This window comes from Rhinoderma darwinii, chromosome 2, assembly GCF_050947455.1.
Source record: "Rhinoderma darwinii isolate aRhiDar2 chromosome 2, aRhiDar2.hap1, whole genome shotgun sequence".
NCBI lineage: Eukaryota > Metazoa > Chordata > Amphibia > Anura > Rhinodermatidae > Rhinoderma > Rhinoderma darwinii.
The window spans coordinates 362,550,888-362,622,976 of record NC_134688.1 but is presented as its reverse complement, the minus strand read 5'-3'; positions in this window follow the sequence as shown (position 1 = coordinate 362,622,976).

The window sequence follows — 72,089 nt, the reverse complement described above, 5'->3', positions numbered from 1 at the left end:
CACTCCAAAGCCCCTTTTTTTTTCCTCGAAATGAGGACCCCTACTGATGACAACTTCTGTGTCATGCCAGATCTTGTAGCAAATGATAGGTATTCATTAACCGCAAAATGTAAAATCCACCATATACTCATGGCAGGGGCGTAACTAGGAAAGACTGGGCCCCATAGCAAACTTTTGACTGGGGCCCCCCCTCCCCTGGGTGTCACACAAACCCCCCCCCCCCTTGTAGATAGTGCCCTTTTTACAGCCCCCCCTGTAGATAACGCCATACAGCCCCCTGTAGATAACGCCATACAGCCCCCCCCATAGATAACGCCATACATCCCCCTGTAGATAACGCCATACAGCCCCCTCTGTAGATAACGCCATACATCCCCCTGTAGATAACGTCATACAGCCCCCTCTGTAGATAACGCCATACAGCCCCCTCTGTAGATAGCGCCATACATCCCCCCCTGTAGATAGCGCCATATAGCCCCCTCTGTAGATAACGCCATACAGCCCCCCCTGTAGATAACACCATACATCCCCCTGTAGATAACGCCATACAGCCCCCCCCTGTAGATAACGCCATACAGCCCCCTTTGTAGATATCTACAGGGGGGACTGTATGGCGTTATCTACAGAGGGGGCTGTATGGCGTTATCTACAGAGGGGGCTGTATTGCGTTATCCACAGTGGGGTCTGTATGGCGCTATCTACAGGGAGAACTGTATGGCGTTATCTACAGAGGGGGCTGATTGGCGCTATCTACAGGGGGCTGTATGGCGTTATCTACAGAGGGGGCTGTATGGTGTTCCCTGAGGGGGGCTGTATGGTGTTCCCTGCAGGGGGGGACTGTATGGTGTCATCTAGAGAGGGGGCTGTATGGCGTCATCTACAGAGGGGGCTGTATGCGTTATCTACAGAGGGGGACTGTATGGCGTTACCTACAGGGGGGGGGCTGTATGGTGTTACCTACAAGGGGGGGCTGTATGGCGTTACCTACAGGGGGGACTGTATGGCGTTACCTACAGGGGGGACTGTATGGCGTTATCTACAGGGGGGACTGTATGGCGCTAACGCCATACAGTCCCCCCTGTAGGGAACGCCATACAGTCCCCCCCTGTAGGGTACACCATACAGCCCCCCCCCCTGTAGGGTACGCCATACAGCCCCCCCCTGTAGGGTATGCCATACAGCCCCCCCCTGTATGGAATGCCATACAGCGCCCCCCCTGTAGGTAACGCCATACAGTCCCCCTCTGTAGGGAACGCCATACAGCCCCCCCCTGCAGGGAACACCATACAGCCCCCCTGTAGGGAACGCCATACAGCGTCCCCAACCGCCCAAAAAAATGTGACCTACAGTGTGTGCTACAAATAACATGCATCCCCTATCCACAGGATAGGGGATACATGTGTGATCGCTGGCAGCGATAGGGAGAACGGGGGACCAAAAGTCCCCCGAAGTTCTCCATGACTAACCTCTGACTTCCGGCGTCTGCGCAGCTCAATAAAAATGAAAGGAGCGCTGGTCACGCATGAGCACAAGCGCGACCGGCGCTCCATTCATTTCTACGGAGCTGCCGACACAGACCCCGGAAGTCCGAGGTTTATGATGGAGAACTTCAGGGGACTTTCAGTCCCCCGTTCTCCCTATCGCTGCCAGCGATCACACATGTATCCCCTGTCCTGTGGATAGGGGATACATGTCTTTTGTTTAATGGCAGAGCGGGGAGATACCTCCCTGCTCTGCTGTAGTGATCAGTGGCGTCGCGCTGTAGCAGCCATAGCGGCTGCTAGCGGGCCCCGTAGCAGCCGCTACGGCTGCTACGGCGGTAGTTACGTCACTGACTCATGGTCAAAAAGCTAATCCACATGCTCAAGATCAAGTATATCTAGTACTACATACAATAGGGCATAGGAATAGGTTACATAACATTGTCCATGGGATGCTTCCAAATGCTTTCTAGTGACATGTACAGTAGATGCACTTATACAGTAATGCTTGTTGAATATTAAAGTGAGCCACTTAAAAAGACATGCCCTGTAGTGTTGCCAGTACATAGCAGTGCCCACACAGGATTTCTAGCCTGTTAACCATATTATAGTGCTTTTTAAAGTAATGCTAGCCCAATAGTATTACCATTCGTTGTCATAGTTTGTGTTTTTGGTCCCCGGTTTTGCCATCTTAATAGTCGTCTTCAATGTGCTTCATATGAAAACTCCTATTTTCCACAAAATTCTTGCTTAGGATAATTCTATGGTTATGGTCACATCTTATTCAAAGCCTCTGATGCAGATTCTGTCATATTTGATGAAATCCCATTGGACCCATCATAAGCCACAATGGATACTGCGTTGTGGTATCCGTTATAAGTAAAGGCCACAAAACAGACGTGAACAGAGTCTAGAATGATCACTTTGGGTCCTATTAGGATATGTTTCTTTCATACCAAAAAAATCAAAAAAATAATCTTCCAGGCCTGCTATGTTATCCTAAATAAGGACTGCGTAGAAAAGATAGACAGGGGCTGAGCATGGGCATATAACATGAATGTAATGTAACTTTATTTAGTGTATTCATGTAAAAAGCTGTTTAAATGCTGTCAGTGAGCCTGATTCCTGACTTACCCACTTTATCTATTGACATCCTTTTATGAATACACTCTCTTACAGGAAAAAAAGGAGCCCTGCCAATCGCAATATTCTCTGGAAATCTGCCTACCCTTTCACCCATCCCTAACCTGTCCTTTATAGAGCCCTCACCTCAAAAAGGGCATCCATATGAATTCTGCTAATAAGACCTTATACTATTCCCTAACTTACTTCCCAAACATGTTTACACCACACTTTATGTGGTTTCAATCAGTGGGCAACCAAATAGACTACTTCAGGCATGTTTGGCAGGTAACCAAAGCCAACTTAGTTTGTAGTGTCCTGGCCCAGAAATTGATCTCCTTTCCAAGGTTCTATAATATTGCTATTGGCTGGGATGACGGCTTTATAGTGACAGCCCAAGGCCTTAGTAAGCCTACCAGAGCTGTCCTTTAAGGATGCTTTTTAGGTATGCCCTAATAAATGATTGTGCGTTTTATATTAACAAGCAATAATGGCTTGGAATAGAATTAGAATATATTTTATACATTTTGGCTAGAAAATAATGATACAAATTAAAAAGTCCCCTAGTTGAACAAAAATAATTGAAGAAAGTAAACCAAACTTGTCTAGCAAAAAACAAAATCTCATACAACTATGACAACCACAAAATCTTAAAGTTAATTCTGTCATAATATGATGAGACAAAATGAAAATAATGTATCTTGTCATCAAGGTTAAGATTGGCTTCATTCTGAAGGGGTTAAAGGGGTTGCACGGTGCCTCAAATAAAAAAATCTGTCAAAATGCTATTAAAAAAGTTCCCTCTTCGTAAGGCCTTAGGGTATGTGCACACGACAATGCCAAATACGTCTAAAATTATGGAGCTGTTTTCAGGAGAAAACAGCTCCTGAATTTCAGACGTTTTGACAAGTGCACGCGTTTTTTGCAGAGTCTTTTACGGACGTAATTGGCTCCAATTACGTCCCAAGAAGTGACATGCACTTCTTTGAGGCGGGCGTCTTTTTACGCGCTGTCTTTTGACTGCACAGAACACCGTAAGACCCATTGAATTCAATGAGCAGATGTTTGCAGACGGTTTGGAGCCGTTTTTTCGGGCGTAATTCGAGGCGTAAAACGTCTGAATTACGTCCGTAAATAGGGCGTGTGAACATACCCTTATTTCCAATCAGAACATTTTCTTTTAGTCTTACTTACAGAATCCCGATATTGCGGCACACACTGTCTTCATCTTCCGCTTCTGAAGAGGGACTCATGATTCCCTACCCACTCCTTGTCTGAATAACTGCAGTCACCGAATTTGAATAGTCATAATGACAGCCTCTTGCAGTTACATACCTGATGAAGCAGTGACGTACGCGAGGGGGAAGCAACCCTCAGTCACATGTGGCACGTCAAGTAAGAACCTACAGCACTTCTCACAACAGGTGACCCGTTTTTAAATCTGCACACATTTGAAAATAAAAGCATATTGATAAGTGACCTTCTCAGATCATATGAAGAATTATTACCATGTTTAGGTCTCCAGATAACCCTGTTATATATTACTTAATTTTGGCTTATTCTTAAAAGGAAGCTATAAAGCTTTGAAAATACATATTTGATTGAAAGACCGGCTACTAGATAAAACTCCCTACATATATACATATGTATTTATCGTTACAATGAAAATCAAATTCTCCTAGATTTCGCATTGCTACTTTCTTCATAATGAAGCCCCTAGGTGACAGTGATTTCATGCATGACAACCCCTCATTAAAATCCAAAATGTATTACCATTAGATTTAAAAATTCAGCATTATTTCTTCTGAGTTCTAGATTAATTTTACTTCTTTATATATATATATATATATATATATATATATATATATATATATATATATATATATATACATATACATATATATATATATATACATATATATATATATATATATATATATATATATATATATATATATATATATATATATATATATATATGTGTATATATATATATATATATATATATATATTAATGATTGTTGTTTTTAATTAAAATTTGTGGGCAAAGGAATACCTGAAGGAATTTTTTTTAATGAAATTATAAAGCTCAAATGGTTCATTTTAATTTAATGATATTATTTTCATTACCTTGACCAAACTGGCACTTGAGGCACCCTATAATGTAATTAGCAAGAATTCCAGGAGCACACAGTATAAAGAGCGTTATTCCACTATTTTTTACTTAAAGGAGACATCCAATGGAAAAACAACTTTCCATGTCTGCATCCCCCACCTGATTGTACACTATACGCTTTAAAAAAAAAACCCTTCATCTTTATTTTTAGATTTCCCCACCTTTCTCTTCCTCTCTGATTTTCTATCAATCCCATGATGCTTCAACACAGCATCACATGACCAGTTAAAGACCATAGCATTTTTGCATGCTTAGGGACACTGGGATTATCATTCTCTCTATATTCTCCTAAATAAGCTGAGACCCATAAATTTGCAGACAAGGAGGCTGCACTATATTCTTCTACATTATACTTGTGTGACAGGAACCCATCTAAGTAGCGGTGATAGCTGATGATAGAAGTTTATATACCCCATGTGCAAAACTAGTGTGGTACAGGAACTGCTGAAGCCTGTGATAGGTGACACATAGATCTCCATAGAATCAAGTGGAGAAAACGTGTCACAGAGCCACATTCACACTACTGCTAAGCAACCGTCCCAGTCTGATATATGGAGAAGGGAAGCAGCCAGAAAAATAACAGATGAGAGACTGACACATGGAATACCATAATGGTAAACATTGGAAAGTTTTGTTTTGTCCGAAGTGTCCTTTTAACCATTTGTCCACAAAGCCTTTAGACAATACTAGCTTGTAATACCTCTAATGTTAACTGGTGCCGTAAATTAAAATATAGACTGGTGAAATGTTAAAATAAAAATTGTTAAAGCTTGCCCTTTCATAAAGAAAAAAATTGCACTCTTTTGGCAGCTGTAGCAGTAAATGAGATGTATTGCAGCCAGAAATAGTGTCTTATCTATGTTCTTTCTTCCACCCTCTGCATGTCACAAAAAATGCTCATTTTTGTTCTCTGTCTGCTGAGTGGGCAGGCTCTTTCTGGTATAACACTAGTGCTGTCATCAGCAATCGGAGCCAATCCTTTCTCTCCCTAAATTTCTCTCCCTCTCCTCTGATAGCATGAAGAGAGAAAGAGAGAGAAAGAGAGAGAGAAAGAGAGAGAGAGAGGCCGGATACAATTAACCCCTTAAGGACGCAGCCTAGTTTTGGCCTTAAGGCTCAGAGCCCATTTTTCAAATCTGACATATTTCACTTTATGTGGTAATAACGTCGGAATGCTTAAACCTATCCAAGCGATTCTGAGACTGTTTTCTTGTGACACATTGGGCTTCATGTTCGTGATAAAATTTGGTCGATATATTCAGTGTTTATTGGTGAAAAATTGCAAAATTTTGAGAAAATTTTGAAAAAAATAGCATTTTTCAGAATTTAAATGCATCTGCTTGTAAAACAGACAGCTATACCACCCAAAATAGTTACTAGTTCACATTCTCCATATGTCTACTTTAGATTAGCATTGTTTTTTGAACATTCTTTTATTTTTCTTGGACGTTACAAGGCTTAGATCATAAACAGCATTTTCTCATATTTTTAAGAAGATTTCAAAAGCCTTTTTTTTAAGGTACCTGTTCAGTTCTGAAGTGGCTTTGAGGGGCCTATGTATTAGACACCCCCATAAAACACCCCATTTTAAAAACTAGACCCCTCAAAGTATTCAAAACAGCATTTAGAACGTTTTTTAACCCTTCAGGCATTTCACAGGAATTAAAGCAAAGTGGAGGTGAAATTTGCAAATTTCATTTTTGTTGCTGAATTTCAATTTTATTCATTTTTTTTTCTGTAACACAGAAGGTTTTACCAGAGAAACACTACTAAATATGTATTATCCAGATTCTGCAGTTTTTAGAAATGTCCCACATGTGTCTCTAGTGTGCTCGTGGACTAAAACACAAGCCCTAGAAGCAAAAGAAGCACCTAGTGCATTTTGAGGCCTCTTTTTCATTAGAATATATTTTAGGCAGCATGCCAGGTTTGAAGAGGTGTTGAGGTGCCAAAACAGTAGGAATCCCCCAAAAGTGACCCCATTTTGGAAACTGCACCCCTCAAGGAATTCATTTATGGTTGTTGTTACTATTTTGACCGCGCAGTTTTTTCACAGCACCTATTTGAATTGGGCTGTGAAATGTAAAAAAAATAAAAAAAATTCCAATAAGATGTCATTTATGATAAAAAAATTCTTATTTTCACAGGGAACAAAATACCCCATTTTGTTGCCCAATTTGTCCTTAGTGCGGCAATACCCCATTTGTGGTGATAAACTGCCGTTTGGGCCCATGGAAGGGCTCAGAATGAAAGGAGTGCTATGTGTTTGTTGGAGTCCAGATTTTGCTGGATTGGTTTTCAGGTGCCATGTCGCATTTGCAGAGCCCCAGAGGTATCAAAGCAATGGAAACCCATAAGAAGTGACCCCATTTTGGAAACTACACCCCTCAAGGAATTCATTTATGGGTGTTGTGACCATTTTGACCCCATAGTTTTTTCACAGAACTTATTTGAATTGGGCTGGGAATTAAAACAAAATAAATTTTTTCCAATAATATGTAGTTTTGGCTGAAAATTTCTTATTTTCACAAGAAATAAAATACCCCATTCTGTTGCACAATTTGTCCTGAGTGCGGCAGTACCCCACTTGTGGTGATAAACTGCCATTTGGGCCCATGGGAGGGCTCAGAACGAAAGAACCACCATTTGGCCTACTGGGGATTTTCTGGTGCGAAGTCATGTATGCAGAAGCCCCTGAGGTACCAGTACAGTTGAAACCCGCAAGAAGTGACCCAATTTTAAAAACTACACCCTTAAGGCATTCATCTAGAGGTGTAGTGAGCATTTTGACTGGAGACATACACCCCATAAACTGTAATGTGGGTTCTCCTGGGTACGGCAATACCCTACATATGGCTGTTATCAGCAGCCTGGGCACACAGCATGGCCCAGTGGGGAAAGACGAGCTGTGCGGAGTACATCAGGGTAAGTAAAATTGGGGTAAATTATAAACCAAGGGATGTATGATAAATTTTAAAACACTCTTTCATACAGAACTCTGGTTTTTCGGGACACGTGTCACATTGAAATATTGTGTCCTCCCTTATCCCCCTCTTATAGTAGACTTTGCAACTCTTTTGAATTTTTCTCTTCTTGCCAGTTTGGGGAACTTCTTCTGGAAAGTGTTGCCCTGGTACGATGCCTGTGGCCTCGCTTCCAGAAGTACTGGGTGCCCCCTTCTTGGTCCCTAAAGATTAGGTTCTTGATAATCACCTCTTGAAATTCCAGGAAAGTTCCCCTCTGGCCTGTATATCGACGTAGCACGTACACATTGTACAAAGCCATCGGTATGATGTGCACGGCCAGCTTCTTAAACCACACTCCATGGCGCTGTAGGGCTTCAGGACTTGATCTGACAAGTCCACCCCTCCCATGTACCTATTGTAGTCCAGGATGCAGTCTGGTTTGGGGGTCTCTGTACTGGTACCTCGTACAGGTACATGGGTACTGGTGTGGCATCTCTCTTGTCCTTGTACTTGACACACAATATGTTGCTGCTGGATTGTGCCCTGCTCTCACCCCTTCTGAGTGTTTGCCCAAGCAGAGTCTTAGGGAGGCCTGTCAGATTTCTTCTAGCAGTGCCGCATGCCGCAGGACTTCTGGGAGCGAGGCACTTGATGAGTGGGAAGCTGGTATAAAAATTATCCAGGTAGAGGTGGTAACCCTGGTCCAGCAGTGGGTGCACAAAATCCCACTCGATTTTTGCATTAACTCCCAGTAGGGGGGGGGGCATTCTGGGGGCTGAGCACTGGTGTTCTTCCCTTCATATATCCTAAATCTGTAGGTATACCCTGCTGCACTCTCGCGCAGCTCATACATCTTCACGCCATACCTTGCCCTCTTACTTGGCAGGTACTGGCGGAATTGAAGTCTCCCTTTAAAATCTACCAAGGACTCATCAATAGAAATACACTTCTCGGGGTGTATGCTTGGGAAAACCGGGCACTGAAATGGTCTAATAGGGGTCTCCATTTATACAAACGGTCAAAACTGGGGTCATCTCGGGGTGGGCACTGCTCATTATCAGTATAACGTAAGAAGCGAAGTATTGCCTAATTTTATTTTATTTTTTTATGTTCCAGTTCAGTTCTGAAGTTGCTTTGAGGGGCCCATATATTAGAAACCCCTATCAAACACCCCATTTTAGAAACTAGACCCCTCAAAGTATTCACAACAGCATTTAGAAAGTTTATGAACCCTTTAGGTGTTTCACGGGAATTTAGAGCAAAGTAGAGGTGACATTTATTTTTTTTTTTGTCAGAAAATCCTCTTTATACCATTTTTTTTATAACACAAAAGGTTTTATCAGAGAAACGCAACTCAATACTTATTGCCCAGATTCTGCAGTTTTGAGAAATATCCCACATGTGGCCCTAGTGTGGTAATGGACTGAAGCACCAGCTTCCGAAGCAAAGGAGCACCTAGAGGATTTTGAGCCCTCCTTTTTTATTACGCACCATGTCCGGTTTGAAGAGGTCTTGTGGTGCCAAAACAGTGGAATACCCCCAAAAGTGACCCCATTTTGGAAACTAGACCCCTTGAGGAATCCATTGTAGTTTTCTTGGGGTGCATGTGACTTTTTGATCCGTTTTTATTCTATTTTTAAGTGGCGTGGTGACTAAAAAACAGCAATCCTACTATTGTTTTTTTATTCTATTTTTTTTACAGCGTTCACCATGCGCTATAAATGACATATTCACTTTATTTTGCGGGGCGATACGATTACAGCGATACCATATCTTTATAGTTTTTTTTTTATGTCTTATGGCGTTTGCACAATAAAATACTTTTTGTAAAATATCATTTACTTTTTGTGTTACCTTATTCTAAGAGCCCGAACTTTTTTATTTTTCCATCAATAAAGCCATGCGAGGACTTATTTTTTGCGTAACTAAGTGTAGTTTCGATCAGCACCATATTTTGGTACATGCGACTTTTTGATCTCTTTTTATTCCATTTTTAGGGAGGTGAAGTGACCAAACAATTGTGATTCTGGTACGGTTTATTATTATTTTCTTTTACGCCGTTCACTGCACGGGATAAATAACAAAATAATTTTGTAGTTCAGGCCGTTACGGACGCGGCGTTACCAATTATGTATAGTTAATTTGTTTGCTTATATATTTTTTAATTAATAATAAAGGACTGATAAGGGAAAAAGGGGGATTTTTACATTTATTACTTTTACAACTTTTATTTTCTTATTTTTACGCATCTTTTTTTAACTTTTTTTTAACTTTATTACTTTGTCCCACTAGGGGACTTGAGGGCAGGAGGCCCTGATTGCTATTCTAATACACTGCACTACATGCGTAGTGCAGTGTATTAAAGCTGTCAGCTACTCACTGACAGCAAGCATAGTGAGTCCTGACTTTGTTAGGACCCACTATGCTTCCGTCGATGACATAGCCAGACGCCATTGTTTGGTGTCCAGTTGCCATAGTTACAATCGCCGGCCGCTATCGTGTTACAGGCCGGCGATTGTAGCTTAACCCCTAAAAAGCCGTGATCGCTATTGTACACGGCTTTTAAGGGGTTAATCAGCGGGGACACAGCGATCGTTCCCCGCAGTAGGAGCTGCGGCAGCTGCTGTACGAGACAGCAGCTGTCACAGCTCCTGCATGTATCGGGAGGACGGCCAAAATGGCCGTTACTCCCGGGACGTAATATTCCGTCGCTGAGCGCGAACGTATTGTTTAGTGCGACGGAATATTACGTCGCTGAGTGCAAAGGGTTTAAGCAGCAGCAGCCTAGCATTACCAGGATGGGACGGACCACAGTTTTTGTCCCTTCCCAGCCTAATACCAGCTTGCACTCGCCTCGGTGCCCAACCATCACTTCAAATGGTCGGGTTATGGATCGTGCCTGGCTCTCTCCAGTACCCCTGGTGGCGATGGATAATGGGGTAATAATGGAGTGTTAATGTTAGCCTTTTAACTGGCTAACACTAAGCCCCAGTAGTAAACCTGAAAAACAACCTCAAAACAGAAGAGCAAGGGAGTCCCCACTATATGCAGAACAACCAAAAAACATAGGGGACATAGCACCCAATATTATACATATAGATATATAACTGACACGTATCTTCATAAACATAAAATCTATAAATCTTTATTGGTACATAATAAATAACAATACGTAATATCAGAAATAATGTCAATGATAAAATAAGTCAGATTCCAAGAGCAGCATCAAAGAGGTATAGATGTAATTATACCCGAGGGTAAACAGAACAACCCATCTAGAGACTATTGTACCATGTCCACAAAAACACCATGTAATGTAGAGGACATATGCAGCTGTAAAAGACAGCATAAATACACAGCCCAACAATATGTAGCTATAGGTAAGTGAATATAAATGGCGAATACAATTAGATGTACAGGGTGGGCCATTTATATGGATACACCTAAATAAAATGGGAATGGTTGGTGATATTAACTTCCTGTTTGTAGCACATTAGTATATGGGAGGGGGGAAACTTTTCAAGCTGGGTGTTGACCATGGCGGCCATTTTGAAGTCGGCCATTTTGTATCCAACTTTAGTTTTTTCAATGGGAAGAGGGTCATGTGACACATCAAACTTATCGAGAATTTCACAAGAAAAACAATGGTGTGCTTGGTTTTAACGTTACTTTATTCTTTCATGAGTTATTTACAAGTTTCTGACCACTTATAAAATGTGTTCAAAGTGCTGCCCATTGTGTTGGATTGTCAATGCAACCCTCTTCTCCCACTCTTCACACACTGATAGCAACACTGCAGAAGAAATGCCTCCCGATCTGACCCCCTTAGACTTTTATCTTTGGGGTCATATGAAGGCAATTGTCTATGCTGTGAAGATACGAGATGTGCAGCAACTGAAACTACGGATACTGGAAGCCTGTGCTAGCATTTCTTAGTGCAGGTGTATTAAGAATAGTCTAGTCTACTATGCTATTCTATATCACAAAAACCAAACCATGCCAACACATACTGACCTGGTGTATGCTAAAAGGAAACACTTTTGGCATATGCACGGTAAATGGAAGCCTAAGGATACGTTTCAACGTAGGGGTCTTACATAATGTAAACAGAGCCTAAACTTTAAATGTTTAAATTTTATTTTGCATCAAAAATTCAATGTCTTGCCCTTTATGAAGTAAAATATATCAAATAAAATTTGTTACGATTAACTGTTATTCTATTTTTTTTTTCAAGATCCCTATCTATTCTAAAATGCTACTGTATACTTAATGATGAGAATATTTTTTAGTCCTTTATAATCAGACACCGTTTGCTGATTTTTTTTTTTTTTGGTACGGTTATTCCGATCATTTTCTTTTCATTACATATGGTATAAACTTTCTTTCTGGAGCTTTCAAAGTTGTTTTTGGACCACTTTAAGTTGTCAGGGATAAAACAAATATTGGAATGCATAGTTTTAGATATATCATGAAAAACTTATCTGTAAAGTCTTGATAAAAGGTACTACTATTGTAGGAAGATTATTTAAAGGGGTTGTCTTATCAAAGACTGGTGACATATGGCTCGAATATACCATCAATCTCCAATTGGTGGGTGTGTGCCACCGTGACCCTGCCAATTAATAAAACATAGTGGTAGCGGCACGGCTCTAAGAAAGCAATGTGCCACATTGTCTGCTATCAATTCTGCTCAACTTTTTCCCGGTGACCCAATGAATGTCCATTTACTATAATGGCTGTCCTTACAGCTGTCTGGAAAAAGCCAAATATAGCTAATCTTTGATGAAACAACCCCTTAATTACCAGCCCTGGGATAAGAATTTAGGACCTTTATATCTTATTTTTGAGGGATTTTTCCAAGATAGACATTTATCACCAGTATCGGGGCCTCCAGCAATCAGACATTTATCACCTAACCTAATAAGTGATGAATATATTCCTTGGCACAAGCCCTTTAGGTAATCTTTAGGTAAGCCCTTTAGGAGGTTTTACACTGTTCGATTATGGGGCAGACAAGCGTTCATAAAAAGCTTGTTGCCAATAATTGCTCTGTGTAAACAGGGCAATCATCAGCAGATGAACAAGCAAACGCTCGATCATCTGCTGAACATATTGTTTTTAAAAAAAGTAAAATATTATCGTTGTCGACAGCACATCTCTCTGTGTAAACCGGGAGACACGCTGCCGACATGATAATAATGTATGGGGACGAGTGATCGGAATAACGACCGCTCATCCCCATCCATAGTTCCATGTGACAGGAGCAAACGAGTGCCGATCAATGATGTCTCATTGATTATCGGCCAGTGTAAAAGGGCCTTTACTTTACAAACTGAGATTTCGTTTTTTAAATCAAAATCTATTCATCATCTGCCTAATATTTGCTCCCATAGTAATGGTATTTAATATGCAAATCCAAGTATCTAACAAGAGAGTATTCATCAATTACATCTACAGCGTGTTGCAAAGGACCCTTTCTTTGCACGCCTCTATACTGTATGTCCATTTGCAGCAACATCTCTGCAACTGTTTATATAGCAGGAAATGAAATAAAATTATGTATTTTTGTTTTGAAATGTTGGAAGCTGCAGTAAAAATTTAAATAACCATTGTTAAGCAATCCCTCGATAGTCAAAAACTTGCCTTTATCAGAACAACAACAAGTAACTTTGTCATACCCGACAGTGCTCTGGCCAGGGAATCCACTCCAGTAGTAGCACCTGATGTCACTGTCTATATATGGATTGTGACATCAGGGGCTTCTCCAGGAGCGGAATCCACAGCCAGAGCATTGGCAATGCTCTGGCCTGGCATTCCGCTCCTTGACAGATCCCCTAAAGTCACTACATTGATGTCAAGGGCTCCCTCTAGGAACGGAGTCTCTGGCCAGAGCATCGGCAATGCCCTGGTCAGGGATTCCGCTTTTGGAGAAGCCCCTGATGCCACTGTTCATATATGGACAGTTATGACAGGGGCTCCCTCCTGGAGCGGAATCCCCGGCCAGAGCTTTGAATGGGGATTTCGCTCCTGGAAGGAGCTTCTGAAATCACTATCCTTATATGGACAGTGACGTTAAGGGCTCCTTTAAGGCGCAGATTCCCCAGCCAGAGCGTTGGACAGTGGTGTTAGGGGGATTCAAGATGCCGTAATCCCCGGCCAGAGCAACGGCAATGCTCTGGCCAGGGATTCGGCTCCTAGAGGAAGTCCCTAACGTCACTGTCCATATATAGACAGTGATGTCAAGGGCTTTCCCAAGACAGGATTCCCCTTTTAGAGCTTGCATTGCTCTGGCCGGGGACTCCATAGTTAAATGCTGAAGCAGGGAGCTGACGGTTCCTTGCTGAAGCATTGGATTCAACTGTGCCTACTGTAAAGGATCTGCCAGGCACAGCGGGGTTAACTCCCAGAACTAATCAGTCAGCACCTGAGAATACATCCCTGAGACTGACTCCTGCTTCCACCATTCAGGCTGGCAGGCTTAGGAGTGGGAGAGCCTATCGTAACCAGGCCAGACTCAGCTAGCTCCCGCCCTCGGTCTATTTAAGCCTGCACTTCCTGTCCCTCGGTGCTTGTTATTGCTTTTGTTTCTTTCCTTGTGGTTCCTGGCCCAGCTACAGCTCCTGCTATTTTTGATCCTGCTCCATACCGACCCTGGCTTACCGACTACTCTTCTGCTTTTTGTTTTGTACCTCGCACACTCCTGGCTTGACTCGGCTCGTTCACCACTCTGGTTGCTCACGGTGTTGCCGTGGGCAACGGCCCCTTTTCCTTGCTTGTGTTCCTTGTATGTTTGTCGTGTTTGTCGTGCACTTACTGAGCGCAGGGACCGCCGCCCCTGGTTGCAGTTGCATAATCCTACGTTTGACTGGAATACGGGGGAGCTAACCAAATGGGGTAATGAATGTTGTACGTCATGTTTTTCTGTTAATTCTATTTCTCCCCCTAAGGAGGCGAATACGCTACCCGAGTTTGTTCAGGACTTCGCTGATGTTTTCTCTAGGGAGGCCTCCGAAGTGTTACCTCCTCATAGAGAATACGATTGCGCTATCGAATTGGTACCAGGAGCTAAGCTCCCTAAGGGTAGGATATTTAATCTTTCTTGTCCCGAACGTGAAGCTATGAGAGTGTATATCCAGGAATCCCTGGCCAAGGGTTACATTCGTCCCTCTTCTTCTCCGGTAGGTGCTGGCTTCTTCTTCGTGGGGAAGAAGGATGGTGGTCTTAGGCCATGCATTGACTACCGTAGCCTGAATAAGGTCACGGTAAGGAACCAGTATCCCCTTCCTTTGATTCCTGATCTCTTTAATCAGGTTCAGGGGGCCCAATGGTTTTCTAAATTGGATCTACGGGGGGCGTATAACCTTATTCGCATCAAAGAGGGGGATGAGTGGAAGACTGCGTTTAACACGCCCGAAGGCCATTTCGAATACCTCGTCATGCCCTTTGGGTTGTGTAATGCCCCTGCGGTCTTCCAGAATTTCATAAATGAGATTTTGAGAAATTACCTGGGGATTTTTCTGGTAGTGTACCTTGATGACATACTGGTGTTTTCCAAGGACTGGTCCTCCCACGTGGAGCATGTCAGGAAGGTGCTCCAGGTCCTTCGGGAAAATAAACTGTTTGCCAAAACCGAAAAATGTGTGTTTGGGGTACAGGAGATTCCATTTTTGGGTCAAATCCTCACTCCTCATGAATTCCGCATGGACCCCGCCAAGGTTCAGGCTGTGGCGGAATGGGTCCAACCTGCCTCCCTGAAGCCGTTACAGTGTTTTTTGGGGTTTGCTAATTATTACAGGAGATTTATTGCTAACTTCTCGGTCATCGCTAAGCCCCTTACGGACCTCACTCGCAAAGGTGCTGATCTCCTCCACTGGCCTCCTGAGGCTGTCCAGGCTTTTGAGGTCCTTAAGAAGTGCTTTGTCTCGGCCCCGGTGCTGGTTCAGCCCAACCAAATGGAGCCATTTATCGTGGAAGTTGACGCATCTGAGGTGGGAGTGGGGGCTGTCTTGTCCCAGGGTACCAGGTCCCTCACCCATCTCCGCCCCTGTGCCTACTTCTCCAGGAAGTTTTCGCCAACTGAAAGTAACTATGATATTGGCAACCGCGAACTCTTAGCCATTAAATGGGCATTTGAAGAGTGGCGCCACTTCCTGGAGGGGGCTAGGCACCAGGTAACGGTCCTTACCGACCACAAGAATCTGGTTTTCCTAGAATCTGCCCGGAGGCTAAACCCGAGACAAGCTCGATGGGCGTTATTTTTTACCAGATTAAATTTTTTGGTTACCTATAGGGCTGGGTCTAAAAATATTAAGGCTGATGCACTGTCGCGTAGCTTCATGGCCAGCCCTCCTTCGGAGGAAGATCCTGCTTGTATTTTGCCTCCAGGTATAATCATTTCCTCGATCGATTCTGATTTAGTCTCTGAAATTGCTGCTGATCAAGGTGCAGCTCCCGGGAACCTTCCTGAGAACAAGCTGTTTGTTCCCCTGCAATTCCGGCTAAGGGTACTTAGGGAAAATCATGACTCTGCACTATCTGGCCATCCAGGCATCCTGGGAACCAAACACCTCATTACCAGAAATTATTGGTGGCCTGGGTTGCCTAAAGACGTTAAGGCCTACGTCGCCGCTTGTGAGGTTTGTGCTAGGTCCAAGACTCCAAGGTCCCGACCAGCGGGCTTACTGCGTTCGTTGCCCATTCCCCAGAGACCTTGGACACATATCTCCATGGATTTTATCACCGATTTGCCTCCATCCCAAGGCAAGTCGGTGGTGTGGGTGGTGGTGGACCGCTTCAGTAAGATGTGCCACTTTGTGCCCCTCAAGAAACTACCCAACGCCAAAACGTTGTCTACCTTGTTTGTCAAACACATCCTGCGTCTCCATGGGGTCCCTGTCAATATTGTTTCGGACAGAGGGGTACAATTTGTTTCATTGTTTTGGAGAGCCTTCTGTATGAAGTTGGGGATTGATCTGTCCTTCTCCTCTGCCTTCCATCCTGAAACCAATGGCCAAACGGAGAGGACTAATCAGTCTCTAGAACAATACTTAAGGTGTTTTGTCTCTGACTGTCAATTTGATTGGGTCTCTTTCATTCCCCTCGCCAAATTTTCCCTTAATAACCGGGTCAGTAACTCGTCAGGGGTCTCTCCTTTTTTTTGTAATTACGGGTTTAATCCACGGTTCTCCTCCGTTTCACCTGGTAGTTCCAACAATCCTGAGGTAGAGGTCGTTCATCGGGAACTGTGCACAGTCTGGGCCCAGGTTCAGAAAAACCTAGAGGTGTCCCAGAGCGTACAAAAAACTCAGGCTGATAAAAAACGTTCTGCTAACCCCCTGTTTATGGTCGGGGATCTGGTGTGGTTGTCGTCTAGGAACTTGCGTCTCAAGGTTCCGTCCAAGAAGTTTGCTCCCCGGTTTATTGGGCCGTATAAGGTCATTGAGGTCCTCAATCCTGTCTCCTTCCGGCTGGAGTTACCCCCATCTTTTCGGATACACGACGTGTTTCATGCCTCCCTCCTCAAACGCTGCTCCCCGTCCTTGGCTCCCTCGAGGAGACCTCCTGTTCCCATCCTCACCCCGGAGGGGGTGGAATTCGAGGTGGCCAGGATTGTGGACAGCAAGATGGTCCAAGGCTCCCTCCAGTATCTGGTCCATTAGAGAGGATACGGGCCCGAGGAGAGGACTTGGGTACCCGCCTGGGATGTTCACGCTGGGGTATTGGTCAGGAGGTTCCACCTGCGTTTCCCCAGTAAGCCAGGTCCACTTAGAAAGGGTCCGGTGGCCCCTCATAAAAGGGGGGGTACTGTAAAGGATCTGCCAGGCACAGCGGGGTTAACTCCCAGAACTAATCAGTCAGCACCTGAGAATACATCCCTGAGACTGACTCCTGCTTCCACCATTCAGGCTGGCAGGCTTAGGAGTGGGAGAGCCTATCGTAACCAGGCCAGACTCAGCTAGCTCCCGCCCTCGGTCTATTTAAGCCTGCACTTCCTGTCCCTCGGTGCTTGTTATTGCTTTTGTTTCTTTCCTTGTGGTTCCTGGCCCAGCTACAGCTCCTGCTATTTTTGATCCTGCTCCATACCGACCCTGGCTTACCGACTACTCTTCTGCTTTTTGTTTTGTACCTCGCACACTCCTGGCTTGACTCGGCTCGTTCACCACTCTGGTTGCTCACGGTGTTGCCGTGGGCAACGGCCCCTTTTCCTTGCTTGTGTTCCTTGTATGTTTGTCGTGTTTGTCGTGCACTTACTGAGCGCAGGGACCGCCGCCCAGTTGTACCCCGTCGCCTAGGGCGGGTCGTTGCAAGTAGGCAGGGACAGAGTGGCGGGTAGATTAGGGCTCACTTGTCCGTCTCCCTACCCCCTGCCATTACACCTACATCCTGATACAGTTGACACCGGAACATCCCAGTGGCCGCCCAGGACAGCAGGACACCACCCGAAATCTGAGACTGCAGGGCTGAATCCAGGACAGTTGGGAGTTTTGACTTTGTACATGTTTTCCTGCATTTTCAAAAGCAAGCAGTTAAATAAAAAGCAGAATATATGAGCCTTCTAAGTGGCCAGCCAAATTAAGCTTGCTTTTACTTCAATGATCCCAATTATATGTCACATTGTATTCCTTGTGCAGAGATGTAGTTGCTAATATCGTATGCCAGAAAACATCAATTTGCTACCTCTACTTCCCAATTTAATTGCTGCTTCTTGAAGTCACATTCTCTTGTCCTTAGACCTTCCTCAGCTAATTTTAAAGGCTCTTAAAGGTCTGTCTGCCACATCCCCACAAAGATGCATCAGCGTCGATGCCCTAAGATGTTAAGCAGAATGATCTCTGGATCATTGTACATTGTTATCTAGGTTTGTCTTGAATTTTCTTTCCTTTGGTGACAATAATGATTCTTGTAAGCAATAATTTAATTAAATATAAAAGCTATCTTGTGATTTAAAAGTCTTGTATGTTTTTTTTATAATGTCAAGATTTGTTTTAGTTGTACAGTAGGCCGAGGACATGTCTAGTTTTAATTAAAATATTGTATATAGAATATTTGAATAAGAAACGTATTGGACTTTCTCACATTGAATGTAAGAAGAAAAAAATTAGTTTATAAAGCATACTTGCCAACTTTTGGAAAAGGCCTCCAGGGAGCAGTGAACTGTGAAATTTGTTAAGCAGCATTCATTTTTACAAACCACAACTTTTTTTGCAGGCCACACCACTTTTCAGATCCGAGAACAGACCCCTTAAATAAATAGGAACCCTCCAGAGCCCCTGAGCTAATATAGCAAGCAGACTACCCCTAAATAAAGGCCCCAGACCAGACTCCCTTAAATAAAGACTCCAGACTATCCCCTTATGCAGACCCCAGACCAGACTACTATCCCCTTATATGGACCACATATCAGACTAGAATCCTCTTATACAGTCCCCAGGCCAGACAACTATCCCCTATACTGACGCCAGACCAGACTACTATCCTTTTATACAGTTCCCAGACCCGACTAATATCTCCTACGCAGACCTCAGACCAGACTACTATCCCTTATACAGAGCCCAGGCCAGACTACTATCCCCCATAAAGATCCTGGACAAGACAACTATCCTCTATACAGACACCAAAGTCTGTTCAGTGCATGTGTCCTGATGCCAGTGCTGAGTCTGATTACTCAGCGCTAGGACTAGAGGCAGGGGAGATTGTGATGTAATGCGGGATGCGGAAGAACTGCCATGGGAGTCTGGGTGGTCTCCCCTTTTTCCGGGAGCCTCCCAGACATTTCGGAAGAGTTGACAAGCCTATCATAAAGTAATGTATACAATGAACAAAATAGTTTTCAATGGTTGCAGGAGAGTCTAATCACATGAATGAGGATTTTCATTTCACATAAAAAGTAAACAAAAAGCCGATAGACGCTAGCATTTTTTACACCTTTACACGCAGGGTTTTTTGAGCGCCGTGTGAACAAGGCCTAATAGGGCTCCAATGGACTTCAATGGGGGCCCTACTTTATTTCCATATGCCTCCGATTTCAGATGGAGGCATATAGCGTTTTTTTATGTTGGATTCCGTACAGAATTAACAGAAAAAAAATTGTAGCGTGCTCCGTCGAATGCCATATCACAGTATTCTTCCCTAAGAGCATTTCTTCTAGGGGGGAATATTACAACATATAGCGACACAAGGAACAGTATACGGTGGCCCACTGAGTCCCTGAAGCTCGGTAATACAGACCTGCAGGGACTTTGTGTGCTGTCTCCTGCAGATATCTCTGGCGTGTGCATAAGCCCCAACACTCCCTTGTATCTAATGGTGTGAACACTTGGAGGAGAATGAAATCATTGTTTCTTCTAAGCTGTGTGTTCCGGAAATGAAATATTTAAAACAACATACAAATTAGGCCTACAAGCCTAATAACAGCCCTACCTGTCTTGAGGATGATATTTTTAACTCTATTATTTCCACAGCACACATCTCAGAGGGAACAATTAATTCAATCCTTTCATCTTTCTATTGTTACACAAACTGCAATTTTGTTTATCTTTTTTTAAAAATTGGATTTTACACTTTTTAGGCTCTGTTTATAATAGAGCCATTACAGCTATAATAGAGATGCCGGAAAATCCTGATGGACTACATTGACTTCAGATGTAGAGTGAGCTAATCTTGCCATCAAAAATAGCAGGGAACTCTGAAGGACCACATTAACGCTAGTGTGAAAAGAGCTTTAAAAGTAAAAATAATAAACCACAGTGGTAACTCGGCATTCCAGATGTTAAATACAAATTAAGGGCAGAGTTTTGGAGCCTGAACTTCAATGTATTTAAAATGGCAGCATCAATTAGCTACTTGCTTGTGTCTGCTGATGGGCGTGCAGGGCGTCTCTGGAGCATGGACAACCTTTAAAGACATTTAAAGTAGTATGGGTCGCACTGAAGAGGAATTTTAAACATGACATTGCCATAGTATGCCACCCTTGCCACAAGTCAGTTTTCTGATCTGCTAGATCTTATACGGCCAACTGAAGGTGCTATTATTAAGAAAGTGGAAGTGTCCAAGTGTAACAAAAGCTCAGCCACAAAGTCGTAGACTCACAGAGAGATGTCTTCAAGTGCTGAGGCCTGTGGCATGTAAAAAACGCCTTTTCTCTGTTTCATCCCTAATTACAGAGATCCAAACTGCCTCTGAAAGTGACATCAGGACAAGTATTATGTGTTGGGATCTTTATGAAATGGGTTTTCATGGTTGAACAGCTAAAAGCCTAAGATCACAATGCAAAGCATCGACTGGAGGGTTGTAAAGCACGCCGCCACTGGACTCTGAAGTGGGGAAAACATGCTTTCTGGTAGTCTGATAGAGGATTCTTGGTTTGTCGAAATGCATGGAGCCTACTGTAAAATTTGGTGAAGGAGGGATACTAGTCTTGGGCTGCTTTTCAGTGTTTGGGCTAGACCCCTTATTTACAGTGAAGGGTAATCGGAATGCTACAGCATACAAAGAAAAGTTAGACAATTGTATGCTTCCAACTTTGTGGCAACAGTTTGTGTAAGGCCTTTTCCTGTTCCAGCATGACTGTGCCCCAGTGCACAAAGTGAGGTCCGTTAAAGACATGGTTTGGCAATAGATGGTCATAAAATAGCTTTTGCATTAGACCTAGATTTGTATGATGTGCTATCAAAGCTGTGCAACTTGGAAATGAAACATGAAAATGATGTATGCAAACCCCATATGGTGGTGCACGGGTTACGGACCCAAAGGACTCTGTACATCTATTTCTAGTGTCTCGGGGGGTTACAGTATTCTACCATAAAAAAAGGAAAGCTCTGTTGTACGGCATACAGAGGCACACAGAGGTGCAGAATGGGCCCATAGCATGCTATAGACACCATGTTTAGGATCTATGTGCATGTAATGAGTGGTTCCTTAATCATCACAGTGTTGTAGCTTCAACAGATTTATTAAAGTAAAGTATCAATTTCCATTTGGTGGCAAACGGCTTTGGGCGGCGCCAAAGCGGCTTTCGTTCCGCTAGGGATCTCTAAGAACCCACTCTCTTGGTTCAGCCCACCTCCAGACATAGCCACGTACAGCCTTAGCTTCTAAGCATGCAATCTCTACTTCTCTTATCTAATGGTGATACACCAGCTGTCACCTGTCCCCACTTTTGCTATCAGCTTTACCTTTCTTCTTTCCTAATGTTAGCTGCCAGTACAACACTCTATTGGACGCTGTGGCAGCGGTTCCACACATTATAACAAGGAGCCCGGACACAACTGGGGGGATAGTATGGACCAAACAGACATGTAGACAGACTTCACCTGGACAAAGGGGACCCCCGCTGATCAGCTGTTTTAAGGGGGTGCAGCGCTCATTTCCCCTTCATTTCTACTTGCCCAATGTGAATCGTCTACACAAATGTAGCGGTGATTCACAGGTATTGCAGCCTTCTTCTCCCATTCAATTTAATGAGGGAAGAAGACTGCAATACCTGTGAATTGCCACTACATGTGTGTCGACGATTCACAGTGTGCAAGTAGAAATGAAGAGGAAACAGCGCTCGTATGAGCACTGTCCCTTCTTCAAAACAGCTGATCGGCGGGTGTCCTGGGAGTCAGACTCCGACCGATCAGCTATTGATGGCCTATCCTGAGGAGAGGACATAAATTTTTAGGGTCTGGAAAACCCCTTTAAGAACCCCACAAAATAATTAGATACTCATCAAATTTATGAAATTCCAGCTAAGGGCACCATATCTTGTGAAATCTATCTTATACATTATTCAGAGACGAGGTTAGATTTTCATGTGCATTATATCGTTAAAATTATAGACCCATAGGGAAAGTGAAGGAGACAAAGTTTTCTTGCACATTAGTGGGATACACATTCTCCCTGCCATAATTAGAAAACATTTGTCTAGTTGCAAGTATTTTAAAGAGGCCCTGTCACCACATTATAAATGTCCTATCTTGTACATAATGTGATCGGCGCTGTAATGTAGATTACAGCAGTGTTTTTTATTTAGAAAAACAATCATTTTTCACGGAGTTATGACCTATTTTAACTTTATGCTAATTACTTTCTTAATGGGCGTGTTTTACTTTTTGACCAAGTGGGCGTTGTGGAGAGAAGTGTATGACGCTGACCAATCAGTGTCATACACTTCTCCCCATTCACTTACACAGCACATAGTGTTCTTACTAGATCACTATGTGCAGCCACATACACACACACTAATGTTACTCAAGTATCCTGACAGTGAATATACATTACCTCCAGTAATGTCTATTCACAATCCTGACACTTCGGTAACGTTTGTGTGAGATTTACAGCAAGGCAAGCATAATCTCGCTAGATTACGCTGTAAACTGTCATTTAAAATGAGATTACGCTTGCCTTGCTGTAAATCTCACACAAACGTTACCGAAGTGTCAGGATTGTGAATAGACATCATGTCCTGGCTAATAATGTATAATAATGTATATTCACTGTCAGGAAACTTGAGTAACGTTAGTGCGTGTGTATGTAGCTGCACATAGTGATCTAGTAAGAACACTATGTGCTGTGTAAATGAATGGGGAGAAGTGTATGACGCTGATTGGTCAGCGTCATACTCTTCTCTCCACAACGCCCACTTGGTCAAAAAGTAAAACACGCCCATTAAGAAAGTCATTAGCATAAAGCTAATATAGGTTATAACTCCGTCAAAAATTATCATTTTTCTAAATAAAAAACTTTGTTCTAATCTACATTACAGCGCCGATCACATTATGTACAATATAGGCCACTTATAATGTGGTGACAGAAGCTTTTAACATCTGCATTAAAGAGGCTCTGTCACCAGATTATAAGTGCCCTATCTCCTACATAATCTGATCGGCGCTGTAATGTAAATAACAAGAGTGAATTTTATTTTGAAAAACGATCATTGTTATAAGCAATTTTAGATTTATGCTAATTCGTTTCTTAGTGACCAACTGGGCGTGTTTTTACTTTTGACCAAGTGGGCATTGTAAATAGACCTGTATGATGCTGACCAATCAGTGATCAATAAGCATCATACACTTCTCATTGTTCCAGCCCAGCATGATCCACAGCACAGTGTGATTATGCAGTGAAGGAAGCTGGGCTAGAACAATGAGAAGTGTATGACGCTGTTTGGTCAATGATTGGTCAGCGTCATACACTTATCTTTACAACGCCCACTTGGTCAAAAGTAAAAACATGCCCAGTTGGTCATTAAGAAACGAATTAGCATAAATCTAAAATTGCTCATAACTTGCTCAAAAATTATCGTCTTTCAAAATAAAAACCACTGTTGTTATCTACATTACAGCACCGATCAGATTATGTAGGAGATAGGGCACTTATAATCTGGTGACAGAGCCTCTTTAAGCAACAAATTTGGTCGATAGTTGGAACATTGTAGGGGGTCTTTACCAGATTTAGGAATCACCACTATATGAGCCCTCAGTGAATCAGATAATGAGAGATTAGGAAAGCAAAAAGCATTAAGAAACTGAAGAAAAAATGGTCCGAGGATGTCTTGCATTGTCTTATAATAATTGAGAGAAAATCTGTCTGGGCCAGGGGCCTTCCCTGATTGAGAGTTTTTAATTGCCTTTTTCATTTATACCTTTGTAATTGGAGCCTCTAAGGCCTCTAGATCAGAATCGGCTAATGTTGGAAAGTTAGAGCTAGCAATGTATTCTCGGACACCATCTCTGGAGTCTGGCTGAGAGATGTGTGGGTTAGTGCTATCTATCGTCTACATAAAGACATAAAGATCTTAAAAGGTTGCTGCAATATCTCTAGGGAGATGCACCCGAGAAGAGGAATTAGTAACAACAGCGGGCACTTAGGTAGAGGCCTGTTGTATTTACAGAAACCTAGCCAAGGACTTACTACATTTATTGCCGAACTCGTGGCTTTGGCTCCAGCTGTGAAAAAGGAGCGCAGCTCTTCTCATTTTTGCAGAAGAGGAACTCGCAGCTCGCCGTCACAGGAATTTTTTTTTTTTGTGTGACATTTCCAAGTCTTGGATTTGAGAAAGTAAACTAATAATAGCTTCTGAGCGCTCATGTTTAATCCAAGAGCTCTGTTGAATAAGCACACTGTGAATGACACTGTAAAGTATCTGCCAGGCACAACTTCTGTGTATACGCCCATAGGTAATCAGTCTGCACTTGAGTCTATGTCACTGAGACTGACTCCATCTTCCACCACTCAGGATGGCAGGCTTAGGAGTGGGAGAACCTATCGCAGCCTGGCCAGACGGAGCTAGCTCCCGCCCTCTGTCTATTTATACCTGCCTTTCCTGTTCCTCCTTTGCTTGTGATTCTTCTCGTGTGGTTTCCTGGCCCAGCTACAGCTTCTAATTATTTGATCCTGCTCCATACTGACCCTGGCTTACTGACTACTCTCCTGCTCTGCGTTTGGTACCTCGTGCACTCCTGGTTTGACTCGGCTCGTTCACCACTCTTGTTGCTCACGGTGTTGCCGTGGGCAACTGCCCCTTTTCCTTTGCTTTGTGTTCCCTTGTCTGTTTGTCTCGTGCACTTACTGAGCGTAGGGACCGCCGCCCAATTGTACCCCGTCGCCTAGGGTGGGTCGTTGCAAGTAGCCAGGGACAGAGTGGCGGGTAGATTAGGGCTCACTTGTCCGTTTCCCTACCCCCATCATTACAGACACATTTATGTGCCTCCCACAAAATAGAAAAGAAAGGGTCCCCATCGTATTGCGAGTCCCTACACTTCTATTAAAAACAAATCACTGAAAAAGAACTATATTAATTTAAAATCACTGAACAGGCCATACTTACTCATGATGCAGGTACAACACCTCCTGGTAGGACGCAGACAAACCACAATGCTACATAGAGGGAGATCACACAGGTGCAATATACTGATGAACAGACACTCTCACGCCTACAATTCATGAGGGGGGTGGCTGCTTAGTATTATCATTGCACACAAATCTAGCTTTTATAAGAGTGTCAGTCACATAGGTGCAGGTAGTGCACCATGCTGGCTTACAGCCTATTAGTAACGGCCATAATATTAGACAAGGCGGGCTTCCCAGCACCTTCCAATATACTGACAAACCATTCTCCTCCAGCAATAGACATGGCTGCATCCTGAAAAGATATCCATGATACACGATAATTTATAAACATAAGGTATTGGTTAATTTTTTGGCCAAAATACGCCAGCTCGCTACCCGTGTCAAGGGTCCCTATGGTATTGTGAGTCCCTACACTTCTATTACAAACAAATCACTGAAAAATAACTATATTAGTTTAAAATTACTGAACAGGCCATACTTACTCATGAGGGAGGTACAATACCTCCTGGCCGGACGCAGACAAACCGCAATGCTACATAGAGGGACATCACACAGGTGCAAAATACTGATGAACAGACACTCTCACGCCTACTATTCATGAGGGGTGTGGCTGCTTAGTATTATCATTGCACACAAATGTAGCTTTTATAAGAGTGTCAGTCACATGGGTGCATGTAGTGCACCATGCTGGCTTACAGCCTATTAGTCATGCCCATAATATTAGACAAGTCGAGCTGCCCTGCACCTTCCAATATACTGACAAGCCATTCTACCCCAGCAGTAGACCTGGCTGCATCCTGCCAAAATACGCAGGCTCGCAATCCGCGTCAAGAGTCCTCATTGTATTGTGAGTCCCTATACTTCTATTACAAACAAATGTAGCATTGTGGTTTGTCCCCGTTCCGTAAGGTTTCTGTTTTCTTGATAGAATCAATAGCGCAGTCGACTAGGGACTACCCATGTCCCTAGTGGTACAAGGTCAAGCACCTTTAATTATTTTATTAAGAGTTTACATCCCACACCCTATTTCCCCACCACAAACCCAATACATGTTAGGAGCGATAGAATTGTAACACCATAGATGAGAAGTATATGATGGAGAAGGAAAAGGGAGAAAGGGGGAAAAAAACAAAAACAAAAAAAAACTAAATTAACCACGAGTGGTTATTATATAGTTTATTTGAAACAAAATCATTCATTGGGCTTCTGCCAGTGAATTCTCAGATGTATCTCGAGTTAAGAGGTTCTCGGGGTGGCACCTCAGAAGAAGGTCGCAGTGCCCGTCTGCGTAGGCGCTGTGGCATGGTTGATGGCCGGATGACTGCCAGCCAGTTCGGGACATACACAGGGGTCACTGCTAAAAATTCAAACAAATCCGCAGGTTTGTCATAGCGCCGGAGAAAAAAATGTTGAGGTATTCCTCCTAACAAGATAGTTCTTAATGACATTGGCAATTGACAATGTTTGGGGTCGTTGTCCTGCTGCAGAATAAATTTGGAGCCAATCAGATGCCTCCGTGATGGTATTGCATGATGGATAAGTATCTGCCCTTCGTTGAACAAGGTACGACATGAAACTTTCTTCCTCAACCTCACCTTTGTAGCAGAGTTTGGCTGTTCCTCACCCAGTTTTAAAGAGGCTCTGTCACCAAATTATAAGTGCCCTATCTCCTACATAATGTGATCGGCGCTGTAATGTAGATAACAGCAGTGGTTTTATTTTGAAAAATTATCGTTTTTGAGCAAGTTATGAGCAATTTTAGATTTATGCTAATTAGTTTCTTAATGACCAACTGGGCATGTTTTCACTTTTCACCAAGTGGGCGTTTTACAGAGGAGTCTATGACGCTGACCAATCAGTGACCAATCAGTGTCATACACTTCTCATTGTTCCAGCCCAGCTTCTTTCACTGCACAATCACACTGTGCTGTGGATCACGCCAGGGGCGTAACTAGGAAAGACTGGGCCCCATAGCAAACTTTTGACTGGGGCCCCCCCTCCCCTGGGTGTCACACAACCCCCCCTTGTAGATAGTGCCTTTTTTACAGCCCCCTATAGATAACGCCATACAGCCCCCCTGTAGATAACGCCATACAGCCCACCCTGAAGATAACGCCATACATCCCCCTGTAGATAACGCCATACATCCCCCTGTAGATAACGCCATACATCCCCTTTAGATAACACCATACAGCCCCATTCTGTAGATAACGCCATACAGCCCCCCTGTAGATAACGCCATACAGCCCCCCTGTAGATAACGGCATACAGCCCCCTCTGTAGATAGCGCCATACATCCCCCTGTAGATAGCTCCATACAGCCCCCCTGTAGATAACGCCATACAGCCCCCCCTGTAGATAACGCCATAGAGCCCCCTGTAGATAACGCCATACATCCCCCTATAGATAACGCTATACATCCCCCTGTAGATAACGCCATACATCCCCCTGTAGATAACGCCATACATCCCCCTGTAGATAACGCCATACATCCCCCTGTAGATAACACCATACAGCCCCCTCTGTAGATGGCGCCATACATCTCCCTGTAGATAACGTCATACAGCCCCCTTTGTAGATATCTACAGAGGGGGCTGTATGGCGTTATCTACAAAGGGGGCTGTATGGCGTTATCTACAGGGGGTCTGTATGGCGTTATCTACAAAGGGGGCTGTATGGCGTTATCTACAAAGGGGGCTGTATGGCGTTATCTACAGGGGGGACTCTGTATGGCGTTCTCTACAGTGGGGGCTGTATGGCGTTCTCTACAGGGGGGCTGTATGGCGTTATCTACAGGGGGGGCTGTATGGCGCTATCTACAGAGGGGTATGTATGGTGTTATCTACAGTGGGGGCTGTATGGCGTTATCTACAGGGGGTCTGTATGGCGTTATCTACAGGGGGGTCTGTATGGCGTTATCTACAGAGGGGGCTGTATGGCGTTATCTACAGAGGGGGGTCTGCATGGTGTTATCTACAGGGGGTTCTGTATGGTGTTATCTACAGAGGGGGCTGTATGGCGTTATCTACAGAGGGGGCTGTATGGCGTTATCTACAGAGGGGGCTGTATGGCGTTATCTACAGGGAGGGCTGTATGGCGTTCCCTACAGGGGGGCTGTATGGCGTTCTCTACAGTGGGGGCTGTATGGCGTTGTCTACAGGGGGGGCTGTATGGCGTTATCTACAGGGGGGCTGTATGGCGGTCTCTACAGGGGGGGCTGTATGGCGTTATCTACAGAGTGGGCCATACAGACCTCCTGTAGAGAACGCCATACAGCCCCCCCCCTGTAGAGAATGCCATACAGCCCCCCCTTGTAGGGAACGCCATAGAGCAACCCCCTATAGGGAACGCCATAAAGCCCCCCCTGTAGGGAACGCCATACAGCCCCCCCTGTAGGGAACGCCATACAGCCCCCCGCCCTGTAGGGCACGCCATACAGCCCCCCTGTAGGGAACGCCATACAGCCCCCCCTGTAGGGAACGCCATACAGCCCCACCCCCTGTAGGGAACGCCATACAGCGTCCCCCCTCCCAAAAAAATGCGACCTACAGTGTGTCCTACAAAAGACATGTATCCCCTATCCACGTAATAGGGGATACATGTGTGATCGCTGGCAGCGATAGGGAGAACAGGGGACCGAAAGTCCCCCGAATTTCTCCATGACTAACCTCTGACTTCCGCCGTCTGCGCAGCTCAATAAAAAATGAAAGGAGCGCTGGTCACGCATGCGCACAAGTTCGAGTCCGAGGTTTGTGATGGAGAACTTCAGGGGACTTTCAGTCCCCCGTTCTCCCTATCAATGCCAGCGATCACACATGTATCCCTTATCCTGTGGATAGGGGATACATGTCTTTTGTTTAATGGCAGAGCGGGGAGATACCTTGCTCCTCTGCCGTAGTGTTCAGTGGCGTCGCACTGTAGCAGCCATAGCGGAGCCCCCTCATGCCGCGTGCCCCGTAGCAGCCGCTACGGCTGCTACGGCGGTAGTTACGCCACTGGATCACGCAAAGGTGATTCTGCAATGGTGCCGCACCAACTGCCAATTGTCCATGCCCTTACATCAGCTTCACCGTCCTGCTCTCCTTCCCCTAGCTACCACTACGATGTTATTTTGGTTGCTGTGGCAGCAGTTTCACCAATGATAGCAAGGAACAGTGTAGTCACTGTATGTTTGAGTTTTAGTTTTGCTGTTTTAAACTTTTACAAAATATAATTTGAAGCTCATTTTTTCTGCCAATGTGTAGCGTTTTTTGCCTGAACCCTTGCAGACTGTTTTTTCAATCATGGCACTATTCACACCGCAGCATTGCTGTTCTTATCTCTTAATGATTAGGCCATTGAACTGTTCAGCCATCCCTCCAAGATAACGTGTTAATATATCTGCCTTCATTTTATGTCTCCATGTTTCTCATTAAAAAGGAGATTTGAGGTTGAATAACATGTACAGATTTACAGTTCTGACATAGCACCTGGAACACTGTGTACTGACACCGGAAATCAATGTGTCTGTATTACACAGCTATGCCCAGATCAGTGTAGTAGAGCAGTGCTGTAGAATATAAATTGCTAGGAAGATGAGAGAGAGAGCAGTGTTACTTGGTTACAATTCCTTGGGCTATTGGAATTTCTATCTGGTTGCTACTTTATTGCTTTTTTGAAAACCTATTATGAGTGCCCACTTCATCAGTTGTTAATGTACTGCTTGACATTGGTCAGAATGAACTGGTATTTTCTGGGTGTAAATATATTCAGCATTCATGAACTGGGCTAATATGAATGCCATATTTCACCTACCCAGGGAATGTTTTACACCTCTTGGCATGGAAAAAATAATAATAGTAATGGAATGTATACCAGCTTCTCTGTGCGTTTTTTGCAATTTAAAAAATCGACTATACGAAATAGGGACTTCAAAATTTCACAGCACATTTTAATTCTGAAAATAGACTTATTTCTCCTTCTATTTTTTTAAAGGGGTTTAAAGGGGTTCTCTGCGACTAAGGGTCATCTGACATGGCCCGACATGGGCCGTGTAAAAGAGCGCCGATCAACTAAACAGCTCGTTCATCGGTGCTCGTTTGCTCCTTTCACAAGGAGTTATGTATGGGGACCAGTGATCATTACTACGATCGCTCGTCCCAATATATTTCTATCATGTCGGCAGCACGTCTCCCTGTTTACACAGGGAGATGTGCTACCGACAACGATAAAATTTTTGGCTGTATAAACTATATAATCAGCCAATGAGCGAGTGCTTGCTCATTCATCGGCTGATGGTTGACTTGTTTACACATTCTGTGTACGCTCATTTGCCGATAATTGGCCCATGTAAAAGGGCTTTAACAAATACAGATTATAGTAGTATAGCCACGTTCTACAGTTGCGCCTATGTTTGTTTTTATGGAATATATTCACAGATAATTACATGGGGTTTTAGTCTATTGCCTCACTCCTTGAAAACAAACACATGAGACCCTCTATTAGTCAGAAAGACTCTCTTTCTGGTGGACTCAATTAAGTCATGTATTACCCATTCATTTGAAAGGCCACATGTAATACTTAATTTCCCCTGTAGTGGTCACCGCAGGGGAAATGTGTATCTGACTGCAACTTTCCCTTTCCAATATCAGATGATTGTCATGATTTTTAGAAGCTGGATTTAGGATGATCAGATGATTGCTGGCACAGCTTAATTTTACATATAAACATAAAACATAACTAATATAGTAAGATAACCATATATTCATCTTTTATACATTTTTCTAGTTAATGACAGATTTTCTATAAATAAATAGTATTATTTAATTTCAAAATGACCAGTTCATAGACAGATTTTGTGGGGCAAATATAGATTAAATATGATTTGGGACTATTTTTCATGTGCTGAATAACCAGAATTTGACTGAATAGAACATTCCTTTATGTGTAATGAAAACTGGGAACATTTAAATAAAATATGGATGGAGGGTTGAATATTATTTACTGCTGTTGTGTGGGACACATCAAATATAATGATTCTCTTGTTAACACTTTGATTTGACTACTGTAAATCTCTGTACTTTAAGATGGATTTTAATTAGAGGATTTAATTTCCACAGTTTGCAGCGTCATTAACACTTCTTGCTAAATGTCCCTTTCTATTGATGCTGTGCAGTAGCCTTGCTGTGCATTCTAATGTGCATTCTTCTTACCAGTGAGAGATTTCTATTTAACAGCAGTATATAAAATAAATTGCAAAAAATGGAAAATAAATAATTAAACAAATAAAAATATTCAAAGAATTGTGTTTTGTGCATCAAGTTTAGTTAAATTTGCATTGGAAAAGTATAATTCTATTGGGATACATGCATACAAACTGTAAAAATTGATGAATCAAAGTGATGAGTTCCAATATGGCGTTCCTTTTATCATTTAAAACAATATCATCAGAAAGTTGCAAATTTAAAAAAAAAAAATATTCTAAGGGTGGGGGTGTTTGTTTTTAAGGGTATATTACCGTCTTCAAGCATTTATGGCATTTCCTTGGGACTGGTATGAAGTTTCTGACCTTAGTAGTAATCTAACCTGTGGGTGAGGTAGTGCAACAAGAGGTGCTTTCAACCTTTTAGATATAGCGTATATGGAAAAAAGCACTAGTTTAGACAGTAATGTAATCACAATAAGTAGAAAATTGTGTTTTATATTTTTTCTATGTCAATTTACAGAAAACAAATGCAATAAAATTGCCAAATGCGAATAAAATATTTCACCCATCTGAAAGTTAGAGTCATGGAAATGTCCTGGTTAGAATTCCATAATAGTGTTCTCAGTTAGATCCAGGGATTTCACCGATAGCAGAGATACCACGCGTGAAGGGTTGGCGTCTGACAACACCTGTGCGATGTTTCGGCGGACCGCCCACTTTCTCAAGCTTACCTGTCGGATGTTCCGTTCTCGTTTAAATAGTTATCGACTAAGGTAAGTGTAATCAATATAATTTATAACATTTTGCAAAAATGTGAATATTAGAACGTGTGAATAATTAAAAACAAGCATTGAGTTTCACTTTGAATATTAGAGAAATGGATTGTTTAGAGGTTATTCATAATGTTACAACAAATTTTGTTAGTGAAGGGTTAAAAGTTACTTGTTTTCTCCCTTTGTTATTTCCATGAAGGAGTTCTCTTTTTTTAATACTATATATGTATGAAAACAAATCCATTAGTTCAATAGTCAGTAAATCGGATGTAAAATTAGAACGATGTCACAATAATAAAGTACATAGTATTATTTAAATTTATTCATATTTTTATATTTCTAGTTTATACAATATTATTATACTAAAGAAATAACTATGTTTAATTTATTTATGGACTGTGCAATTATTTGGACTATGTAATTATTTGGAGGAGATATAAGGCAATAAGGCTAATTCAAGATTATCTTAAAATATGTTATATATTATGAATAGAAAAAGAGAGAATTATAAATATACCCCAAAGTTATACGTTTTATTCATACCTAGGATTAATTATTTTCATGGTATGTATCCAATATACTTCTCTTTGTAAAAGATTTCTCCTTATGGATTCGTCATCGTTGCCTGTTATTTCCTCCAAAATGCACCATTTTAGGTCAAAGACCTTATGTTTTGCCTAAAAGAAATGTTTTGCTACAGTAGTTTCTCCGTGTCTTCTTTTTATTGTTGTTGTAGGGGTACTTTGATCTTTATTTTTTTGTCCAATAGTTTTATTTTCTGAACGATGTTCATTTATGTGTGTTTTAATGAAACGCAAAGTCTGTCCTATGTATACTGTTCCACAGGGACATTTTAAAAGGTAAATAACATTCTTACAGTTACAATTGAAGTACCCTTTAATTTTAATTGAATGACCTTTAGTTGGATGGCAAATAGAATCTACTTTAATAATTAAACTACAATTCATGCAAGAAAGACATGGGAATGTGCAATTTTTAGGTTATTAAGAAATGTTTGTTTAGAAATAGGTGTTTCTTGGGACTCCCACCTATTAGTAGAACTGGGATCCCCTGACCTCCATTTCACCTGGCGTGGCAGATGCATTCAACAACAGACAAAATGGAGAGGTGATGTAAGGCCACTTTCACATGGAAGTATTCTAATAAATATTTTGCATCTGTATTGTAAGCCAAAACAGGGAGTGGAGCATAAATAAAAAAAAGTATAATGGAACGATTGGCATCTCTTAGGGGGCCTGGACCCATTCCTTGTGTTGGCTCAAAAATACTGATGCAAAATACTGACCAAAATACTGCCGTATGAAAGTATCCTTATGAGCAGCAGGTCTGTCCCTACACACTCATAATCTCCTTATAGTTAAGCAACAGATGGGGCAGTTGCTAGAGCTACTGCTGCACAGCTGACTAATCAGTGCAGGTCAGATGAACACACTGATGTAAGTCACTGTGGCTTATTTAGAGCGAGCGACCTAATTGGTCTGCCTCTGCATAAGAATACCTGGCTTTAGCATTTAGGTGTCAGTTATAGAGATTGCTAGGTGTGCTTGCTTGTGTTACTCGGATCGTGCGCACCAGTTGTCTTGTGTTTTTCTAGATCTGTCTTGTATTTCCTCAGTCCTTGTTTAGTTCAGTGTTTAGTCCTGTTTAGTTGTTCAGTTTTGCCCTGTCTTAATTGTTCCTTTTTGTGCTTAAGTTTGTTTCACTGAGTTTTGTATCTGTCAATTTTGTTTTCATTGCCTCTGGTTTCTAGTGTTTTCCTTGGGCTGTGCTATGGAGAGTGTACATAAATTAGGGACTCAATTAGGGACAGCATTTGGGGTAGTGAGGGTTAGTGAAGTGGTGTTAGTGTCACTGCTTAGAGACAGATCCAGAGATAAATATAGGGAGAGATAGTTATGGTTATCTTGTTAGGATAAACCATCTTCCATTTGGTTTCCATCATCCAACTGTTATAATTACCCATCATCTGCTTGTTCCCATCATTCACCTAGCATCATAATCTTGTTGCCATCCCAGTCTTAGTTACATAGTTATTACGATTGAAAAAAAACATGTCCATCAAGTTCAAGTAAGTGATGAGAGAAAGGGAAGAGATGGGAGAAATTAGAGAACTTTGTTGTACGCCTATTGATCCAGAGGAAGGTTTAAAAAATGTAAAAATTACCCATAAGACATTAATAAATCTGCCCTAAAAAGAAAAAAATTCCCAGTGGCAATCCGACTGAATCAACATTCAAGCCAGAATTCTATACATTGACATATAGGCGGTGATATTTTTTGGTTCTAAGAAATTATCTAAGCCTTTTTAAAGCCATCTACTGTGCCTGCTGTGACCAGGTCCTGTGGTAGGCTATTCCATAGATTTACAGTTCTCACAGTAAATTTTTTGGGGGTGCCCCCTTGTCTTTTGAGAGGATTTTACATTGAACAGGTTTTCGCTATGTTTTTTGTATGGGCCATTCCTATATTTATACAAGTTAATAAAGCTCTCCCTTAGTCGTCTCTATTCAAGGCTAAATAGGTTTAATTATTTCAATCTTTCCTCACGACTAAGACATTCTAAGCCCCTTATTAGTTTTAATAAAAGAATGGAGAACGAGAAGGCTGGCACTGCCCTATTTCAGACACAACACAATCACTGCACAAAGTTCCTTGTTTGGTTAGCACACGTGGAGTACATCTGTCAAGTTGCTGCCCACGGGGTGCTCATAGCTAGAAAACAGCACGTAAATAACTTAAATGAAGATACTAGACGTATGAGGCACTCACCGTCTGTGGCAATAAAAAAGATTTATTGAAAAAATGATCTCGGTCTGTTAGATTTGGAAAAACCTATGACCATTTCACGCTACAAGCTTTATCAAGGCCCAAAAGGCTTCCAGCTACGAAGAATGGCAGTGTCGCTGGAATCCTTGTGTTCAGTCCCAGGGGACATACATTGAGGCTGATCGAGCCTAATTGTATGTTTTTTGAATAAAACAATTTCTTTGGATATCATTCTCATTACTATTGGGACGCATCTCGTAGATAACTGTGTTGGATGTTAAATCAGAGGAACATAAGTGTTGGTTACTAAAGTACTGAGTCACCAATAACTGATCACTGTTCCAATTACATCTTTTATACATGAATTTTTTCCATGCATTTTTGAAGTTATACTAAGAAGCCTATATTAAGAAGAAGGAAAAACATGCCTGAAAAAACACCACATTTTCAGAATGTTGGGTTTTAATTAAAATGCTACTGACCACAAAAATGGCAGTAAAACATAACAACCCAAAACGCTGTGTAGACATTCTTATATTTTACTAAAGCTCTGGAACATCTGGCCACCCAATCCAGCCCAAAAAAAATACAAAACAAATGCAGGGGAAAAAAAAACATATTAAGGGCAGCTAACCACTGTGTGTGAAACCGGCCTTAAGCTATTTAAAATGTAAGAGTGATCATTTTTTTGTGTAGTAAATACGCTCTTATATTGGAAAGATGTACTGTAGAATTGGCCAATGGTTTTTTTTGGGCTTCTTCTGCAATATTGTATTTTTGATGTTTAAAACAATTATGTTTTTTCAAATGTTGGATATTGAATACAAATACAGACATATTGCTTCTTAGTAAGAAAACAATACCTTAACTATCAGATATAACATGCCATGTACAGTCCATGATTGCAGTTATTTATCTGTGTATTGTCTCTGTTTAACCAAATAATGTCGTCCTCTCTGCATCTGTCAATAAAATTACACCTCTTCCTGTCTCATTGACTACAGAATCTTGTCTCCTCCTGGACTACTGTTGTATTCACCAACAATAATCCAAATAGCGGTTTGGAAAAAAAATAAGCCAGAGAGGTGTCACCCATGATGCCAGAAGCAGCTATAGAAGATAGCTCGCAGTCCAGGGCTAAGTTGGAAAGATGCACGCTTGAGGGAGGAATGCAGATAAGTAGAAAAAAGCTGGTTATGTGCTTGGTGAGAGGGGTTTTGGTAAATTGGTAAAGGGGAGTTTTGGGGGAGGATCAAGAAAGTCCACAGATTTTTCGAGACAGGCAAAAGTTTTTATAAATACAAAATAACCATAATTAAAACCTGTTCAACCATATAAAAATCACAAAGAGTTTTCCACATACTTGTATTCCCTTGTCCATGTACTGCACAGCATAGAATAACAGTGTTGACGTTTTAAATCGGGACTTCCTTATACAGCTGCAATATTCCATGTCAACTAGAAACAGTGACCTGGTTTTACTGTTCTGTGTATAAACCAGAGATGCTAGTGTTGAGTACTTGACATATTCTGAAGCAGTGAATGTAGAATCTCAGCTTCCTTTTGTTCCCTATCTCCCTCATTTACTCAGCCACATGAAAACACTTTGCACTATGAGCTTTTCTTTTCTCCCTTAAAGCCAGAAGGTCAAGGCTAGAGGAACCAGCAGCAGAGCCAGTTTCATCTTACTAAGGGGATTAGAGCTTGTTAGTGGAAAAGAAGACTGTGTTCTGACAATATACTTGTTGCACTTCATAATAGGAGAGTAGAGTATCGGGCAAGTTTTTTTTCCCAAAGGAAGTATATTTGCCACTTACATTGATCATCATATAGCTACATTTTCAAGTCTACTGCTGAGATTTTATGTTTGCCAAAGCAATAATTCTGAATGAAATGCGTAGTTACAATTCATGTTTTATTTTACCGTAAAGCAGAGTGGAAAATCTCTTGATTTATAAGCCAAACTTCTGGCCTGGACATATTCAGGTGTATGTAGTTGCAATAATTTGCCATTGACTCTCACTGTAAAAATGATTCTGTGACGTTTTAACGGGATGCCATTGTATTGGAAAGCAAAGTTGACTACACTTTCAAGTATAGTTAAAAAAAAAAAAGGTATGCTGACATATACTGGCCAAACATGCTTTTTGTCATATGTTGGGTCCATTGAACTGTAATATAACATCTCCTTCACAGAGCTTTTTTTGTGGGGTTTTATAACATGTGTAAAAAACAAGCCTACAGCTTGAAGCATTTTTAACTCTGTTTTTTAAATTTCATCTTTTTATACAAGCGTCTTTGTAGTTGTTTTTGAAGCTATGTTCAAAAGCCTACAGAGAACATGCACAAAAAAATTCCATACCTATAGCATGCTGCATTTTGATAAAAACACCACTAAAATGTCACAAACAAAAATGTTATATATGTATGCATTTTTATTCTAAAATGTAGCAGCCCTGTTTTAGCACAAGAAAACTCCCAAAAATTGCAGCAAAAACCACGCTAAATACTCTGTGTGGAAAACAGCCTAAATGCTTCTAAGCAGAGCCTATGAAGTATATTAAAATAAAGAAATAACAAAAAATCAAGAACATACTTGAGCACGGTGTACAACAAAGACTACTGTCCACAAAGTAAAGCATTTACACTGTAGAACAATCTAAACATTAAAAGGACAAAGTGTGTTGAACACATAAAATTATAGACATTAATTATTTTCTAGAAGTGAGGGTAATAATAGAACACCTGGCTTATCTTACTTATGCAATGAACATAGTGGTTACGTCAATCCTTCAGACATGCTCATCCCTCACACAGTGCTATTATTGATATGCCCGAGAGATACCATTTAAAGAAAAATTCTGGCAAAGTATTTTTCTGGATGATATAAATTAACCCAAAAGTAGATGAATCGTGTTGCTTTTATTGTGCACTATTTAGTTTATAAGAAGACACACAATTGTATCATAGCAACAGCCCATTTGACCACTATCTGTATGCTTCCCAGTGGCGGATTAAAGACCATGGGCCCTGGGCTGTTACCCAAACTTGGGCCCCCCTTCCGCACCGCCGCCCTGCCGCGCCGTAACTATTTTTAACACTACCTTTTTGGGCAAGCATTAACAAATGGGTGTTACGATTGCCCTTGTCACAGGGCTGTGTCCCTACATACTGACAGGATCACACTGTGCTGGGACACATCCTCCTGACAAGGGGAATTGTCTATCAGTCCTGGACTGCAGAAGGACTTTGGGAAATAGAAGGATTTCCTATAATAAACATGTCAGGAGAGGTGACAGATTCTCTATAAATTTAGTGACTCACAGGTGATTCAAGTAGTTTTTTTCCTCTTTTCTTCTCCATCCGGTCCAGAGCTCATGACGACTCTTCCCGGCCATGACTCATTTCTGCAGAATTTGCCACTCAGATGTCATCGGCTCCTCACTTTTCCAACATTTCCACACCTATAAACGAAATTAAAGTTATCATGGTGCCACATACTGTGCCCCTAAATATAATAGCACCAAACACTGCGCGCCTGAATATAATAATACCATAAACTGTAAAACCCCACATACACACAGCCCCCTGTACATAGTGCCACACACAGCCCCTGTAGATATTACACACCCCCATAGATAGCGCCACACACAGCCCCCTGTAGATATCACACATCCCCCCGTAGAGAGCGTTACACACAGCCTCCTATAGATAGTGCCATAAAGCCCCCCTGTAGAGAGCGCCACACAGCCCTCCCCCTCTTGTAAATAGCGCCAAAAATCCCCCCTATAAAGAGTAACACAGACATACCGCTGTGGATAGCGCCACACAGCCCCCCCTTGTATATAGTGCTACACAGCCCTCCCCCTTTGTATATAGTGTCACACAGCGCTCCCTCTTTGTATATAGGGCCACACAGCGCACCCCCTTGCCTATAGGGCTACATAGCGCTCCCCCTTGTATATAGTGTACACAGTGCTCCCCCTCTTTGTATATAGTGCCACACAGCACTCCTCCCCTTGTATATAGTGTCACAGAGCACTCCCCCCTTTGTATACAGGCCCACACAGCACTACCCTCCCCCTTGTATATAGGGACACCCAGCACTCCCCCTTGTATATAGTGTAACGGAGCAATCCACTCCCTCCTTGACACAGCGATAGTCCCCAGCTAAAAAAATATATACAGTTTACTTACCTTACCTTGTGGCGGCCGCTCCAGCTGTACCCGTGTGAATCCTCCGGACTAGACGCATGCACAGACCAGCGTGATGCAGTACCTCATCACGCTGGCCTGCGCAGGGAGTCTTCCCAGCGCCTTATAGGCTGCAAGCCGAATGTAACTGGCTGCAGCCTATAGTATTCATTTGTACCTAAGTCCTGAGGACTCAGATACAAATGAATGTGGCTGCCACTAGCACCGGGGGCCCCCTCCGGTGCTAGCGACGCCACCGGGCATGAGGGGGCCTGTGCGATCATGTGCGCCCTAATGATAATCTGCCACTGGTGCTTCCGTGTGATGTGGTGACCTTACTAAGAGAGCAGTAAATGTTTTTCCTATAGATGAGGACCCAGCCGACAGTCGTACTCATCTTTTAAACATTTTTCAAATAAAATTGGAACCCAGCTTCCTTTTTAAAAGTCTATTCTTCAATTTTGTGGCGCTGGATCGTCCTTGTATTCCTGTTTGATCTATGTTCCGTGTGCCGACACGAGGATCCGGGCGCGGCTAGCAGCGTGATTCTGCCGAAGGTGAGCTGGAGGGTACCTCCTATATATACTTTTATATATATATATATATATATATATAAATATATATGTATATATATATGTATATATATATATATATATATATATATATATATATATATATATATATATATATATATGTAGTGTTCATCAAACATATACCCACATTTCAAATCTTTCTCATAGAGACTGAAGTTAAGGTAATTTTTAACACCTGACATAATTATATTTATTTCCTTTTTATTTTATTTATTCTTTAAGATATTTTGAGATTTCTAAATATTATAAAGACAATCCAAGATTAATTATTATCATGTTGTGCTTGATATAGGATAGTTTATGCCAGGCATTTTGACATTTAGTACATATTAAGCCCCAATCTTTAGCCACCCAATAGGTGGTAGATAAAATATACTTCTTTAAATTGTCCCATAAAACAAGACTGGACTAAAAAGAAGTCAAGGATTCAATTTTTGCAAAGAGATCCTCAACCTACTCCTAAGTGAGAATGACACAGCGCTCTAGAATACTTGTATTAATAGATTGTTCCAATTTGTCACATGACTGCCTCTTCTCCGCCCTATTTGCTAAATGAAGCTTATCCTGTGAATCACTCAATGGGTTCCCATTAAACTGTTCAGCATTTTACTTTGAAATTGCTACATAAAACAGGAGATGCCAATTATCATTCAGCAACTGGTTGTAAATAAATTGGCTTTGCCACTAATTACTCAGACAATCTAATAAAGAGATGTTATCACTGAAAAAAAAAAAAAAAGCATCCCTCCCCAAGATACACAATTAACCGGATTACTTTCAGCAAGCTGGTAAATGTTTGTATTTAATTGTGTCATAATGTGAAATTAGAATGTGTCCTGTTGCCCTCAATGCTTCCCTGCAGTCTGCATTCTACTCTTCCTATAGGAAATCTGTGCTGTCTCAGCTGGTTTTCTCTTTTCTTAATTGTTTCCCATATTATTTAAGTGCTCTGAAAGTGTGTGTGTGTGTGTGTGTGTGTGTGTGTGTGTGTGTGTGTGTGTGTGTGTGAGATGCACACATGTAATTGTAATAAAATAGGGCTCCACAGGTTAGATATAGATACATAGTTTATTTGATAACCTGCCCTGGTACTGCAATCCACCCATTCTCTTAATTACTTTGGTCGCCCTCTGCACCCGCTCTAGTTCAGCTATGTTCTTCTTATACACAGGTGCCTAAAATATTGTGAGGTCTAACTGGTGTTTTCTAGAGAGGTAAAGCTATATTCCATTTTTTTGCATTCCATGATTTTATCTGCCATTGCAGCACCTGCCTGGCACTGGTTGCTAAAGTTAAGTTTACTATAAACCAACATCCCCAAGTCTTATTCAGTGGCTGTTTTACCCAGTGTTTTACTGTTTAATACATAATTTAAGTATTGGTTTCCTTAGCCCAAATGCATAACCTTACATTTATCCACATTAAACTTCCTTTACCATTTCTCTGCCCACGCCTTTATCACGGTTTGTGGGTATGTGGACACACTAGGCCGCACCACCGTAGCAGGGAGGCAGCTGGCCAAACAACAGGGAACCCCAGAAATACAAAGTCCCGCACAAGGGTACCTGGATAGTCCAGACAGTGGCCACAGCTCTAGCATGGATGGAGTTGGGTGCAGCAGGTAACGCCAGACGTGGTGGATGACAGCAGGTGCCGCAGGTTGCACCAGACGTGGCAAATCCCTCTGGACGTGGCAGATGACACGGGACGTGTCGGATGACACAGGTGCAGTAGACATGACTCCAACTAGTAGACACAGGAACAAGAACACAGCACAGGATACAGGAACGGGTAACAGGGCATGGGTAACAACTGGAATGGGAAACACTAATGGACCATTTGCAAGACAGACTTGCAGTATACTAACGCTCAGGCAAGGATCAGACGGGCTGGGGCCTTCTTATAGTCCAGGAAATCATGTGTGTTGATGATGATGATTTCCTACATGTGCTGGCCCTTTAAGTGTGGGGACGATCGTGCGCGCACACCCTACGGGACACAGCGGACCGGAGCAGAAGTGAGCGCTCACAGATCCATGGCTGCGGGCGTCAGGTGGTGAATGGACCCGACAGCCCGTGGCCATGGACGCTACAGCCTTCAGCTTCCCCAAATCCCTCTGTGGCATTACATTATCCTCCTCTGGTTTGATTACTTTACAGAGGTTAGTATCATCTGCAAATCTTGAAATATTACTCTGTAAGGCCCAGTTTACATCACGTTTGTCATGTCCGTTTAGCGTGTACGTGGGTAGAGCTCCTGACGTATACGCTATATGTGTCTATAGGACTCCATTAGCCCGATGGTTCCAAAAGAATGTCCTTTTGGTCTCCATCAGACTGGTAAGCATATGTCCTTTTTTAAAAGGACGGAATAGCATTGTAGACTATGATTTGTCATCCTGGTAGAACTTATACTGCGCAGTAAACCTTTTTTTTAACATAGGATTCTAAGGTCCTCGTATGCCACTGTATGTGTCACGTTGGGTACGTGAACCCACTGGGCCATACCGCCTTAACGGTATGACAGCTGGCCAACAGGACATAGGTCACAGTCTATAGTTCATATAGGTGTACCTGTAATAGCCCAGACAGTAGCAAGGCAGCCTCGGCTGTGACTAAGCAGCAGGCAGGCACCAAGCGTGGTGTAGCAGGACAGGCGTGGTACTCAGTGCAGCCCGAATCCAACTCAATAGGGCACTTGGACAAGGATAGCGTGAGATACAGGTTACAGGTAGCAGGAATGGGAAACACTGGGAACTGGAAAACACTTAGAAGACCATTTGGAAAGACAGACTACAAAGCTCAGGAAATGCAGGGAGGGACAGAGCCCTTCTTATAGTCCAGGGTGATCTGGGAGCAATCAGCTCAATCTCACACATGTGCGCGCTCTGGATCCTTAAGGCTGGACTGAGCTCGTGAGCACACCCTAGTGGTGGTTGCGGAACAGGAATGCCGCATGTGCAGACATCTCTGGGGAGAAGGGCGTAGACAGGATGGGAGGAGTTCGTGGTCAGCGACCACGGACATTACAGTATGGCGTAAGTCATAGACATTTATTTAACAGATAAGTCATGGGCTTTTTAATAGCCTTTGTTGACTTATCGGTTAAACGGGTACCATTATAGTCTGAAAGTGATGGATCCATTAAATGGATGCCTTATAGTAGCATCCATCACCCACATAGTATAATGCTAACTATTGGATACGTCACAAATTCTCATGAACCCAGTTCATGACGTATCCATTTAATGGATATGGTTTAAGTCTATAGTGATAAATTCCATTGTTAGGCATCCATCACAGCCTACATTTAAAGTATACATCAGGAACGTTTTCCAGACATATACGTCAAGTGTAGGCAAAAAAGCGGGATGCCAACGCGGCCTAAGCCTTCTACAAGGTTGATATTACACATATTAAAAAAGAGGGCACAATACTGACCCCTCTGGTAATCCACTGGTAACTATGACCTAATGTGAGGATGCACCATCAAGACAACTGTAAAGGGAAGTGTCCCCTATTTATATAGCTCTGGTCATGAATAGACATATATATATATATATATATATATATATATATATATATATATATATATATATATAGAGAGAGAGAGAGAGAGAGAGAGAGAGAGAAATGTAGAGCGCAGTAACGGCACCAGGACTTCAAGATAGATGAAAGCAAAAGTGGATTTATTTCACCTCAACACAGCAACGTTTCGGTTCAACAGGAACCTTTCTCAAGCCAGATGGCTTGAGAAAGGTTCCTGTTGAACCGAAACGTTGCTGTGTTGAGGTGAAATAAATCCACTTTTGCTTTCATCTATCTTGAAGTCCTGGTGCCGTTACTGCGCTCTACATTTTTCTCTATTGGATATTGGGGAATTGATTCACCCCCAGGTAACGAGCACATGGCCTGATTTGTTGCATCATTGGAGTGCTGTGTTCATCCACCGTGGACTGTATATATATATATATATATATATATATATATATATATATATATATATATATATATATATATTTATTTATTTATTTATTTATTTTTTTTTTTTAAAGACACAGCTCTGGTCATGAATAGACATTAGACAAACAAAGCAGGACAATTCGTTATTGTCCTGCTCTAAATAAAACCGGTGGAGACAGGAGATACTGCTTTGATCTCCTGTCTCCATTTTAAATATTTCCATCCCGCACGGGCGTTTACGCAGGCGGGGACACTCTCACGCGCATGGCACTCTCACGCATGCCACTCGCCCCCATTTACGAGCATGCCGACAGGGTTTAAATAACCCTGTGTCATTACGTTCAGCAGAGCAGCCTACTTCCCTCACCACTCCACCGAGGAGCAGCAGCTGGGCCCTGTCTCCCTCCACCAATGACCGGCTCCCCGGCTCACCGCTCCTGCCTTCTGCTTCCCAGTTTCACCAACGGACTACTGCACGGAAACCTCCCTACACCAACGAGTGCTAAGTATTCAAGAGTAGCAACAGCTACACTTAACTCCTTCCCCCCTATACATTGAGCTACCTTTTCACCCCTATCCTAGCCCTAAACAATAACCCTTTCCCCCCTACTTGCACATCCCCTAGTTAACACTTTACCTACCTGCACATCCCCTAGTTAACCCTTTACCTATCTGCACATCCCCTGGTACACATCCCTGGTTATCCCTTTCCCCGGTAACCCTTTATATTCCACATCCCGTATTAACCCTTAGTGTACAGGGACAGTTATACTTAGTAGGGAGTGGGCATGTATGTATTGTAATGACACGTATATATGTATGCTTAGATAATTGGGGGGGATAGAACGTATAGAATAGTATTGTGATACCTTGTTTATAGTGTACCACGTATAGTGTCAGTGTATTGAGTACATATTAAGTTATTATGTGCATTGGGATACACTGATACTATACTGTGATTATTTACTGTGTTTGGTGTATTTTGTATGTAAGGGTATGTGCACACGCTAGCTGTCATTTACGTGTGAAAAGACAGACTGTTTTCAAGAGAAAACAGCTGCCTGGTTTCACACGTAAATGCTCCTCCTCGCATTTTGCGAGCCGTCTGAGACGCTCGTAAATCTTGAGCTGTGCTTCATTGAGTTCAATGAAGAACAGCTCAAATTACGTGGCAAAGAAGTGTCCTGCACTTCTTTGCCAAGGCAGTCCATTTACGCGTCGTCGTTTGACAGCTGTCAAACGACGACGCGTAAATTACAGGTCGTCTGCACAATACGTCGGCAAACCCATTCAAATGAATGGGCAGATGTTTGCCGACGTATTGGAGCCGTATTTTCAGACGTAAAACGAGGCATAATACGCCTCGTTTACGTCTGAAAATAGGTCGTGTGAACCCAGCCTAAGAGTGATTACTGTTTGTAATAATAGATATTACCTTTTATTTACTATACAAATGTATTCCCTTACTTGGTAGCAAAGCAATTAGATTGACGTTAGTATAAGAACAAGTTAGGGGAGCTACGCAAAACACTAGTGACCCTAATATAAAGGAGGTAGCAGTAGTGGGTGACACTAGCCAGTGAACCCCGCTATTACCACGCGCCATTTTACAACAACTGAGCCATTTGTTAAGCCAATTACACATATTTTCCCCCAGTCGCAGCATTTTCATTTGATTTACCAACCTTTTATGCGTCACAATATCAAACACCTTTGAAAAGTCTAGATTTACCAGATCTACAGCCTTACCTATGTCCAGTCTAGAACTTACCACCTTATAGAAGCTAATCAGATAAGTCTGACAGGACTAATCCCTCATAAACCCACACTGATATAAGTTTATTTTCATTGAGATACTCGAGAATAACATCTCTTAAAAAACCTAAAGTATTTTTACTAATTAACCACTAATTAAAAAATTACAGCTAAGTGTCATTTAAGTATAGCCTAATTGCACTCGAAGTTCTGGCATAAATGATAGCAAATTTATTGGGCCGTGTGTGGGCCTATCCTCTTCTGCTACGCTCAAAGCACTTTTTTAGAAAAGTGGCATGTGCAGCAAAAACGACAAACAAGTTGCAATCTTTTCTGCAAATTGCAACTTTTCTTTGCTAGAAAAAAGGTGTAGAAAAGTTACTAAATTCCACTCAATATCTGTTGTCATCAGTAGCGTTAGTTGGAGAATTTTAAATAGACAAATACCTAGGTGGCTGATGCCTGTAACAGCCGCTAACTGCAGACCCCTCTCATCCTGGTGACGTCTCCCTCCCCGCAGATGCCAGCACATGCGGCCGTCCTGCCCTGCAGTGACCACTAGGGTGCGCACGCGAGCTCATTCCTGGCCTTAAAGGGCCAGCGTGCGCACATGTTAAGAATTAACTTATTATTCCCAGATCACCCTGGACTAATAAAATGGCCCTGCCCTTTCACTCCTTGCCTGAGCATTGTTTGTATTCCTATGTTAGTCTTGCAAATGGTTCCTCAGTTGTATCCTGTTCCCAATGTTCCTGTGTCCTGCTACCTGTATCCTGTATCCTGTATTTGTTCATGTGCCCTCTCTAGTGTTGGAGTTGTGCCGTCTGCTATGCTTGCTGTCTTACACCACGTCTGGTGTCATTTGCCCACGCCTGGTACTTCCTGTCACGTTTTGTACCATCTGTAACTAAGCCGCTGCTACTGTCTGGACTATTGCAGGTACCCTTGTGCTTGGACTTTGTATAGACTTGGTACACTGTTGTTTGGCCAGCTGCAACTCTGCTACACATACCCACAGATCGTGACAATGCCACTTATATTTTCATTGTGTGATGCAGATGACAGTTGTAGAATAATTTCCAGAATTGCACAACTCAAGTAAATGAAACTTTGGAAGCAAGTAGAGCTCCATAAGTCTGGACAAAGGCTGAATTTTTAGTTTTTGCCCTGAGAGGCTTCAAAAGCCACTTTAGTGTTATATCATTTTATTAACTGAAATGCTCTCGTTGGCTTAAAAGAAGTTCCAAATTGCTTGTGGCTGACAGTGTATGAAAATATAGTGTGTGCTGGGGGGCGTGGCTTGGCAGCTGAACTTAATGGCCGCTTGATACCTTAGCTCCGGCACCTAACATCTCTAATTAGCAACTTAGAACCGAGGAACGAGAGAGAAATCCACACACAGACCGTCCCTAGTGTGTGGAGATGCCGAGGAGACGAAAACCGGTGGCTAAACCGGTGAAACTTACCGACTTTTACTACCCTCGCCGATCGGAAGAGGGAAGAGATGAGATGGCCTCCGCCTCACAGGCCGATTCACCTACCTCCGAGCTGCTGCATCGCTGTACGTGGGGAACCGCTGAGGAATCGCTGCCAAGACGGAGCAGGTCTGTGCCATCGCCGGGGGTTAGCTCACCTTCCAGGGAGAGGGTAGCGCTCACAGCAGCTGACAGTGCCGTGGCTTCTCTAAGAGAGCACAACTCCCCATACAGCTCTGCATCGCCACGTGGGCCGGCTCTGTCTGCGCCATCTTCCCCATCTTCTAGAAGCCCTGTAGCACGAAGGGGGAGGACACATGACCCTGATATGACACAGGACATGGCGAAAGATACTAGCTTATCTGACTCTGAACCTGGATATGTTTTAGCCAATCTACCCTAATCTTCCAACCCGGTCACGGAATCTATGCTAAAAACCATGCTACAGGCACTTCACCAGTCACTACATGAAGGCATGGCTGAGCTCATTACTCCCGTTGCAGCTTCTATGGCAGAAGTGGAACACAGAGTGCAACACGTAGAAACAAAAATGAGTGAAATCACCTCATCTCATAACACTCTTATTGATGCACACTATGACCTGGAAAACGACCTATCACAGGTTAAAGCAAAGATTGCAGATTTGGAAGACAGATCCCGTCGCAATAACCTCAAATTTAGGGGAATTTCGGAGGGCATCGCGCCAATAGATCTTAACCAATATGTCCAGGAATTCAATTCATTCAAGCCTTGCTGCCTACTTGTACTCCACAGGATCTAATTATAGACCGAATACACCGTATACCCAAACCTAAGCACTTGGCAGATTCCATACCCCGAGATGTGCTAGCCAGGGTACATTTTTTCCTCATCAAAGAAGGATTTTTAAATGCCTCAAGAAAGGGAGTGGACATTCCGGCAAAGTTTAAGGAAATCTCAGTATATTCAGATCTATCTGCGGTGACGTTGCAACTACGCAGACAACTACACCCTATTACTTTGGCATTACGGGATAACGAAATTCACTATCGATGGGGATTTCCGGTCCGTCTCATGGTCTCATATAAAAATTCGTCCCACATCATTAAATCCGTATCGGAAGGAGTTAATCTTCTGCGTCAATGGAACATTGCTGTTCCCCCACCCAAGTCGACAGCATAGGGATCTCCACACCGTATCAGAGAAGAATGGAGTACGTCTGAACATCATAGACAACCTCCCCGCTGAGAGATGGGAAAGATGTCTGATCTGTCGTAATATGGATCTCCGTGCTATGTTCTTGGATTCTCTCTTGCTCTCACGGTTTTCATCAGCCACATTCGATGCCGGATGGCGGTCATCGGGATTCGGTTTCGGATGAACTGTTCTACCCCTGACCCACGGGGCAACAACATAGTTTGTTCCCTCCTGGAATTTGTTTTTATGTTGTTTTTCCTTTGTTTTGTTAATTTGCTTTTCTTTATAATCCCACATCTGCTATCTACAATTCAGTATTTAATTAGGGCGTACAAACTTGCTTTATGTATGACAGGTTATACTAGCGCTAAGGAGTCTCAATCTTGGAGAGAAACATGGAGCTCACGCCTAAATTTTTACTGTCAGAAATTGGATCAGATATTAGCACGCCTCCATTTTGAATAATGGTTATCTCATTTACCTCCCTGAATGTAAATGGCCTTAATAGCCCTCAAAAATGGGCTCACATGTGGAATGAAGCTAAATCTAGGAAGTGTGATATTTTGTGCATTCAAGAAACTCATCTCCTGAAAAAAGATGCTGATCGCATAAGGCATCACCTATTTCCTGATATTTACCAGTCACATTATTCCAATAAATCCAGAGGCGTGCTGATAGCTGTGAAAAATACTGTAGCATTCCAACTGCTTCAGACACATATAGATCCGGATGGAAGATATGTCGTATTAACATGTTTACTTAACAATGTCAAATATACACTGGTGAATTTATATGCTCCGAATAGACACCAAACTAGTTTTTTTTCATAAAATCTTTAGACTTATTGATAAATACAAAGAGGGAAAATTGCTCATATGTGGCGACTTTAACACAGTAATGGACGCCTCACTTGATTCTACCTCCAATACTAGGCTCTCTCAGACCTCACTCTCTGATATGTGTTGGAACAGAGAATTGTATGATGTATGGCGCTTACAACATGGTTCTGAGGCGGACTTCTCTTTTTATTCACAACCTCACAATAGCTACTCGCGCATCGATATGTTCATCGTAGATAGAGAGTTACTATTGTTGACCAAAGAATCACAGATACAAGACATTACGTGGTCAGATCACGCGGCCTTGACAATGATACTTGAGCAAAAACATAGTACTAATCAGTCTTACTTATGGCGATGTAACCCCTTTCTCTTATCCCACAGTAAATACAAGGGAGAACTTGAGCGAGATCTTAAGGAATATTTTCAAACTAATGATACCCCTGACATTACTATAGATACTCTTTGGAATGCCCATAAAGCGTTCATAAGGGGATCTTTGATTCGCCTAGGGCACATTGTTAAAAAGCAAAGACTGGCAAAGATTGCCTCGTTAACTGAGGATATTCATAAGATAGACGTGTTAAACAAAGAAGCGCCGTCTCAGAGCTATGCAGAGCAACTTTTACGCCTTAGACAGGATCTACGTCAATGTTTACTGACAGAATATGAAAAATCTCTTAGAAAAATGAAAGCCAGATATTACTCGTAAAATAATAAAGCAGGTAAATTGCTGGCTGCTAGACTTAAAGCCCAAACTAGACGATCTAGAATCCCATTCTTGATCGACTCTCACACTAAGAGAAAAATCATGCACCCCAAAGACATAGCGGATCAGTTTAAAGTATTCTACTCGTCTCTATATAATCTGAAAGATGACCCATTTACTTCCCACCCGACTTCAATAGAAATTGCGGACTTCTTGAAACAAATCTCGCTTCCTAGATTGACGAAATCCCAATTATCTGCCCTTAATGCCCTAATCTTGGAGACTGAGATATATGATATTGTTCGTGGGCTGCCGTCCGGTGAATCCCGTGGTCCGGACTGTCTGACCAACGCATACTACAAAACGTTCCACACTATTTTGACACCCTCTCTTACCAGGTTTTTCCAGAAAGCTATGTCTTCGGGGTCGCTCTCCCGAGAAAATCAAATGGCCTTGGTTGTAACAATCCCTAAACCAGGGAAGTCTCCGGATGTCCCCCAGAATTTCAGGCCTATATCTCTGTTGAACACAGACATTAAGATGTATGCGAAGCTTTTAGCAAACAGACTAGCTCCTTTACTTCCTTCCCTGATTCAGGAGGACCAGGTAGGATTTGTTCAAGGTCGCCAAGCATCTGATAATACTAGAAGGGTAGTGGGATTACTACATCATATTAACAAACATAAAATACCATCTGTATTACTAGATTTAGATGCTGAAAAGGCATTTGACCGTATTCACTGGTCCTATGCGTTTACAGTCCTAGATACTATGGGGTTTAAGGGAGAGATTCTCACAGCAGTCCAAGCCTTATACTCCAACCCGTCTGCAAAAGTTTTCACTAATGGCGTGTTATCGGCTGACTTTCAAATTACTAACGGTACGAGACAGGGTTGCCCTCTATCTCCTCTTATATTTATATTAGCGATGGAAACCCTTGCCCAGATGCTTAGAGTACATGAACAAATACATGGCATACCGATAGGCTCTCGGATTCACACTATCTCATTATATGCAGATGACATCCTTCTGTCCTTATCGCAACCGGAGTCTTCCCTGGCAGCGGTCTTAGACTGCATACAGTTATTTGGTAATATTTCCCTTTATAAACTTAATACCCAAAAATCCCAAATTCTACCCTTGTGTCTAACTCCGTCCACACTACTCTTTCTGCAAAACAAATACCTCTTAGACTGGAGGTCAATAGACATCTCATACCTAGGTACCTATAGTAGCTAACTATATACTGCTATATACTGCTTCTTACAGACATTAAGAAAGAAATGGACAGGTTACAAAAATGTGAGATCTCCTGGATAGGTAGAATTACCTCCTTTAAAATGCTTTTATTACCGAAGCTTTTGTACCTATTCCGCACTCTTCCCATACATCTCCCTAAGACATTTTTCCAGCAATCCCAGAAAATAATATCACAATTCGTATGGGCAAAACAGAAACCCAGAATTGCCTTTCATATACTTACCAGAGACAGGAAACTGGGAGGGATGGGGATTCCGAATATACATGGATACTACATAGCCACCTTGGTTGCCCAAGTTTCTTCTTGGTGGCACTTTGATAACACAACTCCTTGGGTGAACATTGAGGCCTCCTATATTTATCCAGCCTCACTGAAGGCGCTTTTATTTCTCCATCACTGGGACTTACCATGTAAGTTTGATATATCCCCGCTTACTTTGGCTGCCCTACATTGCTGGACATATTTAGATACACACTCCAAAAATTACCTTTCTATGCCAAAATCGTGTATACCTATAGATTTGTTTGAACTGGTTATTCCAGACATGAATATTGCTGTATGGAAAAGCTGTGGTATGACGGATCTTTCCCAGCTCCTTGAGAATAACCAACTAGTAGATTTTTCTTGTCTAAGATCCAAATACTCAGTGCCTGCAAGGGATCTATATAAATATTTTCAAATTCGACATTTTATGACTAGACACGGTAATCTGGACTCAGTGTGCAACCTTAAATTAGTGGGATGGATGAGCAAGAGACTCAAGGGCCTTAAGTATATTTATGAGCTAATTGACACTCAAGCCACCTTTGTAAAAACATATCCTATTAAAATGTGGGAAAGGGATCTAGGGATTAGCTTTACAGACAAAGAATGGCTCAAGGCTTTTAAACTCATGCATGTCTCCTTATCATGTTCGTCCCAGGCAGAAGCTGCGATCAAAACTGCCCTACGGTGGTACTACACACCAGACCGTCTCCAACAAATGTTCCCTCATACTACTGCCCAATGTTGGAGAAACTGTGCGTCTAAGGGTACGTTAATTCATGTCTTATGGGAGTGCCCTATTATTGGTAGCTACTGGAAGGGGGTTTTCGACCTCCTAAGAGAACGACTTGGGATTCGGATCCCCATGTCACCACAGGCAGCATTACTTTTCCTTCAGATGGACGAGATTCCTCCACAATCTCGGATCTTAATATGTAAAATATTGGTCATGGCTAAATTGGTCCTAACCCGATATTGGAAAACCCCCAGAACCCCACTTCTACCTGAGTTGGTTGCGCTGATCAACATGTCTTATCTATATGAGAGGATTATTGCATATGGGAATTTCACGTCTGGTACATTCGCTAACAGATGGAGTGCGTGGACCCAAAGTTCTTACTGTATTTCCACATAATGACCTGTCCATTATCTCTATGTAAAGACCTGTATACTGTCTTAATGCAAGTAATGTGTAAGCAGGTGTGGGATTAACCTTGTTTTGTTTACTTTAACCTTGTATTGGTTCTTTTTGTTCTGCTGTTTATGTGCTCATTTGGCATCTTCTGAAAATGCCTATAAAGGTCGGAATACTACATACTAGTGACTAAGACATAAGATGGCAACAGATACTTGACCTGTCTCGATATATGTTGATTCAAGCTAATGCACATTTCTTTGTTTGTTTATTAATTTGTAAACTTAATCTGTAAAATCTTAATAAGAATTATTGAAACGAAAATATAGTGTGTGCTGGACCATTTACAAACTGTAGGATGTCTGTAATGTTTTAACAGCTGTACAGGACCAGGAATAGCTGTTTATTCAGTTTCCTCATACAGTGGCCGCTGCATGGAAAATGTAGCATTATATGGTGATCCCCCCAAGAGATACATATGCCCTAATCGGGCATATTATAAAGTCTTGTAGTCCTGAGACAACCCCTTTAACTTATACAGTACCCCAGGGCAGGACTTACCTTAGGGGAAGGTCACCTGATAAAAGGAATGAAAATGTACATTTGAATACTCTGCTTGTATTCATATGTAAATCATTTGTATTTATATGATAAGTAGGCCCTCACAGTGCTGTGAAAGTGAGAGGAGCCCAGGGAGGGACAAGGGGAAGGCTGTAGAGGGTGCTAGATGTTGTGAGAAGTGCATTAAAATGTTCTGCTTTATTTTATAAGAGCTGACAAACATTTTAAAGCCATATATGATTTAAGGTGTGGCCTACTTGATGGATAGGGTCTAAGGCACTAGACACAATCTGTGCCTACTGGCTCCTGAATGGTAAAACCTGCATTGCATATGAATACACATAATTTACATATGAATATACACTGTTCAGCAGGCAACCTTACCCCAGGTCCCCCGTAGGCACAGGCCGACTCAACCTATAGTTATAGTACATCTGTCCCTGTCCAATGTGCTTTATGACAGCGTTGGTTGGTTGTCATCTTGTCATGGGCAGACCATGCTTCAGTTACTGCCTATAAACAGACTGAAATCTGTGTAATGAGGTGAGTGAAACATTGGGGGTAAGTAGTGCTCCTTAAAACGGTCTAAAAGCTGAAGTTTTAGATTTTGTCTGAAGTTACACTTTACAGTGGTTCTTATGTGGATCTACACCTTTAATTTATAGCACATTCTAGTAAAATCTTTACATATGACTAGTCAGACACATATTGAGCAGTTTGTATATTAAAAAGCTTCTAGAGTAGCCTACATTTATATTCTTCACTGCTGAGTTGTGAGCTTTCCCACAGAAATGTACTATTTTGATCTATTAAAACCTGCAAATACATACAGGGGCTCATTTAGATGGAGGTCAATTAATTACCTAATAGGTATATATTTGATTATGGTGAGAAACAAAAGTACCTGAAGCAACAAAAAAACTTTTGACTAACAATTTATATGTCAAGCATAGTAATAATAGGCATTGTATTATGGAAAATACAGTTCACAGGGAACAACATTAACACTTTTTACTGCTTTCAGTTTCATTTGGTATTCAGTATGTACATAATTATAAGCATTGCACCACATATCATCATGATACATTCCGTTGTAGAAAATGAGAAAGTGTCATGACTGTCACTTGTAATTTGTATTTGTTTTTTTTATTAGTGAGCAAAGTGTGAATCAGTTACCTAGACAGATAGCTGCATAGATAGACAGATATAAGAAAGAGAGAGAGAGAGAGAGAGCGTTTTAAAAAGCCCAAAGAAAATAAGACAGTTGTTGAGTACTTTGTTGTAAATTACATGTTGGAAAGTGGCATGACTTGATCTACATGTCAAGCAGTGTCTAGTTAGAGATAGATGATAGATAGATAGATAGATAGATAGATAGATAGATAGATAGATAGATAGATAGATAGATAGATAGATAGATAGATAGATAGATAGATAGATAGATAGATAAATAGATAGATAGATAGATCCCCATCATACGGCCCTTACATCAATAAAACATCATCTAACTGTACACAGCAACTACAGTGACCATCTTCAATCATACATTTTGGATGTCTTGATATTTCTGATGACCCATAATTACTTTCAATTTGATGGCATTTTTTACCTGCGGCTAAGAGGAGTATCTATGGGGGCCAAATTTTCCCCCACGTTGGCCAACTTAGTCATGGCGTGGTGGGAAGAAACCGCAATTTTCTCCCCGTCCAACCCATTTGAGGACAGCATACACTGGTATGGAAGATATATAGACGATCTCCTGTTCATCTGGAAGGGAGACACATCTGCCATACCAGACTTTGTTGACTTTTTGAATTCCAACACGTCAAATCTTAGGTTCATGTCGGCACATGATAAAACCAACATAGTCTTTTTAGACCTGGAGCTGACAGGCATTGATAATGCTATAATACAAACTAGAACGTATAGAAAGCCTACAGCTGGCAACACAATTTTACATGCTCGTAGCAACCACACTAAACAAACTATCACCTCGATACCTGTGGGAGAACTCCATAGAGCCAAACGAAATTGTAGTTCAGACACACAATTCAAAGTAGAGTAACAACAAATACATAATAGACTATGCAATAGAGGTTACCCGCAATGGTCACTAAAAAGAGCAAGCAACATCACCTCTAAGAAAACCAGAGATACTCTCCTATCAAAAAAGCATGATCCCAAACCAGAGCCTAACAAATTAACAGTCGTCCTGGGTCAAAGCAACCAATTCAATGATATCAAACAAATCATTAAAAAACGTCTTCCAATGTTAATGGAGGACGACATTATAGCAGATATTCTGAAAGAGGGATGTAGATTTGTGGCCCGTAAAGCACCGTCTCTACGTGGCTCCCTATCCCCTTCCTTTTTTAGTTCTAACATTCCTAAAACAACATGGCTTGAACAAAAAGGGTTTTTCAAATGCGGTAACAAACCCTGTAAAACGTGTCTGTACGCTACCCCAAAAAAAACTTTTTCCGACTCAACAAATTCTATTACTTTTTCTATAAAAAATTACATCAATTGTAACTCGGAATCAGTAATTGACATCATAGAATGCACACATTGCAATACCAAATACGTAGGGTGCACTAACCGCAAGTTAAAAACTAGAATATTAGAACACCTCGGTTACATCCGGAATCCGAACATACTGAATACATCAAATGCGGCTAAACATTTTATCCATGTACATAACAGATCCATTAATTACTTTACATGCTATGCTATTGAAAAAATACATAATCCGAAAAGAGGAGGAGACATCAAACACAAGACGCACACCAGGGAAGCCTACTGGATATACAGGTTAAAAACACGAGTGCCAAATGGTCTGAACCTGCGCAAAGAATTAATGTTCCACTACTAATTAAACTTTTACAATTCTTTCTGAGACCAGAGATCATGCACATAATCTTTCTTAATGTACATATAGAAAGCAACAAGAATTATCTGGCATCTACAATATACATTGGCAAAACTACGAAGTTGATACTTACTTTGTCTCCACTTCTGTCCGAGCCGGCCAACCAGACATATTGGAAGCAATTACTAAATAAACAAATAAAGAATTAAGTAAACAGAAGGTACACAGAGTACAGTTTTATAACAAATAATATCTAACAAAGGCATTGATTCACCATGAACCCCTTCATTAAATGAGATTGCTAGTATAATTCTATCCATACACGGCAAGAACCACTACCAATACAATAGTTTCTTCAATCGAAGTAACAAAACTAATATAGTCCAATACGTAAATATTACTAAACAAGAGTCTTGAAACAATTCAGGGTACTAAGTTTGTACCTGATATAAACGTTCTCAAGCAATTGTTCATACCGAATTTGTAAAGAACGACTATGTCCAGCCAATTTCTCCTTTAGCCATCACCTATCTTTTATTCTCACTTGTATTCACATACACATTCATTTTTTAACAGTTTAGATTTCTGGTACAGCTCCAGTAAAGGCAATATAACGTTCACAAGAGGTTATAATGAAGTTTTCCATAAAACACCTTGAAAAACATGACAAAATAATCAAAACAACTAGCCAACAATGTTCTCGTAAATATTATTAACAATTGAAGAGGTAGTGTTGAATAAATAACTCACCCCGGACTTCCGGTTCCGGCGCTGGGTATGCAGGACGCGAGTGACAGAGCTCCCGCTCCCGTCCAGCCTGTAAGCTCGCAATAGTCGCTACGGCGATGATAATCAGCGGGGAAGTCACCAGCCCTGCACACGGCAACATCATCGGTGGTGCCTGTATGGACAGGTACCTCCTCAGAAGCGCGCAGAAGCCAGCCATGGAGGAATCAGCCGCGGCCGTGGTAAAGGGAGGTAAGATGGCGGCGCTTCCCGCCACTGCGACCCTGCTATACACACAGGAAGATGAGCTGCAGCACCATCAGTCCCAGCTTTCAAGCCCGGCAGAGCATGTACTGTCCGCTCTTCCAGTAGCCATTGACTATGTAACCCTGGCCCGTGAAGTAGCCAAACAGATAGCGCCAAGATTCTCTAAACCGCGTGCATGTGGAGCTGGCACAAGTCACTATCAGAGCTGATGAGTTAGAACAGCGTATGACGCTGCTGGAGGATGAAAATGAACGCCTGCAATCCAAACTCAGAGGGGTGCTGTCTGTTACTGCGCAGTTGGGGGACAAGGTGGAGGATTTGGAAAATCGCTTCAGGAGGAGCAACCTGCGACTGGTGGGGCTGAAAGAAGCGGTGATATCTGCTGATTTGCAACGAGTGTGTGAGAGGACATTGCCGGAAGCCTTAGGTCTCCCCCGTCCATGCCGGGTGGAGAGGGCGCATAGAGTGGGGCCGGACCCCAGAAACCTCCCAGCAACAGCTGACCACAATTCACATCGTCCCAGACAAGTGATCTTCAAACTGTTGGATTACAATGACAAGGTGGCACTCATGAAAGCTTTCCACAGCAGATCGCGTCCTTTGGAAATAATGGGCATAAAAGTGCTACTATTTGAGGATTTCTCGGCGGAGGTTGCAAAACGAAGGCGGGCTTTCAGCAAGATCTGCACCGCGCTGTTCCAAGCGAGAATACGCTTTAGCCTGCAGTACCCAGCCATCCTGCGGGTGTTTCAAGAGAACGGGCGGAATAAGGTTTTCACCACTCCACAGGAAGCGGAGGACGCACTTGCGGAGCTTTGTGGGAACAGATCACAGCAAGAGGAGCGTCACAGTCCAGTACATAGTCCGCAGCGCAAGTCAAGAGAAGACAAAAGGAACCGGCTAAATATGGAGCGTACCTGGGCAGAAGCCTTAATGCCCACACCTGGAAGATCCCGGGGGGGTCGAGCCGGAAATAGAGGGGACTCTCCGAAGCCGCAGAGGCGAACACGGGACCGCACCCGATCCACGTCTCCTGATTGACGGACGAAGTCCTTTTTGGCGCATTTTATTTAAGCTGTTGTGATGATGATTTTGTGGACGCTGTAGACCAATTGCAGATTCCGACCAGCTACAGATAAGTTTACAGATAATCTGAAAGTTATTGAGGGGGATATTTTGCGGTCTTATACAGCACTATGTACCGGTCAATAGTTGACCTATTGTTACAATGTTACAATGTTATCAAGGTGGAAGTATATGCATTCTGATATTTCCCTGCTTTTTCACTGCAAGATATTTGTGAGGGAGTTAGATCAGGATCTGAGATTGTCCCTGGTGGGCGGGATTGACCGGGAGTGATACAATGCCTCCCCCACGCAAGGGATTAGTGTTATCTGTTACAATGGCAGACTGAGGGAAATTGTGGTAGGAGATAGGGGACACGGAGGTAGGGAAACCTTGAAGCGAAGCAAGGTTCATAGGGAAATGTGAGGATCCAATCCTAACGGACTCTAGGCTGTTAAAGCAATGATAAGGGAATGTACATAAGGGTGCGCAGGCGACAAAGAGGTACTGAGGGGGCAAGGGCAGGGGTTACTTCCTCATGGAAGGAGCCATATAGGCAGGCTGGGGGGGAGGGGGAGGGAGGGGCGCGTTCTGGCATAACAGAAAAAAGTGAAGTCACATACACCAGTGGGTATTAAGGGACTGCTAACCCTTGCCGCAGGTGATTTTATGATTTTGTTAGGTAAGGGATGGTTGGCCTTGTTGGTTCTGGCTTACAAGCCAGGGTTTGGTTATGATGTTAATGTTAATGTTTGTACATGGCTCTTGGGAAAAGACGGATCTGACTCCCTGGACGCCACACGACTTTTAGGCACTTTAGCTCATCTTAAACACGGTCCAATAACATGAAAATAGTTTCTTGGAACGTTAACCCCTTCCCCCTGCTTGCATTCTGGGCCCTAATGTCCAAGCCATTTTTTACATTTTTACATTGTCACATTCAAAGAGTTGTAACTTTTTTATTTTTGCGTCGGCATAGCTGTATAAGGTCTTGTTTTTTGCGGGACGACTTGCAGTTTTTATTGGTACCATTTGAGAGTAGATGCGACTTTTTGATCACTTTTTATCACATGTTTTTAAAGTCAGGATTAACAGAAAACAGCAATTTTTCCATTGTTTTTTATTTTATTTTTTACGGTGTTCACAGTGCGGGTTAAATAATGTAACAGCTTTATAGTCAGGGTCGTTACGGATGCGGCGATACCAAATATGTGTAACTTTTTTGCTTTATTGTAGTTTTTTTTAATAGTAAAGCATTTTGTAAGGGGAAAAAGTGGGTTTTTAATTTTTTTTGTTTCACTTTTTTTTTTTTATTAACTTTATTAAACTTTTTTACTTTTTTACTAGTCCCACTTGGGGACTTCACTATCCTCCGATCGCTATTATAATACACTGCAATACTTTTGTATTGCAGTGTATTACTGCCTGTCCGTTTAAAACGGACAGGCATCTGCTAGGTCATGCCTGCGGCATGATCTAGCAGGCATTCGCTCCAGGCAGACCTGGGGGTCTTTATTAGACCCCCGGCTGCCATAGAAGACACAGACACTCGGCGATTTTATCGCCGGGTGTCAGTGAGATGAGAGGGAGCTCCCTCCCTCTCTCCAAAACCATTCAGATGCGGTGCTCGCTATTGTGCACCGCATCTGAAGGGTTAAACGGGTGAGATCGATACTAATATCGATCTCACCCGGCAGAGCAGGGACGCTCCCAGCCCTCAGCTGCCTCTGGATTTTTGGAGAAGGTGAAGTTGCCAGGGCTTATCCAGGAGCAGAATGGTCATTTGAGCGCGGAGATTACACTAGAGGAAGTTTGGAGCGCCATTAAAACATTATCTAACGGGAAGGCCCCGGGTCCGGATGGATTCACAGGGGAGTTTTTCAAATCTCTGAGAGAAGAAATCAGCCCTACCTTGGTGGCATATTATAATACTTTACTAGGAACGGGAGCTTTACCAGCAGAGGCCAAGGTAGCGCATATAAAGGTGTTACCCAAGAAGGGGAAGAATCCTCTTGACCCGGGGTTGTACCGCCCCATCTCGCTGATAGATCAAGATCAGAAATTGCTCACAAAAATTTTGGCCAATCGACTGGCTATGTATCTACCCATACTGGTGGGAAAATCTCAGGTAGGCTTTGTAAAGGGCAGGGCTGCAGTGACAAATTTATGCAAGGTATTGACGGTGCTAGAAACAGTCAGGCACGATCCCCAGCCAGGTACCAGGCCGGCACTTTTAGCGCTAGACGCAGAGAAAGCCTTTGATAACATACAATGGGAATGGCTGGGGATGGTGCTAGACAAAATGAACATTCAGGGAGATTTCCGGGTCTTCCTGAAGGGAGTCTACAATAGCCCGCAAGCACGTGTTCACTCCTCGGGGTTCCTATCAGATCCCTTCCAATTACATAAAGGAACACGACAGGGTTGCCCCTTGTCGCCCCTGCTATTCAATCTAGCACTGGAACCTATGGCCAGATTCTTGGAGGAATCGGATATGTTCAGAGGCATTCAAGTGGGATCTTGTGCAGTGAAATTAGCCCTATTCGCTGATGATGTCATACTTTTTATGTCAAACCCTCAGGAGCATTTAGGGAAGGTTTTTCTATTTTTGCAGGAATTTGGGCAATGCTCGGGATACAAAGTCAATATAGCTAAGAGCGAACTGCTGGAGTTGGGCAGGCCACTGCCAAAGACCTTTTGGCAATCCTTGGGTTGCGGGATATCACCGATGGAACACTGCATTACCTATTTGGGTATCAAAATAGGGAGGGTACCAGATACTCTGTATGGCTTAAATTATCCCCCGTTAATTAAAAAAATACAAGCGGAACTCACTAGATGGGGCCAATTGCCGTTGTCCCTCTTGGGAAGATGTCATCTGATCAAGATGGTTAGTTTTCCTAGATTGCTATACCCCTTTCAAACGCTACCTCTCTTATTGAAGCATGTGGATGTCTAGAAATTGACGGCTTCATTCACTAAATTTATATGGGCAGGAAAAAGGCAGCGTATAGCGCTCACTAAGTTCATGATGGGTAAACAAGAAGGGGGTGTGAACTTTCCGAATGTCAGGGGTTATAACGTGGTCTGTCTTTTGCGTCATGTAGTAGATTGGCTTCATGAAACAAGTAATTATTCCAATTTAGATCTGGAAGGGGAGTATGCTTCACCTTGGAACCTGAAAGCTTTGTTACATTGTAGAATCGCTTCTCTTCCGTGCCGTCTCAAAACCTCCATTGTATTGAGAGATACAGTTCTAGCTTGGAAAGTGGTACGTAAGCAGTTTGGGTTACCCCATCTGGTATCGAAGTATATGCCGTTGAGCGGTCATCCGGAGATTTTACCGGGAATGGACAAGGGGGACGGAATTGCCTCATGGGGGAGGGTAGGCATTGGTAGCGCAGGGGATCTTATGCATACAGAGGAAAAGAGGTGGTTAACTGGGGAGAAAATCACCGCTAAACTCAGACCCATAGTAGATAGAGTCAATTTTTTGCAAGTACTTCAGGTGCGAACATTTTGTACCTCCAGGCTCAGGGATTTGAGTAAGGAAGCTACTACGCACACTCTGGATGAGGTCATAGGTCCAACAACTGGGCGGGCGACCATTACAGGAATGTATAGAGCATTGAGAGAGGGTTTTGTTTGTCCGCAATTAAGGATTAGTTTTAAAAGCTGGGAACGGTGGACTCAGGATCCAGATATAGGAGAGACCATACTGGGGGGTTGGGAGACGGTACGGAAGAGTGTGATAAATGAGAGCTGGAGGGAAACCTATTTTAAGTTGATGCATGCAGCTATATATGGCTTTAATATCTTGCCCTCACAATCTTTCCCTGATCGCATTACAAGTTGTCCCAAGTGCAATACACCACTGACGAATTTGTGGCATGGAGTGTGGGGGTGTGTACATACGAAAAGATTTTGGGGGATGGTACAGAAATATATTAAGGACCATTGGAAAACGAATCTCCCAATGACGCCTCAAGCGCTACTATTCCATCAGGCGCGGCCGCCAGAGGAAGAGGGTGCTCGAGGAGTGAGATCACCTCCCGTGTTGGTGCACACGATTTTACTGGTAGCTTTGAGATGCCTCCTGAGTCACTGGTTAGAGGCAGACACGCCGGGGTTAGAATTGATTGTGTCACGGCTGAAACAGTTATTGGTTCTTGAGAGGGTGGAGGTGGAAAGGCGGAAGGAAACGGGAACCAAGAAGCTATTTGATAAGTGGCAAGTATTTATAGAAACGCAATGTACAACAGCCGAAATAGCGGAAATTGTTAGGCCTTTCCAGTACACAAAGTGGTACTGCACACAGCTCTTGGCAGGCGTTTTAGGGAGGATGCAACTGTGAACCAGCTGGGGGAGAAAGGATGAGTGGAAACTCATTGATGATCTAGGTGGTGTTGGAGTTGGGGGAGTCATGTTTGTTTGGTCCATCTGAAGATCGACAATTATGCCATATTTTCTATGTTGGTGTGTTTATATGTTATGTTGAATTTAATTTAAAAGTTAATCCCATGACAGTTGAGTGCTGCACACTCATGATGTAACTCTTACGTGAAATGTTTGTAAGAAAATGTGAAAACTGACAATAAAAAGGATATTTAAAAAAAAAAAAAAAAAAATAACTCACCCCGAAATGAGACGCAATTGCTCTAATAGTTTTCCCCTCCCCTTGTGTTCATACGATCCTGTAGTATTGCCCGTAACACAGGAAGTAACTTGCGTTCCAGGGAACTCCCAGAAATTCCCTAGCTGAACCGCAATTAACAAGATTCTAAAAATAGACCGGATATAAAACTGACAGACTATGAGCGAGACATAACAGCAGCCATGACTAAGGACGCAGTCAGCGTCAGAAACGCGTAGGCACCGCTCCAATTGCTGTACTATCCCTCTATTGTGTATTTGGGAATTTCCCTATATTTCACCGCACCTGTTTTATCCTTCGCCTAATAAAACTTGGAAGAAGATTCCTATATTTTAACAGAATCAAACAGTCTCATCGCTGGATCCAATCCTTTGTATTTTTCCTATGCTTACACGTGTGCTGACACGGGGATCCGTGCGTGAGTGACTCTGCATATCTGCAAGAAAGGTGAGCTGGAGGAACCCTCCTATTTTTTCTAGATAGATAGATAGATAGATAGATAGATAGATAGATAGATAGATAGATAGATAGATAGATAGATAGATAGATAGATAGATAGATAGATAGATAGATAGATAGATAGATAGATAGATAGATAGAAGAAAGCAGGCTCTCGTCCATCGAAGAGTATCGGAAGTGTGCCATTCGTAGTATTTATCTCTGGTGCAACCGTTGTTAGTGCACATCAGAAATGGAGAGCCTTTAGTTAAGTAGCCATCTAAGGTGACCCAATGGACAATCTTGCTTATACAGTGATTCAATAAGTATTTCCTTGTGATCATATGGTGCATTATATTGGTTATCCAGTGGTATGACTGGAATCCTTGGCAATAGAGTTGCCAAAGTGGTCAAGCATGGTCACCTTTGACTATGTATTGTGATTTTAATAGTTTGTGGAAGTTAATCTTTTACAAATACACAGAATATACAAGTAAAACTGATAGATAAATGATAGATAGACAGACAGACAGACAGACAGATAGATAGATAGATAGATAGATAGATAGATAGATAGATAGATAGATAGATAGATAGATAGATAGATAGATAGATAGATAGATAGATGATAGATAGATAGATAGATGATAGATCGATAGATAGATATCCAAGAAATAAATCCTGCAGCACTCCAGTAGTCAAGATGAAAAAAGTGTGGTTTATTGTGCCAACGGTCCCGCGGGGGATGCGCCTCCAAATGAAATCTACTATGCATGTACAACATGATGAAGTTCGATCTAAATATGAGCAATTGTCTAATACTTATGCCCTGGATACGATTTTGCTAAACATGGATTTTCTGCAACGACATCTGATTAAATTGAGACGTAAAATGTGAATGAGAGAAATTAAAATGCGGCACTCACCCGTTTGCAAATCTTCTTAACTTTATTGTGTCACCTTGGCGAGGGTAAAAGCATTACAGGGAGGACAGCTAGTTGTAGGTTACAGCCCGTTTCGCGCTGGAGATCGGGCTTCTTCTGACCTAGTACGTCACTGCTGGCGGCGTTCTTTTAAACTGCCATCAGCTGTAGCTTCCATAGTAACGCATGTAGCAACAGTGAACAGCTTCTGGAACACACCCCTTTATGTTAATTTTTTTTTCACAGAGCAAACATCACTTTTACCTTTCAAGGAAAGGGCTCCAAAAAATTCACACCTTATCCTGACCTGAAAACCAGAAAGAAGTGAAAACTTCCATCACGGACACATCAGACAACGATAGGTGAGTACGATTTAAAAAAAATATATACATATATATGTAGATTAATTAGAATGGAACCTTTTGATGAATTGTCCCGGGATGGAGCAAAGAACTGTATTCCGTTAAATACACTATAAATAAATAGTTTTATCCTTACATAGCCATTTTTGTTTGTACACCATAATGGATATGATATAGGAAGCCGTTCATTGTTCCTTTACAGAACGCATAGTTACACTGTTGTACACATAAGTGAGGATAAAATGCAACACATACATCAAATGTGTGGAAAATTAAAAACAAAAACTATAAGCACAAATATAAAGATTGTTATAGAAAGACTGCCATGTCATTTTTATCATTTAACCCGGCAGGTCCCATTGCATTGGTACGGATAATCTATCCTGATTCTTTTCTCAATAATATCCTGTGTCTATCCCCCCTCATTTTCTGGAATTGGGACATGTTCAATACCTGCAAACCTTAATAAATTGCAGTCTCCACCATGGGCTTTATTCATATGGTGAATTAATCTGGGAGCTCCCTCATTTGTTGTTATAGATTTACAGTGTTCTCTGAATCTAGCGTATAGAGCCCATGGTGGAGACTGCAATTTATTAAGGTTTGCAGGTATTGAACATGTCCCAATTCCAGAAAGACACAGGATATTATTGAGAAAAGAATCAGGATGGATTATCCGTACCAATGCAATGGGACCTGCTGGGTTAAATGATAAAAATGACATGGCAGTCTTTCTATAACAATCTTTATATTTGTGCTTATAGTTTTTGTTTTTAATTTTCCACACATTTGATGTATGTGTTGCATTTTATCCTCACTTATGTGTACAACAGTGTAACTATGCGTTCTGTAAAGGAACAATGAACGGCTTCCTATATCATATCCATTATGGTGTACAAACAAAAATGGCTATGTAAGGATAAAACTATTTATTTATAGTGTATTTAACTGAATACAGTTCTTTGCTCCATCCCCCGATAATTCATCAAAACGTTCCATTCTAATTAATCTACATATATATGTATATATATTTTTAAAATCGTACTCACCTATCGTTGTCTGATGTGTCTGTGATGGAAGTTTTCACTTCTTTCCGGTTTTCAGGTCAGGATAAGGTGTGAATTTTTTGGAGCCCTTTCCTTGAAAGGTAAAAGTGATGTTTGCTCTGTGAAAAGAAAATTAACATAAAGGGGTGTGTTCCAGAAGCTGTTCACTGTTGCTACACGCATTAAAGAGGCTCTGTCACCAGATTTTGCAACCCCTATCTGCTATTGCAGCAGATAGGCGCTGCAATGTAGATTACAGTAACGTTTTTATTTTTAAAAAACTAGCATTTTTGGCCAAGTTATGACCATTTTTGTAGTTATGCAAATGAGGCTTGCAAAAGTCCAAGTGGGTGTGTTTAAAAGTAAAAGTCCAAGTGGGCGTGTATTATGTGCGTACATCGGGGCGTTTTTAATACTTTTACTAGCTGGGCGCTCTGAAGAGAAGTATCATCCACTTCTCTTCAGAACGCCCAGCTTCTGGCAGTGCAGATCTGTGACGTCACTCACAGGTCCTGCATCGTGTCGGCCACATCGGCACCAGAGGCTTCAGTTGATTCTGCAGCAGCATCGGCGTTAGCAGGTAAGTCGATGTAGCTACTTACCTGCAAACGCTGATGCTGCTGCAGAATCAACTGTAGCCTTTGTAATCAATTGTGGACCGGAAGTCGCGGCCGGACAGTAATATTACTACTTCCGGTCGCGGCTTCCGGATTTGTGCACTTGGACCAGCGGCAGCAAACGGAGGGAGCCGCGGCGGCAGGAGCAGGTAAGAGATTTCAATGTATGTTCGTGTTTGTGTGTGTTTACTACTGTATGTAAACCTACTACACTGTGTGTTAGCTCAAAAAATGGCGACACACAGCGTAGGAGGTTACACCGTTCAAACCCCTCGTTTATCCCGGCACTAGCCAGGATAAAGGAGGGGGGGATGCTGAGAGCTCACTAGAGCGAGGGCTTTTAACCCATTGTTGCAATGCTGCAATTTTGGGAATAGCTCCATCTAGTGACCAACAATGGGTAGTATTATAAATTAGAATTAATTTATAATATTTCCTGACTATTTCCTGACTCGTGAAAAAAATAAAAAAAATTTGAACAATGTTTAATCACCCACACACTAAATGTTTAATTTTTTTTAAAAAAACATGTTTTTCTGGCAACACATTCCCTTTAAGTAATATTTCTATATTTGTGGATAGGGCATTAAGACACTTTGTTACAGGAACTAGATCATACATTAGAGCCAACTCAGATTTTTTGCATAAATTAAAACAGGTTAAACCTCCACTAGGGGCACTTCTAGTATCTTTTGACGTAGTGTCCCTTTATACGTCTATTGGACATGACAGGGGTATTGAGGCAGTAAGACACAAACTCAATGATTCGTACTATGAAGCTCCGTGTAGAGAGTTCATCATCACTCTATTGGACCTTATTTTGACTTCTAATTACTTTATGTTTGATGAGAAATTTTATATCCAACAGAAGGGCACTACTATGGGGTCTAATATGGCCGGAACCCATGCCAATATTTTTATGGATATGATTGAGGAGATGTGCGTCTATGTGTCCCACCACTTCACTCATGTCTTGGGGTGGTAGAGATACATAGATGACATCTTCCTCATTTGGACAGACACTGTAGCAGTTTCTTAACCAGATTGATAAAAATATTCAGTTTACTATGACTTCTTTGGGGGAAAAAGTTCAGTTTCTGGATGTTAATGTTATGTTGAAAGGCAATACTTTGACCACTGGGCTGTACACAAATGATACTGACCGCAACACCCTTTTAAAATTCGAGAGCTGTCACCCCAAAAATATGTTACGGTCTCTACCATTTAGTCAAATGATGAGAGCTAAATGTACCTTATGATCTCTAATTTTATGCGAAGAGGATACCGTAGACAATTTTTACATGCTCAAGACGAAAATCAACAGTATTTCTAGAGAATCATTATTGAATACATCCAAACGTACAAAAATCAAACGGATTTCATTTATCTCCACTTACAATGCCCTGAGTGGCAATATTTAAAAAATATTGAATAGACATTGGTCAATAATCAAGAACAGTTATAAACACATTTGTGAATTGAATAATCCGCCACTTATGTCTTATCGAAGACCCAGCAACTTACGAGACAAACTAGTAAAGACTAGGGTGGGTGAAATTCCTTCAAGAGGGAAACAGACTTTACTCAGGTCTCTGAAACCAGGTAACTTTCCATGCCACAGATGTGTTAATTGCAGTCTTATGCATAGGGGTAATACATTTGAACATCCTGTGACACACAAACAATATAAGATCAGATATCATGTGACCTGTGACACTGATTGGGTTATCTATGTGCTATGGTGCCCCTGCCAGTTGTTGTATGTGGGTGAAACCACGTGCCATTTTAAAACTAGATTGAATAACCACCGATATTCTATCAGACAAAAGGAGTGTGATTTTCCCGTAGCAAAACACCTTACAGAACAGGGTCATATGGAAAAAGACATAAGGTTTATGATTCTTGATTACATCCCAACACCCTATAGAGGTGATGATAGACACTCGTTGTGGCACAAATGCAAATTAAAGTGGATTTTTTTTATTGAATTCTTTGAGACCTAATGGTCTAAATGTTGAGTTTAATGTAGCCAAAGCTATTTTTTGATGGTCTTCTGCTTCGGTTACATTCTGACCTCTGGTTATGTTCTCCCCTATTAAACAGATTCTGAGATACATTTTTTTTTATACTGTTTTATCTTTTGTATATATTGGTGTATAATACTTTTTCTATTGTAGATTATTATAGGACTGCAAGATAACTCCAGTCCGAATATATGAATATGACATCGAATATATAAATATGACATCTAATAAGACATCGAATATATGAATATGATATAGATGGAGTATAAGAAGAAGCCCATATTTGATTCACCATGTCCATTGATCAGTGTATAGGATATCATATTGTCACTATTTATTTTTGACATATAATAGGGTTATAGTAAAAATAAATTTTTTATGGATGCTTTAAAATGAACGATCCTAGGGTTCTGATACACGAGTAATTGGTTGTGTGTGTTTGGCCGGGTACACAAAAGTGTTGTGTGGTTTTTCCACCAACCTGGATGGTGGCTACCGTGGATCACGTAATGTGATCATGGACCCTCCTCCATCATGTGGATCCAATACCTCTATACCTATATGGTAATATGTAATAGAAAAAATATATTTGCTTCCTTTAGTTATGAGATAAAAACTCCTATGATGATACTTAAGTTTCATATTGTGCTTTTATATTTCCTTTGTGTGTCTGTAAATCTCTGTATATTTACCTTCATTATGCTGATCATGGACATCGTATGTTTTGCTGTTTTCTTATTTGTTTACTGTGAAGATCTGTTCATGAAGGCTTGTTTACCAGCGGTTGGTATCCAAGCAACTAGAGCGATGTGGCACTTCCGGTTTCGGCTGATCCGGCGCATGCGCGTTGGATTTCGGTGGACGCCGAGTATGGATGACAGTGATCGTATTTACTACAGCATCATACAGCAATTGAGCTCTCGCTCCCTGATTGGCTAGTGGTCGTGCAGTCTCGAGTTTCTACACAGCTGTGGTTTACTGCAATTTGTATAATTATGACATTTTCTTGTTTATTATTTTGTATGTTATGTGTTGTTTTTAAAAATTTCACTTGTTCACTTTTTGTGTCAATTTATATTGCCTTGATACCTTGTATTGTTTTTAGCACGCTACAACAAGATGTATATGCTAATCTCAGTATTTTAATGAGATTGATTATGTATATTAGATACACACTGTATAAATCACTGATTATGCATGTATCACTATGCTTGAAAAAGATCCTAATGTGGGACAGAAACGTTGCATCTTCCATATTGGCACAATAAACCACACTTTTTTCATCTTGACTATTGGAGTGCTGCAGGATTTATTTCTTGGATATCTGAATGGTCTTTGGATCGAGACTACTTGCTGGCACCCTTTACTACAGGATTTTGTGCTTGGAACCGAGTGCTGCTGCCTTTCTCTGCTGGTGTGTAGATAGATAGATAGATAGATAGATAGATAGATAGATAGATAGATAGATAGATAGATAGATAGATAGATAGATAGATAGATAGATAGATAGATAGATAGATAGATAATGAGATCAGGGCCGGCTTTACGCCGCCCACCTGCTTAAATTAACTATAGCCGCCCATGGTCCGCGGCAGCGGATTGCAGAGATTAGCAGATAAAAATAATTTTAAAAACCTCACCTAACACGTCCCCTTGACGAGCAGAACGGTCCCGTCACTGCCTTCTCACTGGTACTTGGGGCCGTTCGCATTCACAATAACAATGCATTGCGGCACAGATTACGTAATCATGTCACGCTGAGATGATTACTGCGAGCGGCGCCAAGTACCAGTGAGAAGGCAGTGACAGAAACGTTCAGCTCGTCGTGGGAACGTGTTAGGTGAGGTTTTAAAAAATTATTTTTATTGGAGCAAAGGCACCAAACTGGGGGATATGGGGTGTTAGCTTTTATATGGGATCACAGGCAACGGACTAACTTCTATATGGGGGCATGTATGTATGTATGGCCATGTATGATACTGTCTCATGGGCCCTGTATCTAAGCCTACCACATGTTAGGCTTAGATACAGGGCCCCAGCAGACATTAATCTCATACAGTATACGATTACTACCTTCTGGGGCCCTGTATCTATCCTATCTTGTGGTAGGCTTAGATACATGGTGTAACAGACAGTATCACACATGGGCCCTGTATCTAAGCCTACCACATGTGTTACAATTTTTTTTGTTTGTTTTTTTACAGGTTCGTTCGAGGACTACTTCGATGATGGCTTTTTTATTTTCAATAAAATGTTTAATGAGGGTTGTGTGGGGGTTTTTATTTCAATAAAATAATTTTTCTATGTCTTTGTATTTTCTTTTAAACTTTTATTACCACTGCCTTAGTAATGGCCGCTGGCTGATTGACAGCATCCATTACTATGGCGGTGCTTAATGTTAGCCAGTAAAAAGGCTAGCACTAAGCCCCATTATTAACCCGGTACCCACCACCGTCGGGAAGAGCCAGGTACAATCCAGTATCCGACCATCTGCAGCAATGGTCGGGCACTGGGGCGGCCGCAGGCTGGTATTAGTAGGCTAGGGAAGCCCAAAAACAGTGGCCCTTCCCACCCTGGTAATGCTAGACTGCTGCTGTGTTGTATCTGGCTGGTTATGAAAAATGGGGGGGTGACCTCACGTCATTTTTTTTTTATTTATTTATTTTAATTTTTTTAAATAATTGGAAAATACGACGTGGGGTCCCCCCCAATTTTTCATAACCAGCCAGATATAACACTGCAGCAGGCAAGCATTACCAGGGTGGGAAGGGCCCACTGTTTTTGGCTTTTCCCAGTCTAATAACACCAGCCAGCGGGTGCCCCAGTTCCCACCCATCGCTACAGCTGGTCGTGTACTGGATCGTACTTGGCTCTTCCCGGCAACCCTGGTGGGTACCGGGGTAATAATTGGAGTTAGTGTTAGCCTCTGCACCGGCTAACGCTAAGCCCACCTTAGTAATCGACGCTGTCAATCAGCCAGCGGCCATTACTAAGGCGGTAGTAATAAAGTTTAAAAAAATACAAGGACATGGAATAAATATGTTATTGAAATAAAAACACCCACACAGCCATTGTTAACCCTTTAATTGAGAATAAAAAAAGGTCATCATTGAAGTAGTCCTCGAATCTGAACCTGTAAAAAAACATTAAAAAAATTAGTAACGCATAAAAAAAGCAAAACAATTCTTATACTTACCTTTTCTGGGTCTAGCGCAGGAGCCACAATGTCAGCGAGCTGAGCCCTATATCTAAGCCTATCATGTGTGATACTGTCTGCTGAGCTGCTGTACCTAATCCTATCCATAGCTATAGGGTCAGAGTGCTATAGATATGCTGTCTCATATATATATATATATATATATATATATACACACACACACAGACACATACACACACTTTTTTTGGGGGTGGACATATGTTAGTACAAGGATACCTACTGCTGGGGCCCTGTGTATAAGTCTATCATGTGTGATACTGTCTGCTGGGGCCATGTATCTAAGTCTATCATGTGTGATACTATCTGCTGGGGCCATGTATCTAAGCCTATCATGTATAATACTGTCTGCTGAGACAATGCATCCAATTATATAAAGCAGTGTAGCTATAGGTGCCTTAGTCTTATAGATATGCTATCTCCGATATGTATGTAAAAGTTTATTTATTTTTTCGGGGGGTAAATATATGTCTCAGGGCTTGTGCCCTTGATCTTTTAAAACCCTAGCAGCGTCCCTGGGCCTAACTAATATATGGGGGCACAAAGGAGACCTAAAAAATATATAGGGACACAAAGGTTGCCTTAAATATATAGGGACACAACTAATATATGGGGGCACGAAACAGAACTACTATT